Here is a 54,553-nt window from a genome sequence, read left to right as displayed (position 1 = left end):
AAGGGGTGCAGATGCACGAGACACCGGAGCCCAGATGTGCGAAAGGCAAACTCCAACTGCCGAGATATGTGTGTCGGCCACAGCTCAGTGCCTGTGAGTGCCCCTGAGCCCGAGGCAGCACTCGGCCTCTCCTGCCGCTCCACTGCACTCTCCCCGAGGGCAGGCACCTCCTCCTTGCTGGGTAGGCTGCCAGCACCTGCAACCAGGTGCTGCCAGCTGTGCCTGTCGCCCTCCGAGGGGACCCCTCCACCCCGGGGGCTGCTTTCCTCGAGGCAGCCCAGCCTGGGCCGTGGACCTGGTGCGGCTGGTCTCTGGGCCCCACGTAATGCCACCCGCCCCTCCCTCCCACACGCAGGCTCCTGGGGCCCGGCCAGCACTGCCCGTCCACTCTGGCCTCCGGCCTCCCTGGCCCGGCATTGCTGGGGCCTCTCCGGTACAACTTCCCCCGAAGCTCTGTTTTGCCAGGATCAGAGTCAAGCGCTCAGGAGACAAGAGGGTGGCTGTGGCTTGTCTGTTTCTTGGTTGTTTTTTTGAGGTTGTCCCGCGTGAGAGGCGGATGAAGGTGCAGGAGTCGGGAGCACGAGGTCTCTGGACAGCGCTCACATCTGCCCCATAAGCATGACTGCTGTGGAGAAGGGGGCCGGACAGAGACAACCGCCCACCGGATTGCAGTGCCCTTAGCTCTGACACGCCCCTGGAAGCATCGTCTTTGTGTTGTCGGTCCAAAAATTAAGTTAATATGTGGGAATGTCTGCGCGAGCTTTTATTCATATGCCAGGCACTGTTGTTTTTTCTTTTTTTTAAAAAACGTTTTTACTGATTTCAGAGAGGGAAGGAGAGGGGGAGAGAAATAGAAACACCAATGATGAGAAAGAATCATCGATCAGCTGCCTCCTGCATGCCCCCCACTGGGGATCGAGTCCACAATCCGGGCATGTACCTTGACCAGGAATCGAACCGTGACCTCCTGGTTCGTAGGTCGGTCGATGCTACACGGGCGGGCAGCCAGGCGCTGTTTTCATCTCTTCACTGTGGATGTCTCAATCGTGAGGAGGCAAGGTGTGTGCCCCCTGCCCGCCAGAGGTCGCTACTGCCCGCGGGAGCTGGTGGGATGGATCGCGCAGGCGTGGTCATTCCAGTCTGGACAATGATACGCTTCTCTGCAGCTCAGACTCACTGGCAGCAACACGCTCGGCTTCCGGTGTGTTTGCTGGCGTTCACTGCACACACGAATGGTTCTTAAAACCAGGGTCTGGGGTCAGAGGCTGGAGTTCAGGCCCACCCGACTTCCCTGCCAGCTGGTGAGCAGATCACCTGCCCCGGGGCTGTGGCGGGGCCGCAGGGGCTGCTGAGATTAACTAAATACGGTCCCTGAATGTGGGACCACGTGCAGGAGCTCTGCACCCTGGGGAGCGGACCCAGGTTGGGAGGACAGGCGTGTCTGTAAAAACCCTGCTGCCCGTGGTGTGGGTGTCACTGTGCAGATTCAAGCGTGTGAATGGAGTGTAGGCGTCTCGCCAGGAGAGGGCGCTCCGCCCTGGGCAGCCGGCACCAGCCGGGGTCTGAGGATCTGAAACACATGGAAAACTGAGATTCGAGGGCTCTGGCCTCGAAAGATCCTGAGAACTCCTCAGTTCTCCCTATACACATGGCCTCGACTCATGGACAGACATTAGTTACTCGGAAATCCCGAGGGGCTTTACAATGGCCATGATCAGGAACGTGATGGCGAAAGGGAGGAGACGGTGGCAAATGACACGTCGGCTCCTCTAGAGTCTCAGCACAGAGAGCCCAGCGTCTCCATGGACGGCGCGGTCCTCCCAGCCCCAGACAGTGGCCTGCAGGAGGGGCTTAGGTTTTGGGGGGTTTTGTTTGCTTGTTTGTTTTTTAGAGCAGTGAAGTAGGGGGGAACATTACCCATACATCTGGAGTTGTGCATTAATTTCCCTTCCGCAAACGTCTGTATAGACAGAGACAGACACGCTGTCCGTGCAGCATGAGCCCCCATAGGCTGGTGCAGGTGGACTGACTGTATCTATTAAAAAAGCTCACTTTGAAACAGGGAATGACATATTACAAAATGCACATATTTTTATTATGCCTGTGGGGGGAGGGAACGCAATTACAAGTCAATCACCAATTAGCTTGATTCTTGGACACAGTTCCACGAAGAATGCAAATTCACCTGCACAGACTCTCAAAGTACCAGAAAGTCACCTGCTCGTCTCAGATGGAGGCCGGGGCAGCAGTGTCCTGCCACAGGGGGACGCTGCCAGCCAAGGTCCTACGGCCCTCGGACACGGTCACCGCCCCTTTCCCTCACCCTCCCAGCGGAAGCACCACATTTTCCCACAGGTGGGCATCGTGGAGGCCTGATGAGCACTACGATGGTTTCCCTGAGCCCAGAGAACAAGCGTCCTGCCTCCAACCTGCGCGGGTGTTCCAGGTGGAACCTACCACCTGCCCCGGCCCTGCTGTCCACTGAGCGATGCTGGTGCCAGCCCCCCCTGGACCTCCTCTCTGCTCTCATGGCCTCCCCTCCAGAATTCCGTGACCGCTGTGAGGAGCGCCTCCACCCGCCTTGTGGCCGCCCGTCTTCTGTGTGATCTGAGGCAGAACTCCCCACCGCACACGCACACGCGGCGCACGGAGGAACAACTGCTCCCCAAAACCGCCTCCTTTGGGCTGCAGAACGAGTAATCACACGAGGGCCGCCGCACTACGTTCACTCCCGGCTACGGGACAGCAAGGCCCCGCCACCCTGCACGTCTCGGTCCAAGGCCCCCAGCGCATGAGGCACCAAGAGACAAACACGGAAGTCAGCTGAGCAGAGTCCCTTCTGCGCCACGAGGGCTCATTCTGGGATCATAAATGAAAGATACAATGTACTTTTCTATGCGTACATATGGTTTTATGGGTTACACAGAATCACTTCGTAACTGGGAAGCGTCAGTGGCACCGAACGTGCCCATCCCAACACGCCATCCGTCAGGGGCGCGGAGGAAAGGCGAGGAGAGGAAGCGCGAAGGGCCTGCTCCCCGAGTGTCCACTGGGGCCACCGCAGCCGCCCACGGGAGACCTGCCGCCGGGCTCCGGGCCGGGGGCGCTGGGGCGGGCGTGCACGCTAGGACGGGTGGTGGTGGTGGTAATGGTGGTGGTGGTGGTGTTCGTGGTGGTGGTGGTGCTCGTGGCGCTGGACCACGGGCACCGCGTAGCCCTCCCCCACCAGCATGGGCGGCAGGTCCCGCACCACCTCGTGCTCCATTACCGCAGGCTGGCCCAGCGCGGCCTTGAGGGGCGAGTGGCCCTCCCTGCCCTTCTGCCGGTACCGCTTGTGGCCGTAGGGCTGCGGCGGGGGCTGCGGCGGGGGCTGCGGGAGGTGGTGACCGTCCTGGGGGGCCTGGGGCAAGGCAGCCGGTGGGTGGTAGCTGAAAGCCCTCCCGGGCTTGCCCGCACCTGGCATGCCCCCAATGGGCACGCCCCCACTGGGCACCCCAGGTGGCCTGCCCGAGCCCTTGGGGGACTTGAGGAACTGCTTTTCCTGCCCCTTCAGCCGGGGCTGCACGTCCAGGGCCCGGGCAGTGGGGTCGCCGGCCAGCAGGACGTGGTCAGCCAGCACCTGGGACCTGCGGTTGTGCACAGTGTGTGCATCTGACTCCTGGGAGCGGGACCTGCTCGGGGGGTGTGAGGCCTTGCCCTGGTGCTCCTGCTTGGCCTGTGCTGGCGGGGACCCTGCACACATGGGACACAGACCATGAGACCCTCTGCAGGGCCTGACACCTCACCTTGGAACAGGTACCCCCGCCCCCGTCCACATACACGCCTGGACGCAATACTGCAGCATAGTTGTGGCAGGAGCCCTAGAACCCCCAGGCCAGGGCTCATGCTGCTAAAGGAGGCTTCTTACCCACGTCCTACCCAGTACCTACCAGGTCCGAATTTAGACGTGTAGTTCTCTATTCCGGCCAGGTCCAGGTAGTGGTTTCTCCGCTCCGTGTTCTCATCCACGCAGTACAGCCCCCTCACAGGGCAGGGGTGGGGGTCAGCATTGGGCCTCCTGCGTGGGGCATAGGGCCGAAGGGGCCTGACTTTCACACAAGGTCAGAGCAGACATTCCTCAGAGATGAAGGGGGCACTGAAGGGGATGGTCCCGGGCAGTGGACTCTGACCAGCACCCACCGCCCAGAGAGAAGCATCAGAAAGGATGGGTGTCCGGGACAGCAAGGTCCCCAGCTGGCCCGGGACCCCACCAAGACCCCAAGATCACTGCTGCAGACTGCCTTAGGGAACCTGCAGGAACTCCTGTCTGCTGGTCCCCGAGGCAGAGATTGGGTCCCTTGCTCTGAGACCTCCACTGCCCGTCACCATCACAGCTGGTGAATGGAATCAGTGTGTCAGAGTGGCCGGACTGAGGGTCCCTCGGCTGACCTGCTCTTCAAGCCTCACCCAGCCCTCGGACAGACACTGGGTGTGCTCAGCTCCAGCCCAAGTACCGGGCCACCAAACGGCACCCTCACCCCAACCGGGGGCTGCACCCAGTGCTCCTCCACACCCAGGTGCTCGTCCTGGCCGTCCGCCCTGAGGGGGCAGCCCCTGAGGCCTGCAGGAAGCAGGGGTGTGGGTGGGCTTCTCCCCGTGAGGAGGGTACACCTGGAGGGTGGAGCCAGACCCCAGCCCCTCACCTGATGTGAGCAGACAGCCTCCTGTCAGCCACCCTGGGGTCCTCGAAGACCTCGCCCTCCGTCCTGCAGCGAGTGGGTTCCCGGTCTGAAAGAGTGAATTCACTCATTCATTTGCTCACTCCTTCATCCATTTACTGAGCAAACACTTCTGAGCCCCTGCCAGATGTAGGCCCTGCTTTCCATGTTCAGGAAACCCTGCTTTCCATGTTCAGGAAACCAGAGAGTTTGCCCCGGTGGGGAGAGGAGGGGGAATGGGGCACTGAACAGTAGACACAATTAACATGACTCCCATGGCCTGGTGTGTGGGAGGTAAGGGCTATGGGGAAATGCAGAGTGGGGGTAAGGGCCAGGCGGAGGGTCTGCAGGGAGGGGTGGGCTGCCAGTTAAAGCGGGGTCTTCAGGGTATCGGAGCAGGGGCCCAGCCCCTCACCCTGGCAGGCGGGGAGACCCTCCCTCCTTTTGCTGGAGGGCTCAGGGCTGACGGTCAGCTTCACACGGAGGGTCTTACTGCTGCCCGAGGAGTGGTTGACGGAGGCGTCGACGACCTCGTAGATGGTGTGCATCAGGCTGGACATGTCCTGAGGATGGCACCGGCGTCACTGACAGGCAGACGGGGCTGGGGAACTGCCCACCCGCCACCGCCTCCAGGCTGCCTGCCTGAGTCACTGCACCCCATACAGCCCCCATCTCTGACAGGACGACTTACCCAGCAGCCTTTCTCACCCCGACTTTAACCCCGTGCGGCGGCACCAAACCTCCGGGGTAAGTAGCCCTGCTATCGTTGAAATCACATCTCTTGGACCTTTTCAATTTCACACCGAATCTATATGTTCAAAGGACTTAGCCTTCAGATAACGACCTAAGTTTTGCTCTTTAACCCAAAGACACTTATTTCTGTCGTCCTATGTGCCTGCTTCCTTCCCAGGGGCACTCTGCCCATCCTGGACACACAGGCCAGCCGAGGTGAGCGCCGAGGGCATCCCGGGACCCTCGCCACCTTGCCCAGGAGCTGCCGGCCCCACTGAGCCTCAGGGGGATCCAGACACAGGCTCTGCTGGAAACAGCGCCAACAGCCTGGGCCACGAGGCTCCCGAGGCTCCAGCGGCTGCCTGGGTCACCGCCGCCCCCTCCCACCCTAGAGGGCTCTGCCTGTCTCCTCATCACCAAGACCAGGGGTCCTGGCATCTGTCTGCTGCCAGCTCCCTGCCCGGCGGACCGTCTTCCGAAGACACAAGTGCATCACCTCCCTGGTGGCCTTCCCACTGTTGTCGAAGCCGTAGAGCGTGAAGGTCCACTCCTGGCGGTTGTCCTCCTCCACCGAGACGTCGCACTGGAGCGCCTGCAGGGCACAAGGGGTCAGAGGCGGGTGGGGTCGTCACCCTGCTCTGGGACCCCGAGCCTCCCCCCACCTCTCAGGAAAACAGGTGTCCTTCCATTGCTCCCAGGAGCTCCTGCCTTGGAAGGCCAATGGTGGACCTCTGTGGCATCCCGGGGTGCTGGCGCCACACCAGGAAGTCCCCGGATTATTTGGTGCCACATCGGCCAGTTTCAGCTGGATTTGTGGCCACACCTTCCTTGCCCACGCCCACCCCCACCCCCTTTCCCAGAGCTGGCGGATGTTGGAAGCACATGCAAGCTTTGCCGTAGCTCCTCAACCGGCTGAACCTCAGGCAAACTGCCCAGGCAAGGCCCTGTTTTAGGGCCCATGTGCGCCTCGTCCAGCGCGGACCCTTTTGCACCTGGAGGCAGAGCAAAGACCTACGTCGATGTTCAGGCGCTTCTTGCCCAGGCCTCGCAGACCTTCGCGGTTTGCCGCTCTCTCAGCATCATCTGGACTGAAGAGCTGTCCGGTACCCTCTCGACCCTCAGCCTTCTCAGGGGGCAGTGCCACTGGAGGTAGAAGAAGGAGTGAGGGAGAGCCATCCCCACCCCATCCCGCCCAGGTAGGTGACTCAGCAGCGGGGATGCCGGAAGGTGCGGCTGGGGAGCCTGTGCTCCTTCCCAGATGGGCCTGAGCTGAGAGCCCATCCTTCCAGAACAAGGAGGCATCAGGAGATCTGTGCAGAGGGCAGCGCAGCCCTCACCTGGGGTAGCCATGGTCAGGTGTGCCCTCAGCTCTGGCCTGGGATAGCCATGGTCAGGTGTGCCCTCAGCCCTCACCTGGGATAGCCATGGTCAGGTGTGTCCTCAGCCCTCACCTGGGGTAGCCATGGTCAGGTGTGCCCTCAGCTCTGGCCTGGCATAGCCATGGTCAGGTGTGCCCTCAGCCCTGGCCTGGGGTAGCCATGGTCAGGTGTGCCCTCAGCCCTCACCTGGCATAGCCATGGTCAGGTGTGCCCTCAGCCCTCACCTGGGGTCGCCATGGTCAGGTGTGCCCTCAGCCCTGGCCTGGGATAGCCATGGTCAGGTGTGCCCTCAGCCCTCACCTGGCATAGCCATGGTCAGGTGTGTCCTCCTGGCTCTGCCCACCCAGCCAGCAGTGGCTTCGGAGATCATGGTGGGGAGGAGGCTGCCCTGTGTTGGTCTGGGTTTGGTGGGGAAGTTAAGGAGCATGGAGTGGGCGTGCCTATGTCATCAGGGCCTCAGCTTGTCCAGGTGTCCTGAGGGCAGGTTTCAGGCATATGCCTGGGGTACAGGGTAGAGTCTGTGGGGTTCGGGGAGCAGGACTTACCCTCTAGAGGACACTGGTCCTCCCGGAAAGGTCCCTCCTTGGGGTCCCCACTGTGGAGCTCCTGCAGGGAGAACAGGGAGTGTGTGACCACGTGGCCCAGGGGCAGGTCATAGACACCAGCCTCCGGGGGTGTCACTGCAGAGGAACCAATCTGGGTACACCCACGAAGCCTCAGATTTTTAAGTAAAACACACGCACATCCCATGGTGTCATTGGTTCCATTAGAACCACCTCCAGGCTCAGCCGGCGTGGCTCAGTGGGTGAGTGTCAACCTATGAACCAGGTCACGGTTCGATCCCCGGTCAGGGCACATGCCCAAGTTTTGGGCTCGATCCTCAGTGTGTGTGTGTGTGTGTGTGGGGGGGGGGGGGGGGGCGACATGCAGGAGCCAGCCAATCAGTGATTCTCTTTCATCAATAATGTTTCTATCTCTCTCTCCCTCTTCCTTCCTCTCTGAAATCAATAAAAATACTTTTTTAAAAAAGAAAACCTTACTTTTAAGAGGAAGGGAGGGAGGAAGGAAGGACGGAAGGAAGGAACCACAGAGCCCCCAGACCGGCATCCAGGAGTACTGGAACCCAGAAGAGCCGGTGGTGCAACTCCCATGGGGCACGCAGCCAGGGAGCGCGAGGGCCGTGGGAGCGACCCTGTAGCACTCCCAATGCCACGGTAACGACACAGCAGCAGCCCGAATACAGCAGCCAGCCTGTGACTAGTGCCCTGAAGTGCCTTTGGAAAACATGTTCATCCACATATATCCCAACGCTAGAATCTACAGTGTTTATCCACGAGCTAAATCAGCAACTACCTCTGAGATAGAGAGGCTCAAATAAGGGGATAAAAAACATTTGGGAGGAAAGTAACAATTCTTGTTCCTATGACTGGTGGTTTCAAATTCATCCTGGTTTTTAATCTGTGCTGCTTTGGCTAAACAGAAGGGCCAAAAGCTTTAATTGCAACGGGGAAACCTACCACAGGGATGCTGGCCAGATGTGCAGCCCCTCCCCGCTGGGGTGACCTTGTTGGCAGCTGACTCCCAGATAATTAGGACCCTTAGTGAGACAGGGGCACAGGCAGATACCCCATCTCCTAAAGTCCAGCAAGTGCCCACCTCCCACATCACCCTGCCCAGGGCGGGGCCAGCCCTACACCTTCCTGGGATGCCCCCACCTGCCTTCCCGGATCTGAGCACCCTGTGGTGGGGACCCCCCTTTTAAAGCATAAATTTCTGCTCTCACTCCTTTTGCCACCCCCAAAGGAGTCCCAGCCTCATGCCCATAAAAGTCCCTAACTCCCTCTCTCATCCCAATCTGGCCCCCCTTCTGCCTGGCCGGGTTTCCATAGAGGGCCCTCAGCAACATCCTCACTGCTCCCCTGGATGACGGAGCTCTGTTTCTGCACCCCCGACCCCCATCCCTGGGCTCCCTTACCAAGCCTGCAGGGCCTCTGTGGCACCGCCCACCCAGCACTGCTGACCTGCTGATCCTCTCCTTCCTGCTCCCACCACCAGGCATCCTCTCCTTCCTGCTCCCACCCCCAGAGGCCCTGGCACACTGTCCATTCATTCTCCAGCATCTGCTGGCCACTGGGGACAGGATCTCAGCCCCACACACCCCAACGCTTTAGGAACCCCAGGTCCTTCTTCTGCATGTCAATGTTGGGTGGCTGTGACCTTTGCTGTGGGGTCTGATCCTTACCCCTTTCACCGTGCAGGGGCTCTCAGGAGGCTGGGGGGACGGGGGAGGATGGGATCCTTCCTGTCTCTTCCAGCTCCTGTGGCCCCAGGTGTTCCTGGGCTGGTGGACGCATCTCTCCGACTTCTCCGTTGTCACATGCCTCTCTCTGTGTCTTCTGTGTGGAGTCTCCCACTGCCTCCCTCTTACAAAGATACAGGTGCAGGCAGTTAGGGCCGCACCAGAATGAAGTTCACGTTGGCAGGGACCCTCTTCCACATCCGGTCCCAGCCGCAGGTCCCCGGGAGGAGGACAGGGTCTCTGGGGCCAGTGTTCAGCCCCACCGCCCGAAGCTGGGCCTGGTCTCCGCCCTGTTGCTATTGGCCGACAATCCTGAATCCGCCGCCTAATCACTTGGGCCTCGGTTTCCTTTCCATGAAGCAAGGAAGGGATTCCGAGGAGGGAGTGGGGCTCTCCAGGTGCCCACGTACGTGTGCCAGGCACGTCCACATCCCCCACTGTGGGACCTGCACCCCAACAGGGAGAGGTGTGCTGGGAGGACAAATGAGGTAACACCACAGCGCTGACACCGGAGCTTCTGACTCGAGTTCCTCCTCTCACCTAAACAGGCCGGTATCAAGGCTGGGGGCAGGGAACACACAGTCCCTGCTCTGAGCGAGCAATGTGACGCACACACCGCCGGAGGAAACGCGTCTGCTTCTCCAAGTAGATTCCTTGCAGACTCAAGAGGCCTCTCTGGCTTGCATTCCTGAGAGCGTGGTGTTCCCCAGGGGCGAATGTTTGCTCTGTCCAGAAAACCAGCTGTGTGCGGAGTCCCGGGGGCAGGTCCCCTTTCCGTGGACGGGTCCGGGACATTGGTGATGAGGATCCAGCGTGACCGTCAGGAGTGGGGCTGGCACCTGGGCACCCCCCCCCCGCCCCCTTCATACACACACAGGAGCTGCTCCGGAGCCCTTCTTTTCCACCAAAACAGACTCAGGTGACCCACTCAGTGCAGCTCACAGCCCCTGATGGCCCACGACCGAAAGCCCCAGCACATCTGGGCGTCGGGGAGCACTGCCCTCCTGAATCTGAGGTCAGGGCTACTCAGAGTTCTGGGCGAGTCCCAAAGTCCTTGTCTCCTCCCCCAGGTGCAGTGGGGATGCAGGAGGGGGCTTTGTGCAGACCAGAGTCCAAGCAGGTGAGAAAGAGGTGGTGGTGTGTGTGTGCGCGAGGGTTTGGGGGGGCAGAGAGAAAGACGGAGGCAGAGAGGGGCTCCTTTGGAGGAAGGGCCCCTCTCGGGGTGACAGGGAGGCGGCAAACTGAGCAGGCCTGTTGGCGGCATTTTCCCAGATCTCACTGTTCCTAGGAGGACAGTCACTGATGCCCCCTCGGTGATGGTGACGCGGTGGGTCCCTCAGGACAGGGTGGCCTTACATGCTGGGTGAACATTTGGGATCGCGGGGCCTACACTCCAGGTCACAGGGTTATCTGGAAGGTGGCGGGGAGCAGCTGCTTGCAAGGCTGTTTCCATAAAAGCACCCCATCGCCAGGGCCAGGCATTCAGGGGGGGGTTCCGGCCGCCAGCAGGCCGAGGGCTGTGTGGGAGCCCATCTGCCCCGAGTGGCTCGGGAGTCGGGCTACGTTCAGAGCTTGCCTTTTGTAAGAAAGGCTCGGTGAGGGGGCAGAGGCCGCTTTCTGCTGGCTGCCAGTGGATGGAATTTGACTTCAAGGTGATCCGCCAGCGTCTGTCTGGAAACACCACGGCAGCTTTGAAGTGGAAGTCTCGGTTTCAACGGCTAACCAGTTTCAGATGTGACAATGTAGTTTTATGGGCTTAATAATTCCGACACATGTGCGGCTGGGGCCCACGCAGGGTCCCGCTCAAGGGGCTGCTGTAACTGCTATTCTGAACTTCTGATTTTAAAGCGAAAGATCAGGGATGATGAAACCGAGCGTTCACGGGCAGGGGGCCCTGCAAGCAGGCTTCCCAACGAGCTGCAGATGGTTTTCGTTTCTTTCTTTTCAAACTTAAAACAGAGCTTCAGGATCCGGCAGGGGCGTTCCTGGGTTCTGCCCATCGGTACTTCTGGGTTAGGACGATTTAATCAGACTTTGTAATAACCAAATTTGGAATTTGCATGTAGAAACCCAGTCATTTGGGATCAAAGGGTCTCCTAAAATAAACATATGTGACTCTTCACATGAGAGTGGTAACTTACACCCTGCATGAGGTCTCCGGCTTCTTCTTCTCCCTGTCCCAGCCTCTCACAATTCTGCTCATTTTACGAAGACACAAAATGGCCCCAGCTGGTTTGGCTCAGAGCGTCAGCCTGTGGACTGAAGGGTCCCAGGTTTGATTCCGGTCAAGGGCACATGCCCAGATTGCGAGCTCGATCCGAGTAGGGGGCGTGCAGGAGGCAGCCGATCAATGATACTCTCTCATCATTGATGTTTCTATCTATTTCTCTCACTCCCTTCCTCTCTGAAATCAATAATAAATAAAAAAATTATATATATATTTATAAAGAAGACACAAAATGTATTTCACACCCCGCTTACCCTGGCCTGTGGAGACTTATTTGTTGGCACTCATCCACCCAAAACCACCCTGACCCTGGAGGGGTTCCCTGCCCCTCCCCCCACGTGGACCTTGCTGGAGATGACGGCCACGCCTGTGGTAAGGATGACTGATGACACACTGGGGACAGGAGTGTCCACCGAGGACATACTCTGCCAGGAATCCAGCCCATGGCCGGCCCGCAGTGTGTCGGTATGAAGAGGGGACCCGAGGTGGACCCAGGCCACCTGCTGCAGGAGTGATGCCCCCTAAACACACGCAGGGGCAGCATCGTCATCGGCAGAGGGTGAGCGAGGAGCTGGGTTTAACAACATGGTGGCCAGGATTCTCTTTCTCCCACACTTGGAGGTGACGCATTAACCCACATGATTCGGAGGAGAAGCAGTTACAGCCCCTGACCCCAAGCCCCAGGCTTGTCACTAGGACCTGAACCCACGTCCTCCCAGAGTCTCCATTGCGTCCGGGGCGGCTGAGGGTGAGCAGGCTTCCCCAGGCAGGGGATGACACGTTTCAGCACAGACACTAAATGTATGTGAGCATATACACGAGTGTGTACATCTAGTCTACGAATACATATATGTACAGACACGTGTAATACACACCATAGAGACACAATATGAACGCATGACACACGCGCAGCATTTTCACCCTCGATAACTGAGACGTGACCATGACATGTGCCCCCACGCCCAGGGATTCCCATCCTCAGCACCTGGAATGTTGCTTTCCGTGCAACGCTCAATGTTCTAGTCACTTTGCAGCCACTCAGCCAACCTCATTTTCTCCTCCCGGTTGTGCTGCTACTGTTTTTGTCTTCAGAGCTAACGATTCAGTTTCACAGAAAAAGGAAAACCCAGGGTGATCTATCTTCCAAATGCAGCTGCTGTTCCCCGAGCACACTGGCTGCAGGTCACAAAGCACGCACAATAAAAGCAAGACCCGCGGCTCCAAACGCCTGACCCCTCCGCACCCTCGGCCACCCCCATTCAGGCGAGGGCCATGCCCCCGGGTTTCAAATGCAGAATCGGCCTTCCCCCAACCCGGATTCTTCCATGGGAAAGCCCGCTGGACGGTTCGTTTTCTTCCATTAGTATTAAAGCCTCATGCTTCCTGTTTCGAAGGAAGCTTATTTCCACGCTGGGAGGGAACAATGTACATTTAAAGCCTGTAAGTCGGAAGGCGCCGTGCGTTCCCGACCCGCGCACGTCCGTGCCCTCAGCGGAGAGGGGCGGACTGGACGTGGGGGAGGGCTGCTCTCGGGACCCCCCGGGCTGAGCTGCTCGGAGAAAAGCAAGGAGTGTGTTTCCTCCTGTAGAAAGCACCTCTGCCGCGTCACGTGGAAACACACCCTGCACACGGAGACGACGCAATAACCTCAGCCCGGCTCTGTTGTTGTTGGCCGAGGCTCCTGAGATCAAAGGAAGGAGGCCAGGCCGGAGGCGCTCCCCTCCCTCAGCTCTGGTATCTGGCAGCGGTGGCCACGGGATCTTAAAGGAGCAGAGACAAAACCTAAGCTACTTTCACAACCGCCAACCCAAATCCAGCCTTAGGGCAATTTAGTTGAGACCCCACAAGTGAAAGATGAAGCATTTGGAGGAAACCTGCACACACATGTGTTAAGCGACAATCTTGTCCTGAAGCCAGGCCCAGGGTGCTGCGTGGTTTGGGAAATTGGGGGGGGGGGGGGGGGGGGGAGTGGCACAAGTGCAGGACTCCCCCGCCCCCCAACAGCGCTTCTGCGGTCGTTCCCAAACCACAGAGCAGGAAAGACCCCTGGTGCAGGGTTCTTGGGATGAAGACCGTCTGGCACCGTGATGTGTGAAGCTGGCCGGCCAGCCAAGGACCCATTGTCTAGCCACTCGGGCAGCAAGCCTTTGACCCAATACTTGCCTGTCAGGGCTCTGAGCCCCCCAGACAAGCCATGACTGATGTGGCCAACGTCCACTGCCCCTGCCTGCTGACCCTGAAAAACCTGAAAGCAGGAACTCTGTTCCCTCTGCCCTCGCATCAGAGGACGAGCACAATCCTTCTCCATCGGGGCCATGTTCTGTCCATGACAAGCCCAAAAGAAGGGGAACCAAGGAGAGGGCTCCCTGAATACCAGGCCCAGGTCCTGCCAGGCAGCTCCCTCTCAGCGCAGCCAGAAGGCCGGTGCCACCCTGCGCTCCCTGGCCACTCCCATCGGACACTGGGTGGCACTGGACATCCCCAGTGGAGGGCCCGAGCCGGAGCCGGGCTGGTGCAGCCCTCCTGACCACCGGCGGGACGTGTAGGACCGTTACCACGTTCTAGCCGGGGCCTTTCTGCTGGCGGCTGCCAGCCTGCAGCCTTTCCTTAGGGACATGGGGGCCAGAGTCACCACCTCCACACACGGACCACAGATGTGGTTGACTCATCACCCCAACCACTCCCCGAGCTTCCTGAAGAACGCAGGGTTGGTCTCTGCTTAAAATACACCTCAGGCCTCGGGAGGAACCTCATAGAACAGCCATCGCACCACATTCTCCAAGGGCTAAAGGCAGTTTTGTTTGAAAAGAAAACCTAAACCACTTTAAACAAATCAATGGCGGCCCCCCTTCTTGGCTCCAGCCCTTTTATCACAGCTGGGAAGGCGGGGTCTGGGAAGCTCGAGATTGCGGACTTGGTGGGTGTGGGGCCCCAGGGCCGTCTGGCCCTTCTCCTAGCAGGCGACACTGTCCAGACAAAGCGTCCGGCTTCCCAGAGCTGCCGACAAGTCCGGGAGGCGACCATGCGGGCGTTTAGTGTAGCCCCTTCTGGGAGGCGGCGATGGGGTGTAGGCCGTGGTTATCGTCACCCCCTTTCTCCTCCCTGTCCCACCCGCGCCCTGTGCCCCAAACCTGGAGATGCAGGGATGGCCACGCCCACTTCCGTCAGAGCTTTCGTCAATGCCGCGTCACTGCTGAAGCCTCCACCCCCACCAGCTTCTCCTGCACCCTTGCTTTAGCTCTCCAGGCACAGGGGCCCATGTTCTGACACTTGCTGTCTGGATCCCCCCACAACCTGTGAGCCGCACAGTGCCTGCCACGGGCACGGAAGCCTGCTGGTCCGAGCACAGGCCTGGGGGTCTGCCTGGGTTGGGGTTCTGGCTGCACGACTCCATGCAGTGTGCCTTGGGCAAATCGCCTCACCCCACTGTGCCTTGGTTTCCTCTCTGTGAAAGGGGAAATGACTGCTGTAAGGGGTAACCAGTAAGTGTGCCAAGTGCTGTGAACGCATCACACTCCTGAGTGAAGGTCTGTGGGTGTCACCCAAGGTATGCCAGGAACGCCAGGTAGGCCCGGAGCTTCAGGGGATGCGGTGGGGGGGTAGGGGGAAGATGCTGAGGGACCTGGACGCTGACCATGGCGAGTTGGACCATCCAGGTTCCCGGACAAGAGGGAAGGATGAGCCCAAGGCCACCAGGATTGGTGCACCACCTGCAGGGAGGTCCTTCTTGAGCCTAGGATCAGGTAGGTTTCTTTTTTTATTTCAGAAGACAAACCTGGGCCTCGCTTGCTCCTGAGCTTATGTGAGAGGCTGCGTCTCAGAGGGTTGTCCACTTGAGACCTGAGACACACAGGGCTACAGGCGGACACAGCGCGGGAGGGTCCTGCCACAGCCGACTGACTGCCCAGGACCACGGCCACCGCCTCAGGTTAGCCAGCGCTGATGGCAGAGGGGCTCCCACTGTAATGAGCCACAGCCCTGGCCCACGAGGGCTCTGCACAGCAGCGCTCCAAAGCCAACCCGCCCAGGCACTTCCAGGAGTGTGTTAAAATAATCCCGTTTGAATTCTCATATTAAAATATGCCAGGTTTTGCCCTAGCCAGTTTGGCTCAGTGGATAGAGCACTGGCCTGTGGACTGAAGGGTCCCAGGTTCAATTCCAGCCAAGGGCTCATGCTCAGGTTGCAGGCTTGATCCCCAGTGAGGGGCATACAGGAGGCAGCCAAACAATGATTCTCTCTCATCATTGATGTTTCTATCTCTCTCCCCCTCTCCCTTTCTCTCTGAAATAAATAAAAATATATTTTAAAAAATACGCCAGGTTTTGTTATTGTTGTTGTTTTGGGTTTTGTTTTTGTTTTTGTTTGCTTCTCTGATTTCAGAGCTCAAAACTTGTTACAATTTCCTTGGGAGACATTGCAGAACAAAAGGAAGTCCTTCCCCTCGGGCTGGCCCTCATCGTGAGCAAAATTCCAGCTGGCACAAGGAACGGGACCGAACAGACCCAATTTGTTTCGTTCTGGCACGAAAAAGGCTGCCAGCGGTGCCTGCCACGTATCCATCAACATGAAAGTGGGTGAGGCGCTCACAGGCCGCAGTGGGTGTAGTTCAGGGTGAGGCAGATGGTGTCCCTGCAAGGCCCGGAGACCTTTACACTCAGGCTTCTCAATGGAGGGGCACCCCAGCGAGGCGCTCAGCCCAGCGAGGCACTCAGTCCAGCGAGGCACTCAGCCCCAAGAAGCACTCAGTCCAGAGAGTTGCTCAGCCCAGAGAGGTGCTCAGCCCAGAGAGGCGCTCAGCCCAGAGAGGCGCTCAGCCCAGAGAGGCGCTCAGCCCAGAGAGGCGCTCAGCCCAGAGAGGCGCTCAGCCCAGAGAGATGGTCAGCTCAGTGAGGCGCTCAGCCCAGAGAGGCGCTCAGCCCCAAGAAGCACTCAGTCCAGAGAGTTGCTCAGCCCAGAGAGACGGTCAGCCCAGAGAGGCGCTCAGCCCAGAGAGGCGCTCAGCCCAGAGAGATGGTCAGCTCAGAGAGGCGCTCAGCCCAGAGAGGCGCTCAGCCCAGAGAGGCGCTCAGCCCCGAGAGGCGGTCACCCCAGTAAGGCTGGCAGCTCCCCGAGAGGCAGTCCTGACCAAAGCCAACACTGCATTTTGCTGTTTTGTTTCCAGGACTGCATGGTGTGCTCCACCCAAATGGGTGACTGTTACGCGTGTTGAGACATCCAGTTTGTGGGTGGGATCGCGCTCACCTTGGTAGAAATTAAACAGTGGCTGTCCCCCCTATTTAAGGAGAGTGTCCCCAAGCTCCAGGCATTGTGGCAGTTTTGCCTGGCATCCGGTTGGAGGAATTAGGCAGAACTGAGCCTTCCAAGGCCCCTCAGTGTCTCTAGGGAGCAGCTGATCACCTGGTCTGCAGGTACCAGCCTAGCACTATGAAGAGAAATGAGAGGGGAGGTGGTAGAAGGTGCCAGGCGGGGATCCTAAAAGGCCTTTGGAGAAGGACATGTAAGCAGACACCTGAACACAGGAGGCAGCAAGCAGAGCTGTAGGGGGCAGGCCTCTAGACAGAGGGGCAGCATGTGCAAAGGCCCTGGGGCAGGACCAGCAAGGAGGCCCCAGCAGAGCAGGCCCTCTGTGAGGAGGTTCAGGGGCAAGACACAGGGTGAGGGGTGTCAGCCTCCTGGGCTTTCACTCTGAGGAGGTGCTGGTATTGGCCAGCCTTATGTTCCCAACACCCACTTGGCTCGCAGAGGTAGAGGGGAGAAGCCGAGGTCTGGTTAGAGGAGAGGGAGATGGAAATGGGGCACAGCGGAAGGGGAGGAGGTGGAAACGGCTAATTATGAGAGACCAAGTTGACAAGTTTCCTGAGGAATGGGACCTGGGTGTGACAGACAGAGGATGAGGGACCACTTCGCTGCGATGGAGGGGCTGGCCAGTTGTGTCGTGTCCTGCCTTATTCCCACGGGATGCAGGCAGCTTCCTCTTACCTCAACTGCACTATGAGGAGGGAAATTGCAAGGCGGAAAGTCTCCTAACATTTGGGGACACTGCTGTGCATGGTGTGGAGAGCAGCTACAGGGCTACAGCGTTTGGACAGGTTCAAGCCTGGGACGAATGAGAGGGCACGATCCTCTCGTGGCAAAGCCACATGTAAGTCCCAGTACAATTATAGCCAAAGGCTATGGTTGTAAGCTTGACCTTATGGTCCGAACCTGTGGTCCCACGTGCCTAAGTGATATAGGCTGTGGGAGGTGCAGCAAGTAAACAAAGCTTGATCAGGTGCAAGTAATTGAGTAGATTCGAACCGCCCCCCTCCCTCGCCTCCCCGAGAACGTTGTAACCACGCCCTTACTTTGCCTCGTGGAATCTGGCTATAAAATAAAGACTCGGCTTTCAGGCCGTGGCACCGTCGCTAGCTCTCCATCAGAGAGGACAGTGTCCCACCCAGACCCAGCTTTCTCCTCTTGTCTGTCTTTTCTTAATCCTTCACCGCCCCCTCTCAGGCTCACCGAACCTGGCTGTGCTGGCACGGCACACATGGAGTGACCCGTAGCCCCTGTCAAGTGGGCCCCTGAGGTGTTTCTTCTCAAGCTAGGTAAGTCAATGTGCTTAAACTGGCCGCAGGCTAATTAAATGTTGTTCCAGATGCAGAGACAACCACATCCACAATCCTGCGTCTAACGGGGCCAGATGTGGGGCTGAGCTGGACTGCACAGCTGGGCCCACCCTGCCGGCCACCCTCCCTTCCAGGCTGGGCTACCACAGAGTCAGAGAGCTGACCCAGACGGGGACCGAATGGTGAGCTGCAGAGCATGGTCGAGTTCCTCGTGGCTGAAAACGAGCCGGTCATTACACCAGAGGTTTGTCCGCATTCGTGGTGTAGTACCTAGTTTTTCTGAGCATAGAGCTCAAATCTGGATACCTTCTTAAATCAACACATGCTAAAAACGGAACAGTGTTAAATTGTCGCTCAATGCGGACGCTGAAAGGGTGACCTCAAAATAAGGACTTCAGGGGGCAACATTAACGTGAAGGCCACTCCCCTCTGGGCAGAAGAGCTTTGCTGAGAGCATTTGTTACTAAGTCCCTTTTGTGCCAAACAGAACAGAAAGTTGCGAGCATTCTGACGCTACGTTTTCGTGGGTCATGTCCTGGGCTGAACAGTATCCCCAGAACCCACGTCCACCCGGAACCGCAGAATGTGACTGTATTTGAAAGCATTTGCAGATGTGATGCGTTAAGATGAGCTTATGCTGGATTTAGGGTCAGCCCTGATCCAATGACTACAGGTGTCCTTGCAAGAGGAGAGGACAGACGCAGGCGAGAGGCCACGTGAAAACGGAGGCAGAGACTGGAGCCATTCGGCCAGAAGCCCAGGGGCGCCTGGAGCCCCCAGATGTTGGAAGAGACAGGAAGGACCCTCCTCCAGAGCCTTCGGAGAGCACAGCCCTGCCAGCAGCTGGGTTTCAGACTTCTGGCCTCTAGGACCCTGAGAGAATACATGTCTGTTGGTGTCACCCAGTTTGTGAAACTTGGTCACGGCAGCTCCAGGAAACCAACATAGGTAGCTTCAGGCTACTTTTTTCATTATTTAAAATATTTAACCCTAAGGCCCTCCCAGCATGGGCTTATCTGGATTGGTTGTCAAAGTCCTATAATTCCTGAATGATCTACCATCAGAGGTCAATGACCACATGACAAGACCATGTGGCTGGCTTCCTTCAGGAAGAACTACCCAAACAGTACTGGTGGGACCTGGGGTGGAGTCAGCCCCAAACTTCTCCTGAGGATCCAGGGTCCTACGGGGCCGTGGGCCAGCCCTCTTGGTATAGGACACACATATGGACATCTGTAACCCCGCAGGCTGGGGATGCTCGTCCTCCTCAGGGAGCAGCATTTGAGAGAAGATATCCCTCCAGGCCAGGAGGATGGCCACATGCCCCAGATCATCAGGGTCTGCTGAGCTTCCGGACAGAAAGAAGAGAGGAGAGGCAGAGAAGGAGGAGGAGCAGCAGGAGGAGGAGGAGATAAGGAGGAGGCTAAGGGAGTGGAGGAGAAGGAGGAGGGGAAGAAGAGGAAGGGAGGGAGGAGGAGGGGGGAAGAAGAGAGGGAGAGAAAGGAGGAGGGGACTGAGGAGAGCGGTGCCCATCCCTGAGAAGAGTGGGGCAGGGGTGAGGCCGGCCTCTGCCTCACCGTGAGCTGTGTCCGGCAGGCAGCCCCACCCCACCAGGCGGGCAGCGGTGTGGTCTGTGTGCGCGCCCCCAGACCAGCCCTCACAGAGGCTCTGGGTGTCTGTTGCAGGGAAAGGAAACGAGTGCTCAACACATTTTCTCCTCCAGATGAGAACAGGGAAACACTTTCTTATAAGAGTTAAAGTGGGGATAGTTGAACCACAGAAAAATATCCACCCTTCCTTCTTCCAACCAAAACAACCCGAAGGAGTTACAGGAATTGGCTCTGGAAACAGGAAACAGAACATGTGGCTCACAGCTCCCCTCCCCAGACCCACCTCCCCTGGAGCCCTTCCGGGGGACCTACGGGTAGCAGCAGGGGACGCTCACGGAGGGCGGCGATGCCCAGAGACTCTGCAAAGCCGGGCACGGGCAGCCACCTGGTGCCGGGGGCACTGTCTGCGACAGGTTGGAGAACGAGGCCGCAGGAGCCTCCCTGCTTGGGGACCAGACACCCCTTGGTCCTGCTCTCCCAAATGACAGGTCCCAGGTCAGAGGACAGCAGAGCCAAGAAAGCCCTCTGACACCAGGGTGAGCAGCGGGGAGAGACCGTCTCAGGAGAGACAGGAGCATCTCCAGTCCTAGGTACCTGGGGGGGCTCAGGAAATACAGAGGGTGCTGAGGATGGGGATGCAGAGTCAGGTACAGTGAAAAGACACAGTTCAGAAAACAAAACGATAGGAAAAGGCGCCCAGGGGCCCGGGCTGAGCGTGGGCTGCGTCCCCCGGCTCCCTCGGCTGGGACCGACTGCTTCCTTCCGATCATCATAGCGGACAGCCCAGCCACAGCAGAGGCAGTGAGGAGAACACGGGGTGGACGTGCAGGGAGGACAGGTGCGGGGAGAAGGGAGCTGAGGAAACCTTGTGGTCTGTTAGGGACTGAACTGTGCCCTCCCCCTTAGCCCCCCTCCCATATGTAGAAGCCCTGCCCTGGGTGCCTGTGGATGTGACCTTATTTGGGGTTAGGGTCATTGCAGGTGTTATTAGTAATATTAGGGTGGAGCCTGGTCCAATATGGCCTGTGTCCTGACAAAAAGAACATCCATGAAGAGGAAGATGCACAGAGGGATGAGCACATGAGGATCTGGGGAGGGGACAGTCTACAAACCCAGGAGGAACCACCTTGATCTCAGACTTCTGGCTCCAAACAGTGAGACCAGAGTTCTGTTGCTTAAGCCACTCCTGTCAGTCGTGCGGGTGCGGCCGCCCCAGGAAACCCACTCTCGGCCAGCCGCCAGCCTCCCCTCTCCCTGTGCAGGGCTGGGCACCTTCCTTCTCACACCAGGTGGGTTTCTGCTGTGACGCTGTCAGCTCCTCACTCCACGTGTGTGGAGTCATCAGAAAAGCACCTTGCCAGGTGGGCACCCGGGACCAGGAGATGTGCCCATGGGAGGCGGAGAGCAGACCCTCTGCACTCCTCCCAGGTCTCCTCACAAGAAAAGGGGACACAACTACAGTGGGCGAGCCCTGGGGTCTGTCCCCGCTGGGCACCAGCTGGGCCTGCCTACAGGCTGCCCTGAGAACTTCCGGGGACAACACAGGCCTTTCCTTCCAACCCGGACCCTTTCTGAGGCAGGTGTCCACCCAGGAGAGGCTCCGCTGCACTCCTGCAGCACCGGCGATGCCTCACAGCGACTCAGACAGTGGCTTTCCTCAGATCCTGCCTATTGGACAACTCCGTTCAGATGAACTGCCCAGCTCAGGCCTGAACTACTGCTTCTGCAGACCACGCCCCTGCCAGCTCGGAGACTGGCACAGGCTTCCTTTCTTGGAGAGAGGAGGCAGGGCCACAGGACACCATGCCCCCCGTGCCTGCTCAGTACACCTGCCCACGCAGCACGGTGCTCCTTCATAGAGGATGACCCCATGGGCATAGCTCACCGGTCCGGGTGCAAACGCGCAGCCTCGTGCCCCCAGCCCAGGAGCACCTGGTGTCAGAGCTCGAGAAGGTCGTGAGTGGAGCCTGACATTGGCCTTTACTGACCACATGTGGGCCGCTGTCCCACAGGCCGCCCTCGCAGCCCACCCATGGCGAAGGATGCCCAACTGCCCGGCCCAGCAGTGCCAGAGCCAGCTGCTGTTCCCGACTCTGCACATCTGTCACTTCCTCTTTCCACATACGACTCCAAGCAGAAGCACACAGGACCAGCTGTGACCTACAGACATGAAGGTGAGCAGCAGCCCCAGGCCTGGAGCCGGGTCTGGGTGGCTCTGAGTCACCACACAGGCCACCTCTCACTAACGGTCCTATAAGGGAAGCCTTCGGGGGGGACAAGCCTGCCACATGTTAAAATGGCCGTGTCACGGGGTCCCCAGTTATCTGTGAGCAGAATTTCTTTGACAACCTCTGTTGGGCTAGCCAGGTGGGTACTCCTTGGCCATACAGCGAGGGGTAGATACAGAGGACATGGGCCTTGACCTCTCCCCTCCTGAGGAGGGTAGGGCAGTGCCATCCAATTCCCACACCCACACTCACACTCGGGAGTTTAAGCCATGTCTTGATCTGTACTCTCACCTCCTTTGATTTGGCCAGATAGCTACTAGGGCTGAGCTCTGATTTCTGAAGACTGCAAAGTTGCACAGATTTTTAAAGAAAAGATGAGATGTAAGCTCTTCAACAACCAACACCCTCAAAGTCATTCAAATGCCTTAGCACAGTGAAAATGTAGAGATAAGGGACAGACGTGACCGGGATGCAGCATGGTGTTTTCTGCGGTGGCTAATCACCTCCCTGAGGAGGCAGGGCGGCTTCGGGTCCCTTCTTCCCTTTGGGCCGCTGGGATTCCAGCTCCTGCGGCAGCCGCAGGGGCTGCTGGTGCCTGAGGAAGCCGGCACAGAGGTCTGCAGTCTGCGGCTCCTTCGCTCTGCCTGTGAAATCCCCCCACTCAACTGTGTCCCTGGAGCAGCCCTGGCCTTGTCTGCCTGTGGAAGCCAGCGCACCAATGGACACGGAGGGCCCGCCTTCTCTGACGCGGCTGCCCCGTGAGAACACATCCGAACAGGTGCCATGTCTCCTGGGCAGGCCAGCAGCACATGGTGCATCTCCAACAGCTTCCTGGGAGCTTCTCTCGAGACCAGCATCCCAGGGGAAGTGCCTCTGCTGACCACTGACCTGGATGGGGGACAGGCTCTGCAGCCAGCCTGCGGCCCCGCTGTGGCCAACCCCAGGATCTGCTGGCCTAGCCCCAAGGCCGGGGTCCGAGCTCAGCCTTGCTGGTGGACATGAGTCCTTGACACACAACATGAGGGTGCCCGCATCTGAGCTAATGAGAGGTGGGCATACACACTGCCTGTTAGTGGCTGAGCCCTTCAACGGGCACCTGGTTGGGGCAGGGGCAGGGGCATGGCATCCAGCCCGTCCATACGGCCCTCGGTCTCTCCTGAGTGTCTGATGCTATTGGCTGCCTGCCCACAGATGGCCCCAGCACCCCCTGCAACCCCACTGACACGGGGGACAGCCAGCTGAGCGCGGTGGCTCCCTTTCCCCCCGAGAGTCCTCTCTGCAAGACAACACCCGTCCACATTTCCAGGCGAGGAAAGGAGGCGAACTTGAGCTACTCACTCCAGAAACACTCAGAGCAGCGAGCTCCCTCAGGGTCCTTAGGTGGTCCCATCACCCCTTTCCAGGAGGTGTATCCCACAAAGTGGCCTGGTGGCTCCTCAGATGTGAATTAGTTGGGACCCCTTGGCTCACCCTCGGGTAGGATGGGGTCCAGGAGGGCCATTTGCAATTTCAGAAGCATGGGTAGGGGTGAGGGGCTGATGCGGCTGACCGTGGGGAGAGGACCCTGGTGCTCGGCAAGGCCTGGACCCCCAGGACTTGTTGTCAGCTCCCCCGCATCCATGAGAGCCTTCAGGCCTCTGTGCACATTTGTGCCGGCCTCCCCACACGGCGGGGCCACGCCTGAGGGCAGGGACACGGCTGCCTGTATCCAAGGTTCCCACAGTGGGTGCCAGAAGAAAGTGAAGAGCTGCCAGCCCTGAGGCCCGGACACCCCGCAAAGGCTGGGGCTCCGTGAGGTTAGTATCCCAGAGCACGGGTCACAGAAGACGGAAGGTCGTCCCGAGGGGCTGCACTGGCTGGAGGACCTGCCACCTGTCTCACTGCAAGTCACACGGAGGATGCCTCTCCTTTCAGGAGGCCTGTGGCCCGCTAGCCAAGGGCTCCATGGCATCCATACGTCTCAGGACATGCGTTGATTGCTCTGTGTTGACTGCAGACGGGGTGGTCCAGTCTGGACAAATGGAAATCTGTGTTTTATCCACAACAACATTTCAATTGTTAGCAGTGATTCTTATCTTCTGAACTTTCCCCAACAGCCTCAGGGTGCGTTGGAGAAATTAGAGAGAGGCGGACAGAGGGTGAGCGACCGCGTGCAGGGAAGGGCGAGTTTCCAGAATAGTGACAACCAGGTCTCCACAGAGCCTCACCGTGACCCCTGCTGCTCCGTGGCTGAATCCACCTTTAGAAATAGCACTGCCAAATGCTGCTGGTGCTACCGCCTGTCACTTCTCACAATTTTCACACATGCATGAGCTCAGTTACTCCACTTCTTACATCCTCTGTGCTGCACTTGCCAACATCCCACATCACCCTGGCACAGCCCTGGCCCTTCGGGGGCACTCAGCAATGAACCGACACAGGTCCTGCCATGACCAGACTGCAGCATTTCTCAGAATCAACAGCAACACTATTCTGGACTGTGAAGCAGGGAGTGCGCGCGCCTGGAAAATGCTAGTGTTTATAAGAACTTTCTTGAGATGGGCACTAAGTAGATACCAGGAGTCAACCCATTAACAATTAATGGACAAAACCAACTTCATTGCCTTTATTTCGGCGACAGTTAGATGCACTTTATTTCCATGAGGCCATTTGCCAGTTCTTGGGCAGCATACAGGGGGAGCTTCAGGGAAGGGAGGAGCGTGTCCCCTCACTGGCCCTAGTCAGACTCACTGGGTGGCTGCCTGCCCCAGGCTGGCCTTCCTCAAGGACATCACCTGGGAGGGCAGAGATGATGGGTGGAGCTCTGGGCACCGCACAAAGACAGGGGCACAGGACACTGGGCTGGAAACCGGAGATCTGTAGGACTCGACACCCAAACATCCCCCGATTGAGCCACTTCCAGAGGCAGACCCAGGAGCAGGGGTGGTGAGGCAGGGGTCACACTCAACCTGGGCCAGAGCCACCCCAGTGTGTGCCCAGTGAGTGAAGCCTGGCAAGCAGGGGAGCAGAGAGGGGCAGCGGTGAGGATACCTGTGCTTCTGTGGCCGGGTGAGGTGGGCCTGGTCCAGGAGGTCCAAACTCCAGGCTGGTGCCTGGCGAGGGGCTCCCGGCCCCATGATGAAATGAGGAAAATATGGCAAACGCAGTGCTATTGTCTTAAAGCTAAAATGTATTTAATTTAGAGGACCATCCTGTATTCTGAGATTTTGTTAAAAGGACCTCTCTTTCATGACATGAGAGTGTCTTAGTCAGTTAGGGCTGCTACAACCAAGACCACAGACCGGGGGGCTTATAAACAGCAGGCATTTATTCCTCACGGTGCTGGGGGCTGCACGTCGAAGATCAAGGTACCACAGACTCCGTGTCTGCTGACAGCCTTCTGATTCACAGACAGCACCCTGCTGCTGGGTCCCCACACGGCAGACCGGACAGGGCGCTCTCTGGAGTCTCTCAGAAGGACAGGGATCCCACCATCAGGGCTCCTCCCTCATGACCTATTCGCCTCCCTACTGCTTCACCTCCTAACACCGTTACCTGGGGGGTAATTCAACACATGAATTTGGGGGAAACACAAATGTTCAGACCACCGCAGAGGGCAAAATGAAAAGAGAGCAACCTAAGCCAACTCCCACACCAATCTTTCAAAAAAATGTCCCAGGAGTGGCGTCCATCAGCCTACAAGATTGGTCCAGCCCTAGCTCCCACAATCTCACAGCAACGCCGGGGAGCCCCTCGGCTCAGGGGAAGCACTGCCTGGTGCTGCTGGAACCACCTGGTTAGGCCACCACCTTCTGAACAGATGAGAGCAAGCGCCCAGAGGGTCCTAAGGACTGAGGGAACCATGTCCCCAGGGACGAAGCCCCCAGGCAGTACAGCTGGTGGAACCAGCTCCAGCCTAAACCCTTGACCATGAAGCTAACGCTCACACAGCTTCCCGCCGGCCCCCGCTTTACCTGCTACACACAGGAGAACCAAGCTAAGATGTACCATCCTGTTGTCAACACCCCACTTCTCTCGGAGGAGAAAGACGGCCCCGGGCTGCTCCCGCGGCAGCACCCTCATCCCTCAGTACCAAGACGCACAAGTCCATTTAACATCACCATCCAACGTTCCGATGACCTACCCAGAAAGTACCTTAAAATGTATTTCCTACCTCCACAGGCGTGGGATTAAAACTTCACTCCCAGAAAGCAGGAACTCTAACCCCAGTATGGGTTTGATTTCAGGGCAAATCTGGGCAAATGAGGTGCAGTGTTTACAAATACACTCAGAACTTTTCATTTGTCAACTGGCCAGAAGAATGCCGTTCCAAAAACAGACATGACTTCCGCCGAGCAGTGGAAAGAGGGTGGGGTAAGGGGCAAGCAGTGGGGCAGTAGGGGTCTCGGCCATTTGGTGTGGCCGGCCATCTACACAGATCCAGTTCACACTAATGCCCATCCAACGCCCACTTTCTCCTGCTTGGCAAACATGTGAAAGTTGACCCAGGCCCCTCTGGTGCCACCCCTCTCTTCAGGCAGTTCTCTGCTTCTGGTTGCCCCTGGCAGCACCTGCAGTCTGGGACCCCCCTCCCCGCAAGTCCATCTGGAGTCTGGCTTTCCCATGAGCCTCCCTGCAGGCCAGTGGTCACCCACCCTGCAGATGGGAGGCCTCTAATTCTGGCCACCTTTGCTGTGCAAGCGATTGCTCCTAAAGCAAACCATGCCCCCTCCCCGCCAAACCTCCAGCCTGGGGTGTTAGAGGCTGATCCTCAGGAGCCCCACTGGCCTGGCCTGTGGAGGCTGGGAGGGACAGGTTCTCTGGCCCAGCGGGCACCACTCCCGGCGGGACATCTCAGCCTGCGCCTTCTATAGCTGGGTCCCGGCGAGGGGGCACAACTCTAGCACTGGCGTCCCTGGGCCCCGCGGGCCGACCCTCCCCACCCCCACCCCGTCACGCCTACCTGCTTGTCCCGCGCGCGGTGCTCCACGCCGCCGCGCCGCTCCGCCTCCACGGTGCCTTTGCGGCCACTCGAGTACGCAGACACCACGAAGCTGTCCCCTGCGGCCCGGCCAGAGGAAGCGCGGGAACCGGGCACCAAGGAGGGAAGGAGATGCGCGGTGAGCCCCGCGGGCGCTGTGCCTTAAAGATGCCCCGCCGCCCGGCGGGCCCACCCCATTCCCCATTTCCGCGCGGCCTGGGGCGCAGGGCTCCAGTTGGGGAGCCGGGGCCGGGGGTGGGGTAGGGTGGGGGCCTTCGCGCTCCCGGAGATCCCGCGGCAAGGTCCCCCCACCCGAGGGCACCGGGGCAGAACGCACGTCGGGCTCTGGGCTCTGGGTCCCGGCCGGGTCGCCGCCCCACCCGGCCCGCTCACCTTCAGGGTTCTCTCTCCGCTTGAAGGCTGCGGCGGCTGCGGCGCGCCAGAGGGAGGGCGCGGGAGAGGGAAGGGTGAGTGAGTGGCCGGCGCCCGCCCGCCAGCAGCCCGCCCGCCGCCCGCCCCGGGCCCGAGTCTCACCGTGCTTGGACTGAAATTTCCCCATGCTGCCCTAGCCCTGGCTGCCGCCCGCGCTCCGGGCGCGCGCTCAGGTGCGGGTCTGGGGTCCGGTGCTGGGGCTGAGCGTGCGGAGGGGTCGCATGGACCCGGCGCCAGGCCTCCGCGCCAAGTCGGGGGGAGTGGGGTTCCGGGGTCTGGTGCAGCCGGGACGCTGGAGCGGGCGGGCGGGCGAGCGGGCGCGGCGACAGCAGCGACAGAAGCTACCCGGTTCCCTCTGAGCGCGCGCGCCCGCGCTCGGGCTTTAACGGCGGCCCCTGCAGCGCCCCCCGCGGCCGCCGCCCGCAGCGCACCGCCCCCCGGATCCCGACCCCCACCCACCTCCAGGCCCGGCGCAGCCTGGTCTGGGCCGGGCCTTGCTGGGGCGTGTGCCCATTCCGGTACGTGCGGGCAAGGCGCTCAGCAGCGAGGACTCTGGACAAGCCGCCTATGAGAGTGGTCAGGGGCTGCAGGGACCCTTTGGTTCGGTGCTGACTTTTTGGGGAAAGCTCTTGATCAAGCCATCCTAAGCCATGGGGTCCCCAACTCTAGAGAAGCCAAAAGACCCTCCTTTCGCGGGAGAGGACCCTGGAGCTCTGCCCCAGGACTTGGGAAACACAACCTGCATCTTTGTGGCTGGTTGTGTGGTGGGTGGGGGAGAAAACTTGGGGGGAGGGGATTCAGAGGGCAGGAGGCCCAGAGGGGAGGAACCTTGGAGAGGGGGCCCAGGTGAGGAGAGGTGTCTCCCCACAGGACCAACTCCCAGCCTCGGCCTGGCTGGTATGGACCAGCTGACCTTCCCAGAGGTCCAGCGCCAGCCTCTTTCTGCCCCACAGTAATCCAGGACAGGAAAGGACCAGCACTGGGCTGTGGGTGGGATGCACTCTGACCCCCCCCACCCCACCCCAACTTTGACCTTGGCTGAGGCATAGCCTTTGCTGGACTCCTGGGCAATGGGGGAGTGTGCCAGCCGCCTCTCAGAGCTCTGGGCCTGGGCACCTGCGTTCAGCCCTCTCTATGAGGGACAGGGCAGCCAGCACACCTTTCCTTCCCTCTGCATTCCTCCCAGCCTGTCCACCTGCCCTGGTGACCCCTCCCTCAGCACCCTCTCTGTTCCCTCCCCTGCATCCTTCACTCTGTGAGGACCCCTGCCCTTGCCCGCTTCTGTATTTTCCTGTGGGAAAACCATCCTTTCTCAGCTGCTCCCTGGACCCCAGGTTGCCACTCTGCTCAACTTCTCCCCTTGCCTCCCCTGAACTTCCCTTGCCTACCTGTATCTCCTACAGTGGTTTCAACTTAGCAGGTACCATAAGCCTGTGGTCACTCCCATGCCCCCAGTTTCCATGGATGACCCCACCATGGCCTGGTGCCAGGTCCAAACCCTGGAGGTAGACTGCTGTGACAGGTTACTCACCTGCCCAGGCCTGGCCCACCTCCGTCCACTTCATAGAGCTGGGCCTCTCCAGCTCACTGATGTAGCCAGCCCCCACCATCACCAGGACCCTCACTACCTCTTGCCCCTGAGGTAATAGGCATTGATGAGTTGAGTCCAGCCAAGTCTGGGGGGACGATTCGTATGTATCATCTTATCCAGTTCTCAGGCCATTGAGGGCAAGTACTGCCATCGCCCACTTTACAGTGGCCCAGAGCACCACATGATTCCCCCAGGTATACAGCTGGTCAATGACAGAACCAGAGATAGAACCAGAGTCCTGCTCCTGACTCCAGCAGACCCCTGCAGTGACCATCAGCCTGCAACCAAGCTGCACACAGGGGTGTGACTACAGGGCATGTGAACCATGCAGTGGGCACCCTTGCTCACGAGCTATTCCCACCAGGCCCCACCTCTCTCTGGGCTGTCCTCCCAGACTCTTCCAGACCCTCTCTCTGTCTCCCATAAACTCATATGGCCTTTAACCCTTAATTTAGAACATAATGGTTTGTCATCTCCAGTGGTTTCATGTCTCCTGTTAGTGTGTTTGTGACAATAATAATAATAATACTATTGTAGTTTATGCAAAGTAACAGCTTAGAGATTGAAGCCCTTTCAAATGCTTGTGTCTGTATCCATCACCCTGTACCAACTAGAGGGTGGGTGTGCAATCTGTGTGCAGATGCGGTCCTGTATGGCGAGCCCTGCAGTGATGCTCACAGATGCTGGGAAGTCCACCCCCCCCCCCCACCCCCCCACTGCCATGGAGAGGTTGGCTGGAACGCTAGGCCAGGTGTGTTGGCAGGGACTATTGAGTCTCATTCCTGAGGCTCTGGTCTTTGTTAAATGCAGATGGTGTAAAGGCTGGAGAGGGTCAGGATGGTGCATGAGTGCCCCTGGAACCAATTCCCACTCCCTCATGCCCCCCAGTGTCTGTGGCCAGTGTCTGTGGTCACATCTATCTTGTCACACCGAGCCAGGCAGCAGAAAGTGCTCACGTGTTCCACGTTGACCTGTATTACCTGGAAAAGATTTTAAATTTATTCCTAAACAGTTTCATAGCTATGTAATTCATATACCCTCTAATTCACTCACTTAAAGTGTACAATTCAATGTTTTCTTAGTATCTTTGCAGATTTATGCAACCATCACGTCAATTTTAGAACAAACCCCAATCTTCCATCAACCCCTGCCTCAGGGAGCCACAGTCTGCTTCCTGTCTCCTTGGATTTCCATGTTCTGGACATTTCATGTGAATGGAATCGTGTGATTTCTGCCCTTTTGTCTCTGGCTTCTTTCTCTGAGAATAGTATTTTCAAGGTTCATCCATGAGGTGGTGTGTGTCAGAATGCCATTCCTTTTCACGGCTGCGTAAAATCTGGTATATAGGCCGACCATGCTTTGTTTACCCATCCATCTACCGATGGACATTTGGGTTACTTCTACTTTTTGGCTCCTATGCACAGGGCTGCACAAGGCTTGTGTGGACACAATTCCATTTCTTTCGGATGGGACTTGAGCGGGACTTGCTGGGTCACTTATCAGCTCCCTGTGTAATTATGTGAGGAACCACCTCTCCGTGGGCCCAAGTGTTTTCCAGAGCAGTGGCTTCACTTCACAGTCTCACCCGCCATGTGGCGAGGCTCTGTTTCTCCACATCCTCCCAGACACCTGTTACAATCTGACCTTTTTTTTTTTTTTTTATCTGACTTTATTATTTTGGCCATCCTGGTGGGTGGGAGGTGCTGTCTCACTGGTTTGATTTGCATTTCTCTAATGGCTAATGATGTCAGGCTAATGATTTCATGTGTTTATTGGCCATTTGCATATCTCCCTTAGAGAAATGTCTATTCAAACCTTTGTCGGGATGTGAAGTTCTTTATATGTTATGGGTACAAGTTCCTCGTCATATAGATGATTTGCAAATATTTCCTCCCATTCCATGGGTTGTCTTTTCACTTTCTTGATGGTGTCCTCTGAAGCACAGAAGTTTTCAATTTTGAAGTTCAGTTTATCTATTTTACCTTTTGCTATTCCTGCTTCAGGTGGCATACCTTTGAATTCTTTGAGTCGTAATTTTTTATTTTCTGCCCACATGGCTGCAGCCAGGAGGCAGGGCATAGCCAGTCGTTCCGGGGACTCCCATGGTGCTGGAAAGTTCTTGACTGCAAGAAATTATTCCTACCCTGGCTGGTTTGGCTCAGTGGATAGAGCATCAGCCTGCAGACTGAAGGGTCCCGGGTTCGATTCCGGTCAAGGGCACATGCTAGGGTTGCGGGCTCGATCCCCAGTAGGGGACATGCAGGAGGCAGCTGATCAATGATTCTCTCTCATCATTGATGTTTCCATCTTCCTCTCCCTCTCCCTTCCTCTCTGAAATCAATAAAAAAAATATTTTTTTTTTTAAAAGAAAGAAACTCTATTCCCTAAGCCTCAAAAGTAATAGAGGCACAGATGGGTGGAGGTGAGACTAACGTGGGGCGAATGGGCAGGGGACCCACCACCAGGGCACTTGGGAAGTCTCTCAGCCAGATGACTATGGACTTCGTCCTCAGGTGTAGGCAGGACCAGGGCAGCTTCAGGCAGCCCCATCCACACTCAGAATCTGGAGAAGAAGCTTTTGCTAGGAGGGTCCTGTGGAAGGGCCTGGGGGCAGGGCAGGAAGATGGGGCCGAGGTAGCCCTCCTGGTCAGTGTGCACCTGAGGAGATGATGATAGGAGGTGCTGCATGGAGGCAGACACTTCCTGATAAGGCGTGAGGGCAGCTAACAGGGCTGGGCCAGCCCCTAGGCTTTGCTTATTGCTCCTGCGTCCTGGTCACTCTCTGTCTCGTGGTGTCAACACCTCAGCCAGCGACCCCCACCTGCTCCTTGGAAAGACATCCAGGCCTCTGAGGGGGTCTGTTCCTTGTTTCCATGATCAATGCTGCTCCATCCAGCCGGTACCCAGGCCCCTCCCAAGCCTCGTGCTGACTGTCAGGAAAGAACACAGGCTTCGTTCCTCTTCTGGGCACCCCACCCAGACACGTCTGTGGAAAGCATGTCCCCATGCCCCAATGCGTGGAAAGCTCAGATTCACAGATTCGGAGAGGGCCTTTATCGGAGGCTACCGCACGGTACTCAGAATTCAGGGATCCCAGGAGGGCTCACCTGGTGTCCCGGCCTCTCCACTGGGCATAGCTGTGGCTGCGTCCCTGGCCACTGGGCACACAGCTCCGTCCACCTGCCCGGTGAGACACCAGTCCCTGCTCTGCTCAGCTCCCTGGACTCTGTCTGAGAGGAGCTCGCAGTGGGCTCCTTGGTGCCTCAAGGAGCACGAGGGGCCTCCAGACCTCCCTCAGCTCAGGCCTCCAGGCCTGGCCGCTCAGCCTCTTGTCACTGTGTGCCTCCCAGCAGCATAAGGAGTTCAGCTCGGCGACGATGCACACGCCCTGGTGATGCACGCGTCCCTCTGCTCAGCCCGCGTGGGTCTGTGACCATCATCCACCCAGGGTCACAGGGTGTCCCGAGTGCCCTGCCAACCTCCCGGGCACCAGCAACAGGCTTCCCCACATCTCCAGCTCCATGTGGGCTGGGGAGGAGAGAGGAGCTTGAGGGTGGGGACCTCACTGTGGACCCAACTCTGAGATGTTGGGGTGCACTCACTGCTTGAGCTCAGGAAGGAGGGGCTGGAATGCCAGCTTAGAAAATGACAAGTGCACTTGTCCACTGAGCAAGGCCTCCCCTTGGAGCACGTCGTCGAGCTGTCCTGCTCCCTGGCCCCGAACAGGGGCCTGCAGGACCTTGGGGGACCCGTGAGTCCCAGGCACTTTGGCCTTCAGAGGTCCCTTTCTCCATAAAAATACAACAAAAAACTGACCCTAGCCACTCAGGAGATAGAGTGTCAGTCTGCAGACTGAGGGGTTCCTGGCTGGATTCTGGTCAAGGGCACGTACCTCAGTTGCAAGCTTGATCCCTCACCCTGGTCGGGGTGCATGCGGGAGACAACCCATGGATGTGTCTCTCTCACATTGATGCTTCTCTCCCTGTCTCTACCCTTTCCTTCCACTGTCTTTAAAGATCAATGGAAAAATATCCTCAGATGAGGATTACCAAAAAGAAAAAAAACAAAACAAAATACTGTATCTTAGAACTATGTCTTTCCTTGGTATCCTCCCGGTTCCGTGACGTCATGTCTGAGTGGTGGTCAGCCACCTACCCTGTGCCTGTGGGTGGGCTTGCAGGGACTCTGGACACCCTGCTCTGCCCTCCCCTGACCTTGGGCCCCTGAGTGTCCTCACCCCAGGGAAAGCCTGTGTGGGAAGAGATATTTGCAGCCTTTCATCCACCGCAGCCCAGAGAGGGATAACGGGAACACAGGATGCACCAGGAGCTGAGACCAGCTCTGGCCCAGAGCAGCTACAGCTCGCGTCTGGCCCAGAGCCCCTGACTGCCCTGCATTCTCCTGGGTCGCTGGGCAGCCCTTGGGAAGGCAGAGCGTGGGTGTGTGAGGGGGCCTCGCCTGTGTCCTGCATTCTCCCGTCTGCATCATGGAGCCTCCAGGACAGTTTCGCCTGCCGATAAAATCAGTTCTCAGCACTTTCAAAGAGAAGGGCTGTGCTACAGCCACACCTTCCGTCACTAATCGGCATCCTTGTGGGTTTTCAGAGCCTTCTCATTATCACATCAGTGCTCCCAAGACCCAGGAGGTGGGGGTGGGGGTGGGCAGGGTGGGGCACCTTGTCTCTAAGAGGAGGACATGCTTCCTGGGGACCGGACAGCCCAGTCACCCCTGGCCTGAAGGACTTGCCTGAGACGTGAATCGCCTGACGCCCACGCCTGTGCCCACAGCTGTACTGTCTGTGCCACGTGTGCTAGCCTGGGTGAACTCTCTGCCAGGTGGGACCCACTATTGCCTCTTCGGGGTGGGGAGCAGCTCTCTCTCCAAGCCCCTAAGGAAGCTGGCACCTTTCCCTGGTCACGGGGGGTCGGGGGAAGAACGAGGTCCCTGCCCCAGGGGTGTGAGGTGGGGATGGCCAGCTGAGAGTTGGAAAGCCTCTGCTGAGAGAGGCGAGGGTAGCTGAGCTGGGTCTCTGATGACCGTGGGGGAGGCAGGCCTGGCCAGGGGAGGGACACGGGGCAGTGACTCAGCTCTGTCAGTGCCTGGGTCCCCCTGACAGAGCCGTGCCCCTCTTTGTCACCACTCCAATTGTCTAGCGACCCCAAGCATGGGGTGGGGGAGTACTGCTGGGTGGCCCAGGGGGTCCAGAGGTGTGGTCAGCCCTGATCCTGAAGGTTCTTGGGGCTCCAGGTTCCTGGGAGCCACAGAGGGTCTCTTGTCTCCTAAAATGCACCTTGTGGGGGAGCAGGGACCTCAGGCAAGGATTCCCGTCTTCCCAGGCTTCACTGTAAATACTGTGTCAATATGACATGACGTGGGAAATGCCCGCCAGGCCTGAGGCCAATGGGCGCCTGCTCCCGCAGCCCAGCCTGGTGGTGGTGGGAGCGGGGGTCTGGGTTACTCAGTGCGGGTAGGAGGCTGCGCTCACTTCACTGAGGTCTTCCCTGCCGTGGCTGCCAGCGAGGCCCCGGCTGGATTTCCAGGACTCTGAGTCATGGGTCCGTGGGGGTCCCACACATTCATGTTTCTCAGCCCCTTGGGGCCCCTGTGAAGACCTGGTGCTGGGACCCTGCTTAGTTGTGTGACGCTGGGTGGGTCCCTCTCCCTTTTCATCCTTGTAATGGGTGTAATTATGGCAATCTTCAACCAAAAGATGGGCTGAGGATGAAACAAGATAACCATCAGCAAGCAGGACGAAAGAAGCCAAGGCTGCCTCGCCTGAGCTTATCTGGCCCCTGAGAGGGCCCTTCTTCTCTCATGGCCCACACCTGTGTGAGGGCGTGGGCTCAGGCTCCGAGAGGGGCCTGAGAGGGCACGGACACTGCTCACGTCTCCTGCGGGGGATGCCCAAGCCTCTCAGCACAGGTCCCAGGAGAGGGGGGATTGGGCTCTTCTAACCCAGTCCCAGCCAGGCAGGGCCTCTCCGCTGTGCTCCGCTCCCCTGCCAGGTCCCAGGGGGCTGGGTCCTCCTTGGTTTGGGAAGACAGTCCCTCGGGGAGCCCTCTGCGTGAGGTGCACAGGCAGGTCGTGGCCCCTCCTGGCGAGAGTGGGGAGAACCTCCTCCGAGTGGAGGCAGCCTCTCCCTGAACTCCCGTGAGCCTTCCGGGAAGACCATCCTGGGCTCCGTTTCTCTTGTTTTCACCACAGGCGGCGAGGAGAGAGGGTGGGGGGGAGACACGACTTCATTACCAGTTTCTGGGAACCACCGATAAGCGCCTCCCTAGAAGAATTTGCACATAAAGGAGGACAGAGACTGAAATGTGACCATAGGGCTGGAGCGAAGGGGCCGCTCCGCTGCGGCCAGAACAGCCTCACGGAGATGCCCACGGTGATTGTCCCTCCTTCCTGCTGAGGGTGGGGACCAACATGACACTCAGGGCAAAGCCCACGCCAGCCGCCGGGCTCCCAGCGTTTCCCCGGGGAGCGGGCTCCGTTGCTTCCAGGGGACGTGCAGCTCCCGGGCCAGCAGAGTCCTGGGTGGGGACTGCCTGTCGTGAGGCCAGCCAGATCCCCAGGAGTGAGGGCCTCTCAGCCCCGCCCGTTAGAATTGACCTGGCACCTGGCCGACCCAGTGCCTGGGTCCCCCTGACAGAGCCGTGCCCCTGTTTGTTAAAGGCCTCCCGATCCTGCTGTGCAGCCCGAAGAGCTCCTAGACCTGCGGACCCCCCTGGGGTGGCACCTGCTGGATGCGGGAGCCGCTTCAGGAAGGAGGCGAGACTGGGTTTTATTTCGTGGGTAACGTTGATGGATGTGGGACGGCTGGAGTGGTGACACCAGGGCAGTTCCGGTTTACGGAGCCCTGTTCATGACCGTGCGGAGGCTGGGCGTCCACAGCCTCTCAGAAAGCCAGTGTCCTCAGCTCAGCTCCGGTCTCCCTGATGACTGTGTGCAGCCCCCTGAGGTGTTTCGTGGATCGAGTCCTAAGAACTTGCGTCTTGGGCTGACCCTGGATGAGACTGTGGAGTAGGAGGAAGCGGCCTTTGGGGCACCTGTGAGCACAGTGGGCACCTGGGTTCTGGGTGGAACATTTGCGATGAGAATGTGGTAACTTAGTCGTGTTGCGGTTTCCACACTGAGAAACATGTGCTTATCTTTCGGGTCAGGGCACCAAGCATGGGGCATTTTCCTACAGACACGCTTGTGTGTGTGTGTGTGTGTGTGTGTGTGTGTGTGTGTGTACAGGTGTGTGTGTTGTGTCCCATTGCAGCCCGGCTTTCGAATAGTTGAAATCATTGGAAACACCCTAAATGTCCACCAATGGCAACATGAGTGCAGTGATCACATCCACGTGACGGAATACTATGCAGCCTCTAAAAACGGTCAAGCTCTGAGCAGACAGCAGTGGGACAACGTCCAGGACTTACTGTTAAATGAGAAACAGAGCCAGTCTCAGAGCATATTTTTGCCATGATTCCATTTGTACAAAAACAGCCCTATCTGTAGACGCGTGGGAAATGCCTGCAAGATGCACATTAAATTGCTAACAGAAGTTGCTTCTATTAGAAGGAGGATGGGAGACCTTTGTTTCAGTTCTGAACTTTCGTGTGTGTTTTTTATAACAAACACATGCTTTTTAATAGATGGGGATTTTTATTTTTTTAAATCACAAGTGTAAGGAGAGACAGATGGCAGAGAGTGCACCCGGCCAACCCGGAAGCACTTGTGCTGAGAAACGCATGTGCAGCGTTCACTCCAAGGACTGGTTAACGGGCTAACTGATTAACTAGTCCTCCAGCAGTCCCCTCTGGTTCTGAGGCGACTGACTTCTGCAGCTCCAGGGCAGCAGACTCCACCAGGGAGGCCTGGGGAAAGTGGAAATGAGAGAGAGAGAGAGAGAGAGAGAGAGAGAGAGAGAGAGAGAGAGAGAGAGAGAGAACTTTATGGAGTCCTGTTGGTGACCCTGTGGAGACTGGGCGTCTGGTTTTGTTTTCTTTAGAGACTCATCCGTGGGGACCAACGGGCTTTAATGTCTTGGCTTGGTATTGTCTTATTTGTTTCGCTCTAAAGAAATAATGGTCCGAAGTCTGTGTTGAAAACTGACCACTATGTCTCGGTACAAGAGGGGTCGTATGAGAAAACAGGGAACATGTCTTATCTCAGCGGTAGGGTTTCAGGCTAAGTGTTCCCCGCCCGGACTCTGGCACCAAAAGGACGCACTGCTTCTCCATCAGGGGCTGGAACCCTGGCCCCTAGGACTGCCTCCCCGTGGCCGATGTGGGAGACGTTTTTGAGGGCCTTTATCCATCAGCCGCACAAAGCCAGCCGCTTTTCCAGGGAAGACTTTCTGTGAAAGTGTTATGTCTTCTTTCAACAAGAAGAGGGAAAACAGAGCCTCTGTCTGTCTCTGAAGACACGAGTGGCTCCGACTCAACACAAGTTGGAGGAGAGGAATGCATATGATTCTTTGTTCCTTACCCCAACCTTCCCTGAGGGGAATGACTGCTTAGAGACAGCAGGTAAAGGGAGGGGTCACCACCAGAAGCCTGGCCCGGAGGCCCAGGCCCTGCACACCGCGCGGCCCACTTGCTCTGAAGGACATTAGCTGGGGAGGGGGCGTAGTTCAGTCCCCACGCTCCTGCGCTCTTCTCCGCAGGGTTGGCAGGACGAAGAAGGAAGTCGGCTTGCAAAAGACCAGCGACAATACATCCCTTTTGTCTTCCTGGGGTGGTTTCCCCTTTGGAGGAGCTGTGAACGGCTACTTTTGGGCTTGGAGGACACAGGGGGAGCCCAGGGCGGGGCGGGCCCCAGCAGGTGCCTGGTGGCTTCTCTTTTATGTTCCCGTGTCCCCTCACCTGCGGGAAGAGCTGCTGGATGCTTTACTGCAAACCTCCTCTCCGGACTGGAAATGACACGCATCTTAGCCCTCGTGGAAGGGGGCTTCTCTTTAAAATGACACTTATTTCCAGCCTCCCCAACGTGTCCCAGGAGCCCAACTGTGCTCACCCACTGCCGCAGGACATGGTGCAGCCCGGCCAGCCCAGTCACCGGGAGTGGAGGCTGAGCAGGGCACGTGGGCTGAACCCAGCATCTGCAGGCAAAGGGGACATCTGGAAGAGGAGGAAGTGCCGGCAGGATTGGCTGGTGAAGGTTTCCGGGTCTGCTGAGGGGGTCCCCTGCCCTCCCTGGCTGGAGTGAAGGGGGAAGGGAAGCGGTGGCCTCATTTGGATATTGCTGGTCAGCATCCCTGCAAGCTTTGGATGAAGACCTGACAACCATGAAAGACAGAGAGGTCAGAGAGGTGACACTTCATCTTGGTGGCACAGAGTAAGTTCGCCCTGGGTAGGTGGTGTGGGGACCCCAGAGCTTCAGATCATGGCAACCCACCCTTTTTTTGTTGTTGTTAATCTTCACCTAAGGTTATTTTTCCATTGATTTTTTTTTTTTTTTTTTTTAGAGAGAGTGGAAGGGATGGGGAGAGACAGAGAGAAACATCAATGTGAGAGAGTCACATCGATTGGTTGCCTCCTGCACGTGCCCCCACCGGACAGGGGACCCAGCCAGCAACTGAGGTACATGCTCTTGACCAGAATCGAACCTGAGACCCTTCAGTCCTCGAGCCAACACTCTATCCACTGAGCCAAACCAGCTAGGGCTGTGACCCCAAATTAAATAGGAAGAGAGATGTGGCCACCTGCAATGGGGGTGGAGGGTCTGCATCTCCTCCGACTGCAGGACCATAGGGTAGGGCAGGCCCCCGGCATTTGCACCTGCTGGAAGGATTTTATGCTCTAATGTAGTTGTCCCAAAATGCTCTATTTTCCCAAGAAAGCAGCCGGCCATCCTCACTTATGAGAGAAGTCTCTCTCATTAGGGAGACTCTTCACTGGGTTATTTTGACAAAATATGGCTAAGCTGCTGAAGAAAATACCCCATGACACCCCTCCCTCCAGGCCATCCTGCAGGGCCTTCCTGTGGAGCTACCCCCCTGAGTTTTTAACTGGGGGACCTGTGTCTTCTCCCTCCACATCAGCTGCTCCCAGACCCCGGCCCCTCCTCACTGCCCCTTCCTGTGCCAGCCCACCCCTTCCTCCCTTCCTCCTGAGCTGTGACAGCCCCAGCACGCCTCCCCTCACAGCTCTGGAGACCACAGTCCCAAGGGGTCTCCCGGGCTTGGCTGCGGTGTGCATAGGGCTGGCCCTTCTGGGAGCTGACGGAACATTCGTTCCCTGCCTTTTCCAGCTACTCCAGGCCATGCTGATCCTCCCCCACTCAGAGCCAGCATCATACCTGAGTGCTCCCCAAGCCGCATCTCTTGGACTCTCCATGTCCTGCTTACCCTCCACTTGTAAGGGCCCCTGTGGTTGTACTGGGCCACCTGGATAACCCAGGATCACGTCCCCACCTCAAAGCTGACTGGTGCCCCCGGACCCCATAACCTAACAGCCACTCCCAGGACTGGGGATTAGGACCTGACGTCCATGAGGGCTGTTATTCTGCCTGGCATCCCGTCTGTACTCAGACTGGAGCAAAGGGGACGTTTGAAAATATACCGGGATGTCTTGACCCTGCCTCACCCCAGAGATCAAAGCTCCTCTGAGGAGATTCAGGAAATCATGGGTTTCCCCTTCTGCCAAACCTCATTCCCTTTCTCGCCCACACCTGTCATCATAGCTCCTGCAGCTGACTCCATCCTGCCCAGCTTCCCCAGAAAGCGTGTGTGAAGGTAAGACAGTAGGAGTCAGGTGGGGCCCAGAGAGAGGGAGATCTAGAGACAGAGAGACAGAGGGAGACAGAGACAGAGAGAGGGAGAGCCAGCGCCTGCTGCCCCGGGGCCGGCGTGTGCGATGAGCCCTCTTCCCTGGGGAATGCTCTTTCCCACACACCCGGGGGAGGCTCTGGGCATCAGGGCTCTGGCACCAGCAGAGCAGGCAGTTACCTGAGGCCCTGGAAGCCCAGGTCGGCTGCTGTCATCGCATTTGAAAACCAGCGGTTGACCAAATGTTCCCTGAGAAAGTTTTCACTTTGTGTTGTTATTTCCCAATCACTTTAACCTGAGGGAAGAAACCAGAGTCAGGGCTCTCTGTGGGGCGCCTGCCAGAACCCTCCCCCTCACCCCAGGGGCGCTGGCCCCACCCAGACACACCTGTGGGTTCCCGGGAATGTATGTGCAGTCACCTGGGAGCAGGACCAGCAAACACTGTGCACTTGTGTGTCCTTTAAACCGAGGGAGCCAACATCCCGGAGGGCACGCGGCTCCTAACTGCGGAGTTTGGCTAATATATCAACACACACACAGAGGGTGGGGCAAGAGTAGGTTTACAACTATATATATTAGCGGCCTGGTGCACAAATTTTGTGCACTGGGGGGGGGGGGGGGCGGTGTCCCTCACCCTGGCCTGCTCCCTCTCGCAGTCCGGGAGCCCTTGGGGGATATCTGACTGACAGACATCCTTAGCGCTGCTTTGGAGGCGCGAGAGGCTCCCACCACCACCGCTACACTCCCCAGCCATGAGCCTGGCTTCTGGCTGAGTGGCGCTCCCACTGTGAGAGCGCACTGACCACTAGGGGGCAGCTCCTGTATTGAGCGTCTGCCCCCTGGTGGTCAGTGCACATCATAGTGACCAGTCGTTCCGCCTTTCGGTCAACTTGCATATGAGCCTTTTGTTATATAGGATATAATCTTCCCAAATCAGGACAGACAGGAGGTCCCTCTCGGTCAGTGCCTGGCCCAAATATCCCCACTCCATTCCAGTGCCCACTGTTTCTCAGCTTCCAAAGCAGAGCCGCTCTGTCCGCTGGCCAGCCTCCTTCCACCCTGGGGACTCTGGGAGGCTGCCCCCTGTGACGTGACGTTCTCCATCCTGTGGCTGACCAACCTGTGGGCAATTCCACGTGGTGCTGTGGTTGACGCAGTGTCTGGGACATCTGTGCTGGCCTGTTGACCTCCACACACTTACTCTGGGTGTCAGCCTTGGGGGGGATGTGGCCCAGGGATGGGCAGGTGTCCAGCTTTGGTGGATGTGCCCAGCAGAGTACCTTTTTTTCTCTCAACATCACTGTCTTTGAGCCCTGTCCTCTCCCAGCCCCCACCTGTCCTTGGCCCTCTGTCCTTGGCCCCTGTTCTTGGCACTCTCCCCCTCCCCCCGCCTCCTCACACCAGCCGTCCAGCATCTGCGGAGTTGGCTTTTTGTGGTTTCAGTTATTAGTGTTATCGACAAGCACCTTCCCACATGCTTGATCGTCACTTGGAAGTCCTCCCTGGGGACGTGCCAGGTCAGGCCTTTGCTTTTAAGTCGGCCGTCTCCCTCCTCAGTCCAGGCTCCGGACGTCTCCTGTCAGTTCTAACATCTCCCCAGACAGGGCTGGACTCCTCCCTCCAATGGTGCTCTCAGATGAGCAGACGTCCTTAACTTGAGTAAAGTCCCCTTGATCCAGATTTTCTTTTATGGTGGGTGCGTCCTATTGTGAGATCTGCCCCCGGGTCATAAGCATATTTTCATTTACTTTCAGAAGTTTTGTGTTTTTCACATTCCCATGAAGGTCCATGATCCATTGTACGTTTATTTTTGGTTTGATGTGAAGTAGGGGTCACGGCTCATTCCTCCATCCCATGCAGATAGTCCGTTCATTCGGGACCAGTTATTGCAGAGACCTTCCTGCTCCACTTACGGGCAGCGGGGTCTTTGTCACCAGCAGCTCTGCTCTGTGTCACTGCCTTTGCCTTCCCTGTACCAATGCCACACTCTCGGGGAGCGAGGGCCAACACCCCTTCCTCTGCTCCGGCCCTGAGTGGGGCCCTGAGCAGAGGTGCTGGGGTCCTGCAGAGGCTGCCCTGCATGTCCACCTCATCCGTCATGGGATGCCAGCTCCAGGGCCCCCACAGGCTGGGCGCTGGGCTCCACAGAGGGCCCCTGCCGAGCCGAGCCGTGGGGATGTCCGCAGAGCGCAGAAAGAAGAATGCATTGTTTTCCAGGAAAGCATTTAACGAGACACCAGCCAAGACAGTGTAAGAGAAATAAATAAGGCACAATCGGATCCTTTATTCTGCAACATTCCCGGCTCCACTGTTTTTACAGACTACGCGCTGGCATGCTGTTCCTGCCGGCCCCCCGTTTGCCTCACGCCTCTTCAGCTCTCACGGTGAGCAGCCTGGTATTTCCCTCCGACCGTAGTGTTTATTAAATATCGATTGCAGTAACAAGAAACGATTTCTACCAAAGTCAAGAGGAAAAGAAAACATATCAAGTAAACCCGAACGTTTCTGACTTGCTCCTGTTTTAAAAGGCAGAGCCCATGAAAACAAGGCGGGCATCTGATGTGCAGGCCATGGAACCGCGATTTCTCAGCGAATGGCCTTGGGAGGGGGAGAGGGAAGGTGGCTGGAAACTTCTTTTGTCATACTTGCTGTAAATGAGGGGTGTCTAGGCAGTGTTTTGGTAAATGCATGGAAAATAAGAAAGTCAAAAGCAAGAACCTGAAAGGAAATTGGGTCCCGGGGAGCAGCCACAGAGCTCCATGAGGAGCTGTCCGCTACACATCCCCTCCCCCGAGAGCCGCGCCCCCTCCCCCCCCCCCCCGCCCCGTGGATGGGCCAGACATGGCGAGTCTGGGGCCATCCGGGTCACATGTCTTGTTAGCTGAATCTGTGTTGTTGTCAAGAGGATGAGGGGTGACCACCGGCAGATCCAGGCCGACCCCTGGATGGACCTCGTCCCTGGACTAGAAATCATGGTCTTGATGAAATCATGTATCAATTAATAGTTGTTTGCAGATTCCTTTATATTTTCTATGTGCCATCAAAAATTAAAGGTAATATTATTTCCTCCTTTCTGTGTCTTTTACTTGTTTTGTTGCGCTGGAAGGAGCCTCGAGGAGAATGTTTAATTAAAGTGGTAAAAATTGGTAGCCACAGCCCTTCATTCAGCATTCTGCACGATGTTTGTAGAGAGTCTTCATTATATAAAGGAATGTACTTGCTTTTCTTTCATTTCTGAGAGTTGTAATGAATGGGAGTTGAGTTTTTCAGAGCTTTTCCCCTGCATCTATTGAGAGGGTTATTTTTATTTTATTTGGTTACATGTGATATATATTGATTTATTTTTTAATGTTTACCATGCTTGCCTGTCTGCATTGTACCTCAGTTAGCTGTGCTGCAGTTTCTATTCTGTTGACTGTGATTTGATAATTTTTAGAGCATATTTGTGTTCATGTTTTTAACAGGACTATGCAGACTATTAAATTGTCCTTGCATCCATTTTGTCAAGTTGTGTTTTTCAAATTTTGTTTAATTTATCTAAATTGTCAAAATTATTGGCATAAATTGTTCAGCATACTTTTTTATTATTTAACATTGATTTTTTAGCGAGAGTGGAAGGGACAGAAGGAGGGAGGAGAGAGAGAGAGAGAGAGAGAGAGAGAGAGAGAGAGAGAGGAAGAGAGAGAGATCAATGTGAGAGAAATACATTGATTGGTTGCCCCTGACCCAGGCTGGGGTTCAAACCTGCAACCCAGGTATATGCTCTTGACTGGGAATAGAACTCACAGCCTTTCAGTGTGCAAGCTGACGCCCTAACCATTGAGCAACACCAGCCAGGGCTTATTTGTTCATTTGTTGCTTTCAGTTTACCATGTATCTTGTTATTTTCGATTTCACTGTGGTCATAGACTATTCTGCCTATGCTCTCAACCCTTAACAAGTGGTTGAGGCTTTTTACTGGCTCAACATGTCATCAATTTGGGTTTATGATATCTATGCATTTGGAGAAAAAGTGTATCCTGCAGTATCTCTTAGATGCAGGGTTCTGTGCATGTCAACAGGTCACATTTGTTTAATCATGTTTTTCAAATCTTTAGTATTTCTACTGATTTGTGTCTATTTGCATGCATGGTGTACCTTCTCCCATCCTTGCGTGTTTATGTATTTATATTTACGTGTTATCTGAAGAAATGAAGTTTGTTTTGTTTTTATTTTTATAATCCAGTCTGACATTCTTGGCTTTTTAATTAGGGTATTAATGTAATTTAATGATGTGATGAAATAATGATTACATTATTTTAGTGTCACTGATGGGATATTTGTGTTTAAATTTACCACAAGACAGTTTGCTTTGTAGTGGTCTCCTCTGTTCTTTTTTTATCCTTCTCTGCCAGTATCTGACTAATCAAATATCTTTTTATTATCTTCATATTAGATTTTTATTATTCTTTTAATTATTTCCCACATGCATTCTTTTCCTAAAATTGTTTTAAATTAAATTTATTGGGGTGACATTGGTTAATAAAATCATATAGGTTTCAGGTGTACAATAATACATCATCTGCATATTGTATTGTGTGTTCACCACCCCAAGTCAACTCTTCTTCCATCACCATTTATCTCCCCTTTACCCTCCTCTTCCTTCCCTACCCCCTTTCCCTCTGGTTGTCACTATACTGTTGTCTATGTCTATGAGCTGTTTTTTTCTTTGCTTAATCCCTTCACCTCTTTCCCTCAGCTCCCCAACCCCCTGATAGCTGTCAATCTGATCTCTATATCTATGAGTCTGTTTCTATTTTGTTTGTTAGTTTATTTCATTCACTGGATTCCACATATAAGTGAAATCATATGGTACTTGTCTTTCCCTGACAGGAATATTTCATTTAGTATAATACTCACCAGGTCTATCCATGCTGTCCCAAAGGGTAAGAGTTCCTTCTTTTTTATGACAGAGTAGTATTCCATTGTGTAAATGTGCCACAGCTTTTTTATCTACTCATCTACTGATGGGCACTAGGGCTGCTTCCAAATCTTGATTATTGTAAATAATATTTCAATGAAAATAGGGGTACAGATACCCTTTTGAATCAGTGTTTCGGGTTTCTTTTCTTTTTTTTTTTTTTTATACATTCCCAGAAGTGGGATTGTTGGGTCGTGAGGCAATTCCATTTTCATTTTTTTGTGGTAACTCTATACTGTTTTCCACAGTGGCTACACCAATCTGCATTCCCACCAACAGTGCACGAGGGTTCCTTTTTCTCCACATCCTCACCAACACTTGTTGTTTACTGATTTATTGATGAAAGCCATTCCGACAGGTGTGAGGTGATATCTCACTTGGTTTTAGTTGCATTTCTCTGATTATTATGTGATGTTGAGCATTTTTTTCATGTCTATTGGCCATCTGTATGTCTTCTTTGAAGAAGTGTCTATTCAGGTCCTTGGTCCATTTTTTAATTGGATTGTTTGGGGGTTGTGTGTGGTGTGTGTGTGTGTGTGTGTGTGTGTGTGTGTGTGTGTTTTGAGTTGCATCATTGGAGAATATACTCTCCCATTCAGTGGGTTGCCTTTTCATTTTGTTGATGGTTTTCTTTGCTGTGCAAACATTTTTAGTTGGATGTAGCTCATATGCATCCTTAATATTATATTTGGCACTTTAGCCCCCCTGGACAATTCAAGCTCATTCCAGTCCTTTAATCCCGTTTGCCTATCCCAGCCTTTGTGCTATTGTGCTATATCCTAATTTTACATATATTTAAATTCTACAAGAGATTATTGTTGCATTCAGCCAGTAGTCATCTGGGGTTTGCCACACATTGAACTTTTCTTTTCCACAAATTGTTTTCCACAATTTCCTTCATTTTCTATGTTGTTGTTGTTTTTTTAAACCACAAGATTGGTGGTGGTGGTGGGGTGGGGGGACAATTCCCCTTCTGTCTGAAAATATTTATTATTTATTTTAGTGAACATCACTGCTGACAAATTTTCTCAATTTTAGTTCATTTAAATATATCTTAACTTCCTGTTTGTTTATTTATTTATTTACTAGGGGCCCAGTGCATGAATTTGTGCACCTTGCAAGGAACTGTGGGCTGCAAGGCTGCAGTTGGCACAGGGGTGGGTCTTGGCCCATCCTTGTGCCACCGCCTGGCCCCTCCCGCTGTGGCCCCCAGTCCCCTGTCTGCTGGCAGCCCCACTCCCACTGCTGCCGCTCCCACCAGCCCTGCTTGCACCGGCTGATGGTGCAGAGCAATTGGGGCTGGCGCCAGCAGCGGGTGTGAGCGGAGTGCTGGCAGTGGGTGTGAGCACCAGGCAGGACCGCAGCACACAGGAACAAAGAATTTTCAGTAATCACCAGAGGCTCACCCCAATGACAACAGGCCTTGGTCTAGTGCCCCTGCTCACCTGCTCCACCATCCTACTGCAGTCAATGCCTGCCATGTTCTGTGCTCTGCCACCTGCTGCCAATACATGCCTTGTTCTGTGCACGCCCCCTGGTGGTCAATGCACGTCATAGTGCTCGGTTGTTCGGTTGTTCAGTTGTTCTGCCGTTTGGTCTATTTGCATATTAGGGATATATATATATATATATATATATATATATATATAATTATTATTATTTAATCCTCACTGAGGATATTTTTCCATTTATTTTAGAGAGAGTGGAAGAGAAAGGGAAAGACAGAGAGAAACATCGATGTGAGAGAAACATATTGATTGGTTGCCTCCTGCAGGAGCCTAAACAGGGGACCAGGGCCCAGACTGGGGAGGAGCCTGCAACTGAGGTACATGCCCTTAACTGGAATCGGACCCAGGACCCTTCGGTCCACAGTCCGACACTCTATCGACTGAGCCAAACTGGCTAGGGCAACTTCCTGTTTATTTTCAAAAAGTCTTTTAACTGGATGTAGAAATCTAAGTTAGCTGTTATTTTTTTCCAGATTTAAAATACATTATTCAATTGCCTTCAAGCTTCCATCATTTTTGTTGAGAAGTCAGCTGTCTGTCAATTTGTTTACTTTTATAATTTTCCATTTTGTTTTTATTTCTGACAGTTTGTGATATTCCTAGCTGTGGTTTTCTCTGTATTCATTTTCCTTCATGTTTACAGGACTTAACAAATATATGGTTTGATGTCTTTCATTGCTTTTGGAAATTTCTTGGCCAGCATTTCTTCAAATACGTCTTCTCCTTCATTCTCTCTCCTCTCCTTCTGGACCCCAATCCATTCATGTTACATATTTTCATTGCATATGTTTTATGCTCTTTTTCTATTTTAATCCATCTATCTTTCATTTCTTTGTCCTAATATTCTCTACTGAATAATATTTCTAGTATTTTCAAAAAATATATTTTAGCTCTCCTGTGAAACTGTCCATTTTGTCATATTTCTATATACATAATAACAACAGTTAACTTAAAGCCAAAAAATAAAAATAAAATCCATACTTGGTAAATCCAATATTTGATCATGTTTGATTCTGTTTATACTGTTTTGTCCTTTTTTCTCTTAGTGTTTGGACTTTTGGCCCTTGGTATGGCTGGAAATTGTGAGTGTATTTTCAATGCTATGCATGGAAATAAAGGTTTTGGATGATGTGTTTCCTTCCTGAGGCCACTTACGTCATTTCAAGGGGAAGGTGAGCTCTGAGTGAAAAAAAAACAAAACAAAAACAAACAAACGAAACAAAACAAAAAACCCTAAATACCCAAGAAGTTTAAAAATCACAAAAGGAAAAACTCTAAGCTTATAACATCTGAAGCAGAAGTATTAGGACAGACAACATATTTAAGGTAAATAAGAAAAATATTTTTAAAAATATAAGGTAAGAAATTGATAATAGTAAAAAGAAATAATATTTTAAAAACAAAGATATAGTAGGTATAAAATATAATGGTTGAAAGAACAAACTATTTTGAGTGCATAATAAAAATATTCTCATAAGGTTTCAAAAAATTTGCCAACAAAACCCATAATGAAAATACTTTGGGAAGAAACTTCAAAATAAAAAGGGAAACAAACCCAGGGAAAGCTGCAAGAGAGATGAGAAGAAAAAAGAAAGATTGAAGCGATACCTTTACAAAGTTTATAGTTGTCTTAAGAAAAAACTAAGACCAAAGAAAAGAAACACTAATTTCAGAACTAAAATTCTCAATAATATCAACAAAATAATGGACAAATACATGCAAAAGAAATGAAATTAAACCACCTTCTTACACCATACAGAAACTCAAAATGGATTAAAGAAAACATAGGCAGTAAAATCTTGGACTTTTCTTGTAGCAATACTTTTTCTAATATGTCTCCTTGGGCAAGGGAAACACAAGAAAAATAAACAAATGAGGCTTAATCAAACTAAAAGTTTTGCTCAGCAAAGAAAACCATCAATAAAATGAAAAAACAACCCACTGAATGGGAGAACACATTCTCCAATGATACATCTGATAAGGGGCTAATATCCAAAATTCATAAAGAACTTATACAACTTGACACACACAACCCCCTGACCTCCCACAAATAACCCAATTAAAGAATGAGCCAAAAACCTGAATAGACACTTCTTCAAAGAAGACATTCAGATGGCCAATAGACATGAAAAAAATGCTCAACATCACATAATAATCAGAGAAATGCAAACTAAAACCAAATGAGATATCACCTCACACCTGTCGGAATGGCTTTCATCAATAAATCAGTAAACAACAAGTGTTGGCGAGGATGTGGAGAAAAAGGAACCCTCGTGAACTGTTGGTGGGAATGCAGACTGGTGCAGCCACCGTGGAAAACAGTATGGAGTTACCACAAAAAAAAAATGAAAATGGAATTGCCTCACGACCCAACAATCCCACTTCTGGGAATGTATAAAAAAAAAAAAAAAAAGAAAAGAAACCCGAAACACTGATTCAAAAGGGTATCTGTACCCCTATTTTCATTGAAATATTATTTACAATAATCAAGATTTGGAAGCAGCCCGAGTGCCCATCAGTAGATGTGTAGATAAAAAAGCTGTGGCACATTTACACAATGGAATACTACTCTGTCATAAAAAAGAAGGAACTCTTACCCTTTGGGACAGCATGGATAGACCTGGTGAGTATTATACTAAATGAAATATTCCTGTCAGGGAAAGACAAGTACCATATGACTTCACTTATATGTGGAATCTAGTGAATGAAATAAACTAACAAACAAAATAGAAACAGACTCATAGATATAGAGATCAGATTGACAGCTATCAGGGGGTTGGGGAGCTGAGGGAAAGAGGTGAAGGGATTAAGCAAAGAAAAAAACAGCTCATAGATACAGACCACAATATGGTGATTACCAGAGGGAAAGGGGGAGGAAGGAGAGGGTAAAGGGGAGATAAATGATGATGGAAGGAGACTTGACTTGGGTTGGTGAACACATAATATAATATGTAGATGATGTATTATAGCATTGTACACCTGAAACCTATATGATTTTATTAACCAATGTCACCCCAATAAATTCAATAAAAATTAAAAACAAAATGAGGGATCAAAGGCTGTGAGAGACCACTAAGACCCTCATCTGGTCAGGGAGAATATTTGTTATTGATTTAAATAAAGGCAAAAATGAGAAAAGAGAAGCAGAAAAGGACACGCGAATAGAAATGTAAGAGATGACAGGACATGTCCAAATACATCAGTGGTCACTGAAAACCTAAGTGGGCTGACATGTCCTGCTGGGGCTTTGCACACCTGAGTGTGCTGCACACCCCTGCCCCTCGCTTCCCCTGACCTCACCAACCTTGTTCTCCCCATATCCCCTGCCATCGGTTCCCTTCATCAGAGTGTCCACATGCCCAGCCTCTGCCCTCGAGCGGCACGGGTGTGGGTCCAGAGAGAGGTTGTCCTGGCTCATGGGTCACGTGTCCCCACCACTGACACTCGGCTTCTCTCCCTGGGATCCAGTGTGAATTTCCAACCACTCCCATGACATCTGCTGGATGCCCCTCAGCACATTCCCTACACATGTCCTCTATGGCTCCTTCCCTCAGGAACCAGCACCCGCCTCCTGCAGAGATGTGTCCTGGCCTTTCCCTCACCTATCAGCAGGTGCTCTCAGCTCTGCCTTCAAACGCACCTGGAACCTGGTCACTCTCACCCCACCCGTCCAGGCCTCACTAGCTCCCCCAGCACTGGCCACAGCCTCCTCGCTGGTCTAAGTCCGATACCTCACTTGGGACAGATCACCAAAGGCCTCTTTAAAACTGAAGGTCAGGCTCAGCCACCTTGTAACCCAGTCCCTATGCCTCCCCACTTCGCCAGTAGGAGCTGGGGTCCTCAAATTGCTGCAGCCCCACATCACCCCCTGCCCTACCTCAGCTCAGTCCTGCCCCCAGAGACGGAGTTCTCTGCCAGAGGCATCCATAGGCTCCGTCCCTCCATCCCTTCCAGTTTCTGCTCAGAGGCTGCCCTGCCGTGCCCCACCCTGTCTCCTGGGCCCTGGCTTTCACAGGCCACTGTGTGGATCCTGGACCTGTGACCCGCTCCCAGCTTCTCCCCCCTCACCAGGTGCCTTTACTCCAGGCCCCAGGGCAGGGGAGCCCCACAGTGTGTGAGTCTAGTGCCCCCAGGGCAGAGGTGATTGGAGAACATCCCTGCTTGCCTGTCCATTGTTGGGACAATACTTCTGGTTCCTGGGACCACCTCCCACTGTGATCATGTACGTCAGTCCCCATCCTGGGGTCTGCTTGGGGGGGTCACCCCCTTGGTGCATAAAGCAGCAGCCCCTGCTTCCCCTCTCTGCCTTCGTGGGAGCCTCTGCCATCACATCTGCGTGCTTCCCATGCCCCCGAGGACAGGTCCCCTTTATCTCACTGCGGGACCCCAGAGCCTGGGAGACCCCTCTCCCACAGCAGGTGCTCTGGAAATTGCTGATACAGGGACCAAAGAAAGAAAGAGGAGACAGAGGATTGAGTGAGGGAGGGCTGGTTATTCCGCGTAGGCGTCTGCTGTGGCCGAGAGCAGGATGGAAACTGAAGCTCCCTCCATCTAGGCCTGTGGGATTTGCCTTTATGACCGCCTCCCCGCAGGGACCCAGGGAGACGGAGTGCTCTGCACAGCCCCCCCACCCCCCGGCCCCGGGTGGGGGACCTCTGTTGAAGAGGAAACATAAGCAGAGTCCTTGCAGATCTCAGCTGGGCTGCGGGGCCACCAGGACTCACCGCTCCACTCTAACCACGTTCTCTCCAGCTCTGTTCCTCATATGGAAATAATATTGGGCCTCATAAAAGATCCAGGTTCTTGTTTCAAATTATGAAACAAACATTCTCCTCGGATAATACCATGTCAAGCCGCGAGTGAGGTTTTGAATTCCAACTTCAAGGGGACGCTGAGATTAGCTCTAAACCAGAGCATGTACGTTTGTAATAAACCGGAGGCCACGTCCTGCTGCCAATTAGAAGGAACTGTGGGATCCGTTCCTTTGAATTATTTGAATCTATGCGTATGCGAGGCCCCGTGCAAAGCCTTAAAATTGTGCACAAAAGTATAAATTCAAAAATAATTAATGCGATTTAATGTCAATGAGCAAACTTCAAAGCTCTGCAAAACGGCAGAACCTCATCAAAGCAGAAAAAACAAATGTGTTTCCAGTTCAGATCTGAAACCCTCCCAGTGGCCCAGCATTTAATCTTGCGGGAAGGCTTGCGAAACCCTCTGGACCGAGGGTGCGCGCCTGCCTGCTCCCTGCCCTCTCCCCCGACTGCGAGGCAGGGTCATGAGTGCGGCCCGCGCCTCCCAGAGAAGTTAACTGCTTCTAAGGGAGTAAAGAGAGAAGGCTTCCCTGAGGAAGCAGACAAAGCTCACCCTCAAGGCACGTCCCAATGTTCAGCAAAATGGTGTTTAAACTCTTGCTTGAACTGAACGCTACTTTTTTAAAAGGAGCCAGCTTCTTCACTTTGGGCATTTTCTGGTAAACTTCAGCTCAGGGCTTTGCGGCTGACAAATGTGCCTCTTCAATGCCTTCGGAAACTGAAAACAAAATGAGCATTAACTCAACGTTAGTGTTCAGAAGAGGAGCTCTGTGCAAGTGCCTGAGGATTAACGTTAAGTGCATCATTTGGAACTGTTTCAGAATGAACAACGGGCTCTGTCATGAGAACTGCACGCCTTGTTTGACACCTCGCCGCTGCTCGGGAAAGCACACAACGATCACTTAAAATGTGCTTAAAATGTGCGTATAAATGTGAGCGCTGTGGCCTTTCTCTCAGTGACTCTGGTGGCCCAGAAGGGTCAAAGTCATCCAACTTCAAAGGCCCTCGTGACGTCTTCCCAAGTCTTTCTCTGCCCGGAATTGACCCAAACACCCTCTCATGAGCCTCCAGAGAGGAGAATAATGCAGTCTTTCTTGGAAATCTGTTCTTATGTTTAAGGCCCTGTCAGGAAGTTATTCCTTGTCTGCGTCTCCATGACACCAATACATTAAGTCAATTAGGCCAAAAATTGAATCACTCACCCACATGTTTTGTCTGCATGGGGCTCAACAATGGGGGGGCTGAGTTGACAGGGGGTTTTGACATCACTGTAACCCAGCCTGGGTGTCTCAACAAGCGTTCCTTCGATACAATGTCAGCCAGTGTTTCTTTTCCATGTTGATGATAACATTTTGCTCCTAGAAACTTCCTTGAGCCAACCCATGGAGTATAGGCTTCTCTGTGTCTTTGAGGAAATGGTCACCTCACCCCTGGCCTGGGCAGGGAAATGTGACATCACCTGCCCAGGTGAGTCAGGCCCAGCCCTCATCTGCCTGCCCCTGGGCTCCTGAGAGAAGGAGTGTGACCAGTGGGCCACCTGACCGGGCCAAGTCCACACCGTGGCAGCTGTGGCTGGAAGAGCTCAGCAAGGCCTGCATCTCCCCTTCCTTCCTCTTCCCTTACTGGTCGTCCCTCAGTTTATTGAGTGCCTACTGTGCGCCAGGCGCTGGGGTGGACATGAGGACTTCAGGAATGACTGTTCCTGCTTAAAAGAACTGAAAGCTGAGAGGAAGGGAAATACTCGTACAGCACTAAACAAGAGGACCATGGAGTCCCTCCCTCTTCGGCCCTGTCCTGCAGCTCCTCCATCAATCCAGCGGTCTCCTCGGGTGAGAGGGACCCCTCTGCGCATCACTGCCCCAGGCCCCAGCCACAGCTGCTGAGCCCTGCCTGCTCCGTGGGGTTTCTCACAGCCCGCGTCTTCGCTGGGTGTAGTGCGGATGTTGGTGTTTTTTGTCATTCTCTGGAGCCCTTGTTCCCAGGGAGCCTTCAGCCAGAACTGCCATCTTGGTAGGAACCAGCACTCCTCTGGCCCCAACCTGAGTCATGAAAACAGGATTTAGGTGCAAACCAGCAAGTGCCACCCAACCCCAAAGGAATATTGGCCGGAGACAGCGGAAGCAGTGTCCTCTGTCCCAGCGCCTCCCGGAGGGAGCGCAGACCGCTGAGGCTGGAGCCGGTCTCCTTCCGTCTGGCTCTGCAGAAGGCGGGTATAACCAGATGCACACAGCTGTGCAGCTGCCCCAGCACGTCAGGGGCACCCAAGAGCTTAGGGATCCATGGCTGCCCATCTGGCCTCCTTCGGACAAAACGGAAAGTGAGGTTTAAGGTGTGTGTGCTGGTGCGGGAAGGTGAGCCTCACAGCAGTGGGCCGTGCATCTGCCATTGTTTCATCGTCGCCTGGCTTCTCCTTCACCACGAAGGCCCGTGAGGACACGCAGTATCTGACTAGAGGGAGGTAACTAGTGGAGATGTTCAAAGGTTGAAGTTCTTGTGTGTGTGTGTGTGTGTGTGTGTATGAGTGTGTGTGTGTGTGTGTGTGTGTGTGTGAGTGTGTGTGTGTAAGTGTGTGTGTGTGAATGTGTGTGTATGTGTGTGTGTGTGTATGAGTGTGTGGGGGTGTGTGTGTGTGTGAGTGTGTGTGTGTAAGTGTGTGTGTGTGAATGTGTGTGTGTGTGTGTGTGTGTATGTGTGTGTGTGTGTGAGTGTGTGTGAGTGTGTGTGTGTAATGTGTGTGTATGTGTGTGTGAATGTGTGTGTGTGTGTGTGTGTATGAGTGTGTGTGTGTGGGGGCGGAGTGCACAATCTCCTAGTGAACCTCAGGCAGGTGTGGCATGAGGCCCCGGGTGCGGGCAGTTTTCCGCTGAGGGAAGAGGGCCCTTCTCCAAGGCTGGCATCCCGCCTGGCCAAGGTTTGAGGTATAAGACGCTCAAGGCTGTTCCTCTGGGATGGCAGCTCCCACTCCATTTTAAAGTGGCTCCTTTTTTTATTATTGTTTGCACGGCTTGCAGGAGGGGCCACGGCTTGTCTGTGTCAGGGGCACCTGAGCCCTCGTCCCTGCAGACCCACCAAGGTCACAAAGGCACGTCGGGCACAGTGGGATGGCCTGAGGCTCGTATCATCGTGTATCATTAGCCCTTGTCTTCATATCTGGAAATGGGAGTGGTATTTCCAAGGGGCCTCTCACATGAGCCAAGTGAAGGCAGTCCCGGCCAAGGTGGCTTCTGGTGCTCTTTTGTTGTTGTTGTTAATCCTCACCCGAGTATATTTTTCCCATTGCTTTTCAGAGAGAGTGGAAGGGAAGGGGCGGGGGGGAGGGGGGAGGAAGGGAGAGAGAGAGAAAGAGAGAGAGAGAGAGAGAGGGAGGGACGGCAGGGGGAGAGAGAAACATCAATGTGAGAGAGACACATAGAGTGATTGCCTCCTTCATACACTCCAACTAGGGATGTGGATTGAACCTGCAACCCAGGCACCTGCCCTTGACCAGGAATCAAACCGGAGACCCCTCTGTGCAGGGGCCGATGCTCCAACCACTGAGCCACACCGGCAGGGGCGCTTTTGGCATCTTAACCCTCTCAAGTGCATCTTGTTTTTTTCTCTGATTCAGGGGGAAGCAGCTTCCTCCTCCTGCAATCACAGTCTGAAACCTCCCGGCCTCCGTGCTCTGCTCCGTCGCTGCCAGGTGAGTTTGGACCTTAGGCTCGAGCCCCTGTGAGGCCCCAAACCAGTGGGTGCTGTGGGACTGGTGACCTTA

The 54,553-nt window shown here is 55.1% G+C and overlaps 1 protein-coding gene across 1 annotated transcript; it reads right to left on the bottom strand.

Moving 5' to 3' along the window:
• Nucleotides 1-3,063: 3,063 nt before the first annotated feature.
• On the bottom strand, nucleotides 3,064-27,515 carry NKD2 (NKD inhibitor of WNT signaling pathway 2). Its single transcript, XM_028139470.2, has 10 exons — nucleotides 27,276-27,515; nucleotides 27,135-27,170; nucleotides 26,724-26,821; nucleotides 7,354-7,414; nucleotides 6,445-6,572; nucleotides 5,926-6,021; nucleotides 5,113-5,260; nucleotides 4,683-4,767; nucleotides 3,930-4,057; nucleotides 3,064-3,732 (listed from the first exon to the last, which is right to left on the bottom strand). Exons 1-10 carry the CDS (start codon nucleotides 27,298-27,300, stop codon nucleotides 3,125-3,127), a joined length of 1,413 nt encoding a protein of 470 aa, XP_027995271.2. The 5' UTR covers nucleotides 27,301-27,515; the 3' UTR covers nucleotides 3,064-3,124.
• Nucleotides 27,516-54,553: the final 27,038 nt, after the last annotated feature.

The sequence above is a fragment of the Eptesicus fuscus genome, chromosome 4 (genome assembly GCF_027574615.1).
Source record: "Eptesicus fuscus isolate TK198812 chromosome 4, DD_ASM_mEF_20220401, whole genome shotgun sequence".
NCBI lineage: Eukaryota > Metazoa > Chordata > Mammalia > Chiroptera > Vespertilionidae > Eptesicus > Eptesicus fuscus.
The sequence above is the reverse complement of the archived record's forward strand: the minus strand, read 5'-3'. Positions and strand labels throughout refer to the sequence as shown.

Excerpts from the sequence above, each read along its gene's own strand:
- NKD2 (XM_028139470.2), bottom strand. The coding sequence starts at position 27,300 with ATGGGGAAATTTCAGTCCAAGCACG. Across the intron at positions 26,822-27,134 it reads GCGGAGAGAGAACCCTGAAG|GGGACAGCTTCGTGGTGTCT; the intron begins GTGAGCGGGCCG and ends GCCGGGCCGCAG. Across the intron at positions 7,415-26,723 it reads ACCGCGCGCGGGACAAGCAG|GAGCTCCACAGTGGGGACCC; the intron begins GTAGGCGTGACG and ends TTCTCCCTGCAG.